At 37.9% G+C, this 72,089-nt stretch overlaps 1 long non-coding RNA gene across 2 annotated transcripts; it reads left to right on the forward strand.

Moving 5' to 3' along the window:
- The first annotated feature begins 31,058 nt into the window (after positions 1 to 31,058).
- Positions 31,059 to 58,671, forward strand: LOC141542549 (uncharacterized). 2 transcript variants are annotated; one of them, XR_012482199.1, is made up of 6 exons: positions 31,059 to 32,273; positions 35,077 to 35,248; positions 42,024 to 42,159; positions 46,265 to 46,477; positions 49,113 to 56,654; positions 56,761 to 58,671. It is a non-coding gene; the product is annotated as an uncharacterized LOC141542549 (long non-coding RNA). The 2 variants fall into 2 exon arrangements; XR_012482198.1 differs by having other exon boundaries at positions 31,079 to 31,942.
- Positions 58,672 to 72,089: the final 13,418 nt, after the last annotated feature.

A 72,089-nucleotide genomic window follows, 5' to 3' on the forward strand; every position in this document is an offset into this window, starting at 1 on the left:
CATGCCTTTGACAAAAAGTACAGCCTGGTGTCTGTCACTGAGACACCAAAAAATATAGGTATGGGTCTAAGTGAAGAGGAGACGATGAAGAAATTGTCCCTGCTGCTCTTGCCTGTGGTTTCTGTGAGGAAAAGTTTTATGGCCACATCAGAAAGTTTTCTCAAAGATTTCTTTCCCTGCCTCTGACAGTGTGGGGGATTGTACAAGGGATGTTCCAGCATTTGGCCAGCTCTTTATTCAAGGGGAGACCTGGCTTGGAGCTCAGTCACGTCAGGAGCAGGAGGTCTGTTCTTCATATAAACAGTCACGGTGAATCTCAATTCTGCTGACATTTGTCAGAGCAGACATTTCATAAAGTCCTGCTGGGAAGGAATGTCAGCCTGGCCAGAACCAGAGCCGCTTCTTCCAACTGGGCAGCCCCTCCGGGCCTCTGGGTATTCACGACCTATGACCCAGTCATTTTCCAGCACTTTGGGCTGAGATATAGCCAGGTGCGATGGAAAGCAGACAAAAAGGAGTCAGTGGGTGGTGACTTGTCCTTGGAGTGAGGATTGGGAGTGTGCTCCATTCTGGGAGAAAGGAATCCTGGGTATGCCCAATTTCATTTGATTCAATTAAATTTAGTAGGAGGAAGCTCCTTTAGCGTGTCTAGCACTGTGCTGGGTGCCATGTCTGGTGCTATACAAAATCTGCCTATGATACAATTAGTAATGAAATTAGTCATTTAAATTAAAATTTTAAAATTAAAGTTCATTTCATAATTAAATCCACAGGTTTTTTTGTTTTGTTTTGTTTTGTTTTGTTTTTTTGCCAAGCCTAAGACTTTGCCAAGTCTTTTATCTTGGACATATGTAATTATTTATATTTTAGTCTACTTACTGAATGGGAAAGGGGAAGCAAAGGACTTGGACCTTTAATTATCTATGTACATAAACCCATTTACAAATACTTATCTTTTGAATAAATGAATTTCAACATGATCTCCTTAACTTATCCATCCTTTACTCCTGGACTCTGTGGGTTTCCTTTGTCTCTAATTCTTTTTCCTTCCTTCATGTTAGCCCTGGGTAAGACTATATAAGTTGCCACCTGATGAAATTTAAAATTTTTATTGATATTGATTTTGTGTGTGTGTGTGTGCTCTGGACCTCCCTCATCACCTCTTGCCATTCTACCCATTTTTAGATTCTCTTTTCCCACAATTCATCCTTCATATCACTCCCAGAATAATCTGCTTAATGTCCAAGTTTGATTCCACTTCTTCTTTAATGTCTTCAGTAACTCCCTGTTGCCTATAGGAAAAGGAAGGGGGAAGAAAGGGAAATAAGCATTTATATTGTGCATACCTACTATGTGCCAGACATTGTGCTTAAATGCTTTCAAAATATTGTCTCATTTGACACACAGCTAATAAGTGTCAGATAGCTCCAGGGCTATATTATCCCCATTTTACAGTTGAGAAAATTGTGGTAAATAAAAGTTAAAAATACAAACTGCTTTCTGTGTGTTTTAAAGCCCTCTAAGAGCTATATCTAACCTACTTAGCCCGTCTTTCTACTCTCCCCTTCTCCCTCTAGAACTCTCAGGCAAAACATTTTGTCTCCTGCTTTTTTCCAAAGGACAGACTTGGTTTGGTTCCTACACTGTGTTCCAGCCAAACTGGACGACACTTGAACTTCATGGGCCTATCTCCCCCCCCTCCATATATTCTCAAGTTCATCCTTGGAAAGGGTGCTTTCCTCATGCAAAGACGCATGCTGGAATAGAATACATCCAGAACATGCTGACTCAAGCAGCCCAAGCTGATTCCTGACTCTTGGGATTATCGTGGTGATCCTGGGAAAACTAATTGAGGTTTCTGTCAAATTTATATAATGATATGTCCCTGCAGATGAAGGGAGGTTATGGGGAGGAAGCTAATGATAATGGCAGACTTTTTTCAATGTATTGAGTTAACTTTCACTGAACTTTTTTTCTCTTTTTAACAAATTTAATGTTGTAAAACAGAAGTATCACATACATGAGCCCACAGGATATGCCCCTCAATACTCCCACAAGTAATATAATTGGGAAATTTTTAACAAAACAAATTAAAACATAATAAAGCATAGATAATGTCACATTTGAAAACTAAATCAATGCACAGCTTGCTGGGATTCTTATGTATTAATTAGTGATTCTTATTTCTAAATGAGTCTGACACCGGTGTTAGTTCTCTGAAACATTGAGAAATGTAGGTCATTTTTTTTAAGTTATTAAAAAAATTTACTTTTAAAAATACAATTACTTCTTCAAAGAATTGTTACCAAAAAGATGATTTGCAAACTTGAATGCTATAAAAAATGTAGCTATTATCATCAGTGCCTTTAAGCATTCTAATTGTCCTTCAAAGCTCAGCTCATTGGCTCTACCTAGCCAAAGACTTTCCCTCTTCTATGCAATGAAAACATCTTGAAGGCAGGAATTATTTTACCTTTGCCTTTGTATTCCCATTGCCAAGCAGAGAACCTGGCATGTAGTTCACAATAAATGCTTGTTGATTCCTTCCCAAATCACATTAATTTGTGCAAAGCAGAATTGAATTAGCTCAGAAGAAACATGAGATGCACAAAGTTAGGGAATCTCCCCAAATGTTTATATGAACTATTTGTGTCCGACCTGTGGCAGAGCATTCCGAGCTTGTATCGGTCTGATCGGCCACAGTCAGACACATTATAGCTCGACTCTGACAATGATATCATTTTGGGCCTCTCCAAGAACAAAGGATAACAACCAAAAAAATAGTTGCTTGCTAAATGTTGAATGAATTGTTATTAATTTAATTCGATTGAATTGGATTAAATGTTGAACTAAAAGTTGAATCTGGTAGAGGAGACAAGACAAATCACTCTTCCAAAAATGAATGATGAAAAGTCGCTGGTTTTCAGCCTTCATTTTCTTAGAAGACCAATGACATCATGTTATAGTTGTTGTTTTAACTGATGCATGACGAATTGAAATGAGGTAGAATTGCACAAAGTCATCAGTCTTATTCTTTCTTTCCAAGTCATTGAAGTCCAGTAACAAGATAAAATTCAAGATGGATGGCAACGGCCTAGGATGCTGTGGATGACCTTGGCATTTTGATGTCTGATCAAGCTCTAAGTGATCCACGGTGCCTGCTTCAGCCACCTTCACAGTGATTGGAATACTCATTTACTCATTTTTCCAGGGAAAGAATTGACATCTTTGGAATAGAATCCTCCTAACTCACTACAGGTTGGAGGACTCTTGGTTAGCTCTAATCTGGCTTGACCTGTCTTGACCTGGATGTGGCTACTGCGCATGCCTTAACTTCCTGGAGCCACAGGTAATCGTGGGTGACAGGTACATGGGCAGCTCTAGAAAGGGCTCAGCAAGTTCTCAGACCAAAGGCACTAGTCCTCCCTGAACACCCTACTCCCAAGGAGCCCCAGTAAGAGACTGAAGGTAGTTTGGGAGAGTTCCAACGGAAGGAAGTAGGTTTTGGACAGGGTTTTGAATGATAGTAAGATGCTGCCTGACATGGAGAACAAAAACAGTGAAATTTGGCATAGTAGAAAAAAGCACAAGGCATGGAAATCTGGGCTTGGACCTTGGCTCTTACACTACTAACTGTATGACTGAACAAGTCACTCTACATCTGAGCCTTGTGTATTTGAAAAATGATAATGATGTATTACCTGACAGAGGCATCACAAAGAAGGAACTAGGTAAAGATTAGGGCTCTATAGTAAACCTTAAAATGCTACATAAATACCTATTTGTATGTCAATATGCTATTATTGTTGTTATTTCAGCACCAAAAAATAGCATAAACAAAAGCATAGTGGAGGAAATCAAGACAGCATGTTTGGAAGCTGGAGCAGATGGTTTGTGTTGGAGAATAATAGCAAATAAGCTTGGATGGGCAGGGTGGGGTGAGACAGTGAAGTCTTAAATACCAGGAGAGAAATTTAGACTTTATACTGTAAGTGATGGGAAATCACTGGAGGTTTTGCATAGAAAAATAATATGATAAAAGTGGTATTTTAGGAAGATAAATCTGTCATCAGGGAGCAGGATGGATGGAAAATGATGCTATAACTCAGGCATGAAGTGATAAGGACTTAAACCAAAGTAAAGGTAGTTATGGTATAAAGGAAAAAAAATAGTCTCAGAAATTTTGAAGGAAGTTCTTAATTGTTCAGAGAACCTGTCTCTCCTAATTTATAATTAAAGTAATTTTCTTCTTTTTTTGTCAGATTATTCCCCTCCTCAAAAAAAAAAAAATCTTACTCCCCAGTGCCTAAATTCATTACCCTTTCACATCCTTCCCAGCACCTGACACCAAGTTTATCATGTAAGTTAGGAGGAGCTTAATAAATATTTGTCAATTGTCTTCATCTGGAGATAAAAGGTAGTGTTTTAGAGGGTTATGTCCCCAAAGTATTTTCTCCTTGAAGTCACTAGGGGGAGTCTCAGAATAAAAAGATCAACACACTTACACTGGTGTAGACTGTAATCCAGCTCTTCCATGTCAACTTGAGTACATACACTCCAGCCAAACCAACTTTTCCCTCTCTTGCAAATGAGCATTTTATCTCAACATCTGGTTGCATGTAGACACGCACAGACAGAACAGAACATCCTCACATAGATCCTGGTGGCCAGATCCTCAAAAACAGACCCAATCAAATACAAGGATAATGTGGGAGGGAGAAAGGAAGAGAATTAACATTTATTAAGCACCTATGATGTTCCAGACATTTTAAGTGCTTTACAGTTATTTCACTTGATCCTCACAACAACCCTGTAAGGTATTCCCAGCCCCAGTTTACAATTAAGGAAAACGAGGCAGACAGAAGTTCACTACTTGCCCAGGATTACAATGCCAATAAATGTCTGAGGCAGGATTTGAATTCAGGTCTTCCTGACCCTAGATCCAGGATGCTATTTTCTCTATCACCAGATGGACCACTGAGCAACTACAAGTCAAGGAAAATTCAAAGAATGTCATCCTCAGAATGATTAATAACGCCTCTTACATATGTTATATACACAGTAGTTGCAAGACTGGTCTCCATAGCACCAGAAAATTTCAAAATATTTGCTAGATCTTTATCATCTATTACTCATTAGCATACCTGGGAGAATTGTTGCCCACGTCATCTAACTAGCAGCCTAACAGCTAAGGAACAGTGGCTCTCACACCTGTGAACCAGTCACTGCTTCTTTGACGTGTTAGTTCCACTGATTGCCTCTTTATGGTGTGACTCATCTGCATTGTCTGCCATGGAAGCAATTCCTTTAACAGAATGGAAGGGATAAATTAGTTTAAGATAACTATCAGGTTTCAAGGCTGGGTAACTGGCTGGTACATTGACAAAGATTAAAAAAAAAAACTTGGAAGGAAAATATACTTTGGAAAAGATGATGAATTAGACTTAAAGCATTAGGAGATTTCAAATAATTGGAGATAATACAAGGGCAAAACTCTAGCAGAGAGTTGAAAACACAAGACTTGATCTCAGGTGAGAAATCATTGTTGAAGATTTGGAAGATATATCAAGAAATCAGAAGGCAGTGAGTATGGACCAGTTTTCCAACGGAGGGTCAAGAATTGAGCCTTATGGAATTCCTACAAGAGATTAGAGACCAGCAGCAGTGTATAGAGGAGGAGGAGGAGAGAAGTGAGAGATGGAGATTAATGTCTCCAAGGAAGGAAATGTCAGATCACTGTCATCCAACAATGTCAGATGCCACAAATGTAGTCATTGATTTTGAGAACTGGAAGGGATCAGAGAGATCAGAAAGTCTAACCCTGTCATTTTACAGATGACTAAACTGAGGCCTAAAGACTTTAAATGATTTGCCTGGAGTCATACATCATGTTGATGGCAAAATGCAAATTAGTTACCTGGTTTTTCTGGCTCCTAGAACAACAGTGCTCTCTCTACTTCATTTCATTGCTTTGTGGGAAGGCCCTTGGATTTCATGAGAAAAAAAGCTGATTGATGACATTTCAGATGGCAGAATGAGTAAAATGATTAAGACAAAAGCTGTACTATATACAGGATGTTGAGAAGAACTGGCCCCCTCATCCCTTTGTTTTGTGATTCAGGGATGGATGGTGGATAAACTGAGGCAGTCAGCAGCAAGAAAAGAAATAAAGGATGGTGATATCTACCTAAGGAACTTATATTGCAAACACCATCATAGTTTCCCTCAAAGTGTTAGAGTAAATATGTGTGATCTGACTATTTAACAAAAAGCTTTCTAAAAGCAGAATGCATTTAAACCCCCATTGAGTGAAAGGGGTTCATCCAAACAAAGTCTGTGAGATTCCAAGTTCATAAAGTTTGTTACTTCTCCAGGATCATGACTCAAGATTGTACTGTAGTTTCCTTTTTTGCCTTTTTAAAAGCTTTTTCTGTTTTTCCATTAAAGAAACTGAAACTCTTAATTTCCTAAATGTGCTTGTCCTCAGGGAAGAATTTGCATTCTTATGAATCCTAATGCTAAGCCAATGAAAGCAGTGGCAAAAAACCATTTTTCATTGTTATCAGTAAAGGAGCAGAAGAAAATGGAAGTCATAAAGGATCTTGGTGTTTTGGAAGAAAAGCAGATATATTTTTTATTTTAGCGTCTTCATCCTCCCTACTTTTTCACTTTGGAAAAACAGATGGCAGGGGGCAACACCTACAAGGCCAAAAGCTGGTTTCCCAATGGACTTAGAAAAAAACTCTGTTAAATTTCACAAATCAAGAAAGTTGGCTTCTTTTCAATTCAATTCAAATATTTTTGGAGCACCTCATTATGTGTAGGAAGCTATGTATGCAAGGGACAGAGATATAAAGATTAAAAAAGAAAAACAGTCCCTGCCCTTAAAAAGTTTACATTGTACTTGAGAATAAAACATGTAAATAGGGAATTCAAGATTTTTAGAGAAGAGGGAAAAAAAAAAACAATCTATGAACAATTAAGGGGATATGGAAAAGCTTTCTGTAGGAAGTCTCAAATAAAACAACCCTTGAAAAAAGATAAAGGTTATAAGAGGCAGAGATGAGTAGGGGATACATTCTAAGTATAGTACACAGAAGCAAGAAATTTAAAGAATTAATGAAAAAACTAATGCTAAAAAAAGACTTGAAGGGTAATCTGAATTCAGATTTTGGAATCTTAATAAGAAAGGCCATATAGTTCAGCCTTCTAATTTCACAATTGAGGGTAAAGGTGCCTTGAAGGAATATATAACTTACATTGGTGATCCAAGTAATAAGCATCAAAAATGCAATTGGAACTTAAATTCTCTCACTCAGCTCTTCCCACTGTACCATGAAACTTTTTAAAATTATAGAATTTAAAATGTCAAATTGAAGACTTTTTGTTTTATCCTAGAGACATCAGAAAGTAACTGATGCTTTTTTTTTTTTCTTTTGGCAAGAATTAGGGCTTACTCAGGGTCATACAGTTAGTAACTGTAACTGAGGTCAAATTTGAATTCAGGTCCTTCTGAGTCCAGGGCTGGTGCTCTATCATTGTGTCACCAAGCTGTCCCATCACTGATATTTCTTGAAGAAGAAAATAACTTAATCAGAGAACGTGTCAATACTATAGAAAATAGATTGAAGGGAAGAAACTAGAATCTTAGACTTTTAGGGAATGAGGTAAAGAAAAAGCCTAAACTATAATGGTGGCCATGTAAATTGGGAGAAGGGGATAGATGAGAAAGTATAGTAGTAAAATGGACAAGATTTGACAATTGATTGTAAAAGAGTTGGGGTGAGAGCAAAGTAATGGATAATTACTCTAAGATGATGGTTATGGCATGAGATATTGAAGAGATGATGATGCCCTTTCTAGAAGTAGTTCTCAAAGTATGGAGACCATCTACATCGCTTTCAAGGTGAGCTATTTTCAAAATAATATTTAAATATATTAATTTCTAATTTGGTAAATATTAATAAATATAGGCACATAAACAAAAGTTCTTTGGGAAACCTTCCGAATAATTTAGCCATTCTGAGGTTGAAATGTTTTTGCATTGCTGCTTTACAGAAAAAAAAATGTTTCAAAAAAGGGTGGATTTGAAAGTGGGAGAAAGGGAGAACATAAGAAGTTTTGTTCTGGACATATTGAACTTTAGAGTATGGACAGAATATGCAGATGGAATGATCTATCAGAAAGGTGGAAATGAGGAACTAGGGCTCTGAAGAGAGATTGATGTAAAACTGTATGGAATAGCTTTAGAGGCATCTGCATAAAACTGATGATTATTGAACCATGGAATAAGTAGATATGAGACCTCAAAGTCTTTTGGAAAACCATTATAATTAAGGATCATGGCTGTTCACCCAGCCAAGGAGACTTAAGTGGAGTAAGCATCCCTCAGGTATAAGGGGAGGTCAGTATTATTACAAGATGCAGAGAAGTCAAAAAAGATGAGGACTGAGAAAAAGCCATTGGATCTCGTGATTAAAACATTGCTGAAAAAGTTTCTTCCCTCCAATCTATCTTCTAAAGTGTTGGCAAAAGTTTCTGATGTGAGTTATTTTCTTCTTCAAGACACATCAGTGATGAGGCACCAAGAGGTGGGCTGGAATATAGATTGCAAGGAATTAAGAAGTGAATGGAAGATGAAGTGAAGCAATGGTGTTTTCCAGGATTTGGATTGATAGAGAAGGATATAGGAGGATAAACTGAGGACGTGGCAGGGCATTGAAAGGTTTTTTTTTTGTTTTGTTTTGTTTTAAGAATGAAGGAGAGTTGACCTTGTTTGATATATAACATGAGTATAGTGGAGAAGGAAAGATGAGAGAGGGGACCAATTTTAGAAAGAGGCAAAGGGGTAGAATTTAAACTGTAATATAACTGTAATATACATTGTTATTTTGAGCTCTACAGAATCTGGGGTCCTTTTAGGCAAATTGGTATAAATTTGTTACTGTTGTTTCTCCTTCATTCTAGGAAAGAACCATGACATCAGAGAGGTGATGCTATGATATGCTAGTGAATTGAATTTAAGGAAGGGTTGTGAAAAGTCATCAGTCCCACTTTCTTCCCCTGGTATAGATTTAGACATGAGTTCTGGGCTAAAATTTCCTAGTGTAAATTCTGGGTGGAAGTAATAAGGCAAAGAGAATGATCTTTTAGGGATAAATTCCTAGATTCTTCTGGTTCTATACAGAACCAAGATTTGGGCACATTGGGTCAAGGATTATATTACAGTTTAAATTTTTCTCTTTATAAAGATTATAAAATATGATTTATATTTAAGGTAGGAAGGAGTCTGAAAAGCAAGTCAATATTAAAGATTTTTGCTTCTTGGGTTTATAATTCATTGGCCTAGTTTTCAGGAATCTAATATCACCTTTCCCACCACAATGAGGCATTATCTGAATGGTACTTACTTGCCATTTTCCCATCTTGAGTCTAAAATTATTCCAGTTCCTTTAAACTTTCATCAAAGGAACTATTTCTCAAGCTTTTAATGATTTCAGCCCCATTTAAGGTTTCCTCCTGTTGCTTCAGCTCCAGGATCCCAAACTAGACTCTGCTCCAATATAAGGCTAAACAATGCTGAGCATAGCATAAAGACTGTGGTTCTCAAACCAAAATGTTCCTTTCTATGAACACATTCCAATTCTAGGTCTAAATTTTATTTTTATTTTTCCTTTTTTGGACACTGGTATTGCACTGTTGACTCATTGTCTCCCATGATCTCTTGTTTTCTGTCTCCCACAACTTTTTAAAGCATTCTTTTCTCTCCTCTAGCCTCCTACAATGCCTCTTTCCCCTCCCTCTTAGCAGAAGAACTGAATGTCTACTTCACTCATAAAATAAGAGCTATCTATTCAGAACTGCTCCATCCTCTCTTTTATGTCCTCAGAATCCTTCCCCACCCTTCTTTGCTACAATCTCTCACGAAGAGGTGACTCTTAGTCAAGGTCTTCTTTGTATGTCCTTGATTCTACCCCTTTGCAGTCAGTGTTTCTTCCAAAGGATTAATTTTTAAAATATATAGGGAAATGAATCAAATTTATAAGATTATGTCATTCTCCAATTGATACATGACCAAAGGATATGAACAATTTTCAGATGAAGAAATTAAAGCCATCTATAATCATATGAAAAAAAAATGCTCTAAATTACTATTGACTAAAGAAATGCAAATTAAAAACAACTGAGAGGTACTACCTCACACATATCAGATTTGGTAGGATTTCAGGAAAAGATAATTATATATGTTGGAGGGGATGTAAGAAAACTGGCACACTAATGTATTGTTGGTGCAGTTGTGCACTGATCCAACTATTCTTCAGAGCAATTTGGAACTCTGCCCAAAAGACTATAAAACTGTATATATCCTTTGATCCAGAAATGCCCCTACTGAGTCTGTATCCCTGAAGATATCATAAAAGAAGGAAAAGAACTCACATGTGCAAAAATGTTTATAGCAGTTTTTTTTTTGTAGTGGCAAGGAATTGGAAATTGAGTAGAAATCCATTAATTGGGGAATGACTCAATAAATTATGGTATATGAATTATTGAAATATTATTGTTCTAAAAGAAATAATGAGCAGTTTGATTTCAGAAGAGCCTGGAAAGACTTATATGAATGGATGCTAAGTGAAGTGAATAGAACCAGAAAAACATTGCACATAGTAACAGCAAGATTATGTGATGATCAACTGTGATAAACTTTGCTCTTCTCAGCAACACAGTAATCCAAGATAATTCTAAGAGATTTGGGATGGAAAATGCTATCCGTAACCAGAGAAAGGACTGTGGGAATTAAATGTAGATTGAATGTCCTATTTTCACCTTTTTGTTTTGTTTTTTCTTTCTAGTGTTTTTTTTCCTTTTGTCCTTATTTTTCTTTCCCAACATGACTAATATAAAAATATGTTAAAAATGAATGTATATAAAACTTATGTCAGATTGCTTGCTATCTTGGGGAGAGAGGAGAGAAGAGAAAAAAAACCTAAAGAAGAAAACGGCAAACCACTTCAGTATCTTTGCCAAGAAAACTGTAAAAGGAACCATGAAGAAACAGATGCAATTGAAATAACAACAAAAGTCCAATCCCATCGTTTGAGAGATGTGGAAACTAAGGTTTAGACAGACTTCACAGAACTAGTTAGTGCAAATAAAATCAGGATGAGTACTTCCTCAAACTGACTGTATAATTTTGGCAAATCTAAGATTTACAAAATACACTTTAAATTTTTTTTATATTTAAAAATAAATTTATTTTTATTGTATGTTTATAATCTATTCTCCCTCAATGAACAAGAATGACAAAAAATAAATAAATAAATCCCCCATCATAAGCATGCATTCTCCAACAAAATAAATACTTACATTGCCCATGTCTCTCTGTATTTTAAGTTCATTTCTTTGAATTCATCTCATTCTCTTAGTAGATTCTTGTTCTGTTTCATTTTTGGCCTTCTGGATTCATAATTTATCATTATACCACCTTTACAGGGCAATACCAGCTAAAATTTCAGGCATCCAAAATACAACTCAATCCTCAGTGGAAAAGCCTCCTTCTAAGACTATGGGCTTTGACCAATCCAGAGGTCATAAAGTGGTGTTTAAAGTCTTGATGATTGAAATCCTTAAAAATCCTTGGACATCTTTTAAAAAGAGCCAATTTTTATATGTGATTTTTAAGAGGGGTGATTTGTGATTGTGCTTTTCTTCTCTTTATCTTGTCCAACTCTCTTTTTCGCTCATTTCATTGATTTTTTTCCTAGTCAGCACATTTCCTCCAAACTTGATAGAATAGTCTCTTATCCAAAAGAAAAACATGTAAGCCAACCAGTCGATTTGGTGATTATGTCTGTCTGTGGATGTGACATTCAGCACCTTCCCAGTGAAGTTTCTTCATCTAACCCCTGGAACCAATATCAATTATTGCCTCTGAGATCTGCTCTTTTAGTATTGTTTTCCTTTTACACCACTAAGGTTGTAAAGATCAAAACTTCTTAAACTGTGGATTATACCTTATATGGGGTCTTAAAACCCAATGTGGGGGTTGTGAAAAATTTGGCAACAGAACCATTATCAGATATTCTGTCAAGATTTAATTCTTTATGTAAAAATAAGCAAGTATATTAGTATCTTGTTAGCATATATATTTGCTTTCATCTTTAATAAATGATAAAGTTATCAATCCCAAATACCATAAATACCAAAGAATTGTTTTAAAATAAATTTCTTTCTGAATTTATATACTTATTTTATATACTTGGGGTTGCATAAAGATTTCTTGGGCAAAAAGGGATCACAAATAGGAAAAGTTTAAGATGCTTTGCTGTAGATTACTCCCCTGGTTCTGTTGTTTGCTATATTCACGCAAGTTTTTCTATTTCTCTGAATTCCTCATTCCTTCATCGTCTTCTCTCACCTGTCCTTTCCTTCTCAAATCTTTTAACCTTCAAGGTTAAACTCTCATTTTGATGAAGTCCGAATCTCTTGCCTTATGTTCAAATTATTTTTCCCTATCTATATGACACTGAGTCAGATAAATATTAACAAAGAAGTTACCTTCATCTGTGAATTTTTTGTTTTTGGTTTTTATATTTGAATGGTATCTTGTTATTATTTTGGATGCAAATTCATCAATGCTTTACCTATACAAACAATACCATCTTATAAAATAATTGCTGTAGGATATAACAATCAATTAATAACCATCTATGTATGGCAGCCCCATCCAGGACCATTCTTCCGAATTCAAATTCCTGATTTTAGATCTCTACTATGTCTTCCTCCTGGGATGCACCTACATGCAACACTTTCACCTAGTTGTGTCATTAAAGAAATCAACCATATGCAATCAATACAGAGCTGAAGTGACCTTCTGTTTTTAAATTTTTCTATTGAAAAAGATTTTTATAAATGTCTTTGTTTTTACATCACTATATTTCTCCTATGTGCTGTTAATTGGCATAGTAGAGTGTTGGGCTTGGAGTGAGGAATATTTTAATTTATATCCTGCTTGTCTGTTGGCTGTGTGATCCTAAACTGATCAATTACCCTCCTTCTACCTCTGTTTCCTTATTTGTAAAACTGGGATAATACTAACACCAAAAGCACAGCATTGTTAGGCAGATCAAATGAAATAAAATATTAAGGTGCTTTTTAAAGTATTATATAAATGCTAGCTATAATTATCTTTTCTTCCTCCCAAGAGCCATCCATTATGAGGGAGAATAATAAAAAGTGAAAGAAGAAAAAGTTGAGCAAAATCAACCTATACATCTAAAAATCTTGATATTACATTTGATGCTCCATCCCCATGAGCCCCCTACTCTGCAAAGGATTGGGGGAAATGTCTTTCTTTATCTCCTTTTTGGGACTAACTTTAATCATAATTTCACAACATTTGGTTTCAATTGCTTCATGAAATACTTGTTTTTGCTGCAGCTGTATTTTAATATTAATCTTAGCTCTATAACACAGTACTTCAACCAAGATAGTAACAAAAGCTATAAACTTTTTAAATATGCAGCTATACCTTGACTTTAAAAATGGGCCTTTGAGGATGTGAGAATAGTATCTGGAGAGGGTATAATGGTTGTTGGGAAGTAGATTAGTAGATCTCACTCTTACTGAGGGAGTTAGTTAGCCCACTGAGAACTTTTTTGAAAAGAGAGTTCTTCAATAACAATTCCCTAATTTGCCTTTTGCCTAAATCCAGGTTTTTATATACCAGGTTTGCCTAAAGGAAGGATCCATTTTACCAGTGTCTTTGCTCAAGATGGAGTCAGACATAACTGAAAAAAAAATGACTCAACAACATTTTAACATACTTCATATATAGACATAATCCTCAAAGGTCCAGAGAAATAAGGTTAGATCAGGCATTGTAGTAGCCCATGCTCTCACTGTAGGGCTGGGGAACTAAAGGAATAGAGATCTTAAAAGATCCAAAAGCCAGTACTACAAGTACTGGTAGTATATAGAACAAAGCCCCCTTGCTCTCCCCACAAATTTCCCCTTTCCAATCTTTTGCAAAATACAAAGATCATTGAATCAATTCAACAGGATCTCAGAGATACCTTGGAAGATGAGTTGACTAAACACTATATAGGTATGAATGTATGTATTGAAAGTGGCATTTGCTGTCTTAGTTCTTTGGCTTAAGTAGCTCAAAGCCATAGAGCTAAAATTGGGACTTCTATCCCAGTGGGTTTTCCCGAGGGAAGAGAATGAATATTTATTAAGAGCCTACTGTGTGGTCTGCATTGTGCCAAATGCTGTATAAAAAATATCTCATTTGATTTTCACAACAACTCTTTGAGATAGCTGCTATTATTATCTCCATTGGGGAAACTGAGTCAGAAAAAGTTAAATGACTTGCCTAAGATCCCACAGGTAGCTGAGATAGGGTTATTTAAATTCATATCTTCCTGATTCCAGGACTCTTTCCACTGAGTCACCCTCTACAACCTACCTACAAACAATGTTCAGAAATGGCATTAAGGGAGTCTTTCTGTTATTGGCAATAGAAAGACCACTGAGTGAGGTCTGTTGGATCAGTCAATCAATAGCCAATAAGCATGTATTAAGTGCTTTCTTTGCGCAAGGCTGGAGATGTAAAGGCAGGCAATAACCCAAGTACTTCCATAACAAAGACTCCTTCCTTGGATTCCATCCAAGGTCAAGTCACCAGATGCTAGATTCTGCTCTAAGTCCTGGGGTGTCCCAAGATCCCTCTGATGCTAACTTCAAAGACCAGATCATAGGTCACGTAGTTCACTGTGTGCTCATAATATCTACCTGTGGTGAAGGGGATGTTGGCCCAGGAGATATTTTTTCGTCCAGATCCTAGGGAAGAAGGGACTTTTCTACAAGAAAAAAAATTAATAAAGGACTTTATCTATCAGCAACTACTGTAGAAATGTAGTTGTTTGTTGCCCTTGTTAGGACTGCCAAGAACCATTAGGAAACTAATTATCATGGTCTGCTGAATTCCATGATGGCCTGGATGGTGACAGCTTTATCTTTCCTTGTGATCGTGATAAAGGTCCTTCTAATACTAATCAGCTACAAAAACACGCAGTGAGAGCAAGTGGGTGAAGGGCAACCAAACACCAAACTGATGATTCTTATGAGAATGAAAGAAAAAGGGGCAGCTAGGTGGGGCAGTGGATAGAGCACCAGCCTTGAATTCAGGAGGACCCGAGTTCAAATCTGGTCTCAGACACTTAACACGTCCTAGCTGTATGACCCTGGGCAAGTCACTTAACCCCAGCCTCAGAAAAAAGGGGAAAAAAAAAAAAGAAAGAGAATGAAAGAAAAAAGTGGCTAAAATTCAGGAACAGGAGCACCCAGCAAACTTGAAGCGATGCTTGCAGGGACATAAGTGAACTGGAGGAATAGCCCCAGCTGGAAATGTCTCTATGCAGGTATTTATATTTGTACGCGTCTCATCCCTATTTTCAAGGCTTCATTAATACCAATCCCTGCCAGGACTCAAGGATCAATGCTCCTTCCCATTTACTCCCCAGCCCTAAAAAAAGAAGAAAAGTTTCCAAAATCCAGCTCTCCTAACGCCAAACTCAAACCAAAATAGTTTATTCCTTCGGAAATTATCTCCCACCCCCCGCCCCCAAATGATATCTTTAGTGTGACTTTCTGTCTCCTCTACCCAAAGGATGACAGGCTAAAAGAGGGAGCAGGAAAGCACTGTTGGGAAAATGTCTCACCCTTTCCAGAGAAAAAACAACAGACACCTCTCCTGACATAAATGGGAGAAGAGGTGGGAGAGGGCTCAGAAGAAGAGGAAAGGCTATTGGCAGAAAAGAGCTCCCAAGTGGGGTTTGTTGAGTTCAGCTGAGACCCCAGATTCATCATAGTACTATGGAGATGTCAATAAGGCTGTTCCAGGACTGAGGGCAAGGCTAAAGTTTGGGAGCCAAATCACACATTGTCATTAAAGGCATGGACTATTGTTCCTCCTTGTGAAGGCTGAATTTAAGTATTTCAACCCCCATCCTCCTCAATACTCACCCTAATTTTCAAATCACTTCCTTTCTTCTTTCCTTCTTCTTTCTTTTCTTTTTTCTTTCTTTTTTAATTTTCTTTCTTTTTTCTTTTTTTCCCCCTTCCATCTTTTTCTTTCTCTTTTTCTTCCTTCCTTCCTTCCTTTTTTTTTTTTATTTCTGTCTTCCTTCCAATAATCAACTCTTATTTTATGTCACCCCAACTAATATAGTGGATAGACTGATGAACTTAAGAGTCAAGAAGATTTGAATGCAAATTCTGATTCAGATCCTTAGTATCCACATGATCCTGAACAAATCACAATCTCTCTCAGTACTGATGTCCTAATTTGTAAAACGAGAATAATAACAAAGCCTATTTCATAGGCATAACATAATAATGCTTTTTTAAAGATTAGGTAACTTACATAAAAGTAGATTCTGTATAATTCCATTTCTCACAACTGCCATATAAATGCATGATATTAGCCTATTTCATAGGGATGTGAATGGTTCTACAGCAATAAAGGGAAAGGGAAAATGGGGTCAATTCTTCAGTTTTATGGATTGCTTTGTTTTCTCTTCAGGAAAAATATTTCCAAGGAGATCATGAAAAACATAATAAGAGAAGGAGAAATACTTTTTCTATAGTGGTGCTACACCATATTTGCTATGTGTTCTGAAATGTCACTTTCTCTCCTTTGACCTTCAGCTTATTAAGTGGCTCTTTTAAACTAAGAAAGCCCAGAAAGTTAAGTGACTTGCTAAAGAGTTGTTGTCAGAGTTCTGATTGAAACTCAATGTCCTTTAAATAATGAAATTATATTATTTTCACTCTACTATATTGCCTGCCTTTCCTTATCTGTCAACTGTGTAAATATGCCTTCTAGCTGTAAAATATTATTCTGTAATTCCATAGAATCATTCCAGAAGTTGAAATTGAAGTGCATTGATCTGGAAAGCTGAAACAATCTTACCTGGGTGTGCTAGTAAATGTTTAACAACCAGCTCTCTGAGGACAAAATATATACATGATACTCTTTCAAGTTTAATTTTCAATATTAACATTTTTATTAGGTAGTGAGTTCTAGGCCTGGAGTAAGGAAGACTCGTCCTTTTGAGTTCAAATTTGGCCTCAGACATTTACTAGTTATGTGACCTTGATAAGTCACTTAATCCTGTTTGCCTCAGTTTTCTCATCTATGAACTGGAGAACGAAATAGCAAATTGTTCAAATATTCTTACCGAGAAATTCTAAATGGGGTCAAAAAGAGTCAGATATGATTGAACAACAATAATTAACATTTTTACCATGACTTTAAGTCTAAATAAACCAAACCCTGTAAAGCAAATCCTGATTTGTAGCAGTTGCTGATTTCTGCTTATACTGAAAAATTCAGAATTCAAGAGAACATTCAGTTTTCTTAACCTGGTTTAACTTGATTCCAGAACAAAAGATCTTTATTTTTTATTTTATTTTATTTTGCTGCTGAATGAGATGCCATGGTTGTTAATGAGAGAGCAGACAATGAATCAGAGCTTTACTTTTGAATTAAGTAGGAAATTAAGTAGGAAAGTGGCCCTACGGACTCAGTTTAAATCTCTATAAAATGGGAACACTAGCACTGTATCACAGCCTACTAACTCCAAGATAAAATTATCTCAGAAAAGTCCTTTGAGATCCTTGGATCCAAACGACTCCTTCTTAGCCAAAAATAGCACAGACCCGAAATGAAAGTGAGAAAGATGTTTCCAGTTACTCCAGAGAACAAGATTACAGTGTCAGCCAGCTACAGTTCATCTCCAAGTTACAAAGAATTAAAGGAAATCTCCTTAAATTTTTCTCTTATTAATTAAAGAAAAACCTTTTTGAGGCTAGCCAGATCTGTCAAATCAGTCTACTAGTCTTAGGTACTTGGCAATGGAATTGTTTTCCAGCTTTGTAATATTAATCTTTTGACCACCAAACCTTCCCTTTAATAAAAATGTGTCATGAGCCTTGATAATATTTAACAGATCCCTAGTGACTCCTTAGATAAGGAAGGATAGGATGATGGAAAACATTATGGTACCGAGCACTGCTTAAAACATTGCACCAAAATATTTCTCTTATCGAGCAAAATAATGGTCTTTCTAGACCTCCCTGGGGTTAGGTTTTAAAGAGTACAGAAACACATTTCTTTCTGCTTTTTTTTTTTTCTTTCTGAATTCCAGAGCATTACTCCCCACCTTCCACCTCCATCTTAAGAGTTGATTGATAAATCTAAAGATTGATAAATCTAGCCATTGCTTGTCTGATCTAAATAATTATAACCGAAGGGGGAGGGGATAGACAGATGATCTATTCAGAACCCTTCTCACTGAAAAATTCTATGTGACAATATCTGTCTATGATTAACACAAAACATGGAGCAGTTGTGTCCTAGAGGTTATGCCAACTTATAAATGAGCTATTCAGAATTTGGCAGGCCCATTTAAGAGGTCAGAAGATAGCATGGTTCCATGACCGAAGAGGTAGACTTGGAAAAGCAACCTATTTCTAGCTTTGCCTTTGAAACAATTTTTTATGCAACCCCGGACAACTCTATTTACCCTTCATAGATGTAATTTTGGGAAAGTGAATAAACTGCAATCTGTCAAAAAAAAAAATTAGGGACTTTCATCAGGTTGAAAGCTCAATATAGGTTGACCAAATACTGTGATAACCAAAAAAAAAAAAAAAAAAAAAAAATCTCATGGGAACTTAGATAATACCAAGAGAAACCCAGTGACCAGGACTAGGGAGGTGAGAATCCTATTTTATATTACATCTGAAGTATGGGAGATGTTCTGGGTGTCATGCTTTAGGAAAGACATTGGCAATTAGGAAAGAGTCCAAAAGGTCTCCAAAAAGGATCTCAAGATCATGCTATACAAGTATTAATAGAAGGGGACAAGCCAGCTATATCCAAACATCTGGGAGGCTTTGATATGGAAAGGGTGGGGAGATACATTGCTTTCTTTAGTCCCAGAGCTTTTTAATTCCTGCTCACCCCACCCACATTTTGATGCTTTAGGGATTTGTAACCACATAACATTACTGGAAGACAACTGGTTTTAAAAAGAAAAAAAAATGGGATTTTATGTCAGGGTTCTTTAAAAGCACTGTGTAATTTCCCCAATATAAATCAGCCTATTGTCTTCTTCTTCCTCAGTTTTGGACTTAGGACATTGTCCATACGAGGCACTTGTGTCAAACTCAGAAACTAAACATAAGGATCTCAATGGGCCTCATATTCCCTAAGAAAATCACTTATCTGCTCTGACATATTTTTATTTATTTTAAGATTTCTCAATTATATTTTAATGGATCAAGCTGTATTCCAGAGTTTGAATATTTGGTACCTCTGATCTAAGTTATCTATCCAAAATACAAGTATCGCTGTTATTGTTGAACATTTTTCAGTCATGTCCAACTCTTCATGATCTCATTTGGGGTTTTCTTAGTAAAAATACTGCAGTGATTGGCCATTTCCTTCTCCAGCTCATTTTACAGATGAGGAACTGAGGCAAATAGGGTAAAGTGATTTGCCCAGGGTCACACAGCTAGGAAGTATCATAGATTACATTTCAACTCAAGTATTCCTGACTCCAAGCCCAGGACTCTCTCTTCTCACTGCACCACCCAGAGCCGCCTTGTGATAAACAGGAATTAGGTAAAATGTGAAAGCAAGGAAGGATTGCGACCTGCAACAATTGATATCAATTAGACCATGGTTCCATTAAACTGATTAAAGCTTGGAACACATTCACTGAAATCAATGTGAAAATCTCCGGGCTAGATTCTGGATTTACAAACCCCTTGGTAATCTAAAAGAGATTGGAATTGGAATCAATTACGCAAGGTGGGCTGCGATAGGGATAAAGATCTCCTTACACACTTCAACAAAGTAATCTGAGGATAGAGAAATCACCTTTAACTGAAGGCTTCCTGGACAAAGGGGAGCCTAAATTGAAGTCACCAATGGAGAATGGGGATGAGGGGATAGTGTCTAGCTTATAGCAGATGAATAATGCTTATTGATTGAGGAGTTAGTAGCTAGTAATCAAGCTAGCTAAAAACAAAACAAAATGAAGGTAAATAGTGGAAAATAAGACAAGAAAGGTTTACTGGAGCCAAATTTCATTCTTTTAATTCTAGCTTAAGAAGATTATATTTGGTCCTATATAGTCTAGTGATTTTCTTTTATTTTTTTAAATTTTTAAAAATGTAACGAATTACATTTTAAATTCCAAACTGCCTTCCTCCTTTCCTTCCCATCCTAAATTTTGAGGTAGCCCCCAAAGTTCACCATTTCATGCACACATATACATACACACATATATTGATGTACACACACACACACACACACACACACACACACACACACACCACAAAAATACTATGTGTACCCTTCTATTTGTCACTTATTTCTCTGGAAGTGGATAGCATCCTTCTTCATAAATCTTTTGTTAATTAATAGTTGTTCTTCAAACTGTTCTGTATATAATGTTCTCTTGGTTCTGCTCTCTTAACTCTTCATTATTTCATGTAAGTCTCCCTGTGTTTTTCTAAAATCACCAACTTATTATTATCTAGAGCACAGTATTCTATCATAATCATATACCACAATTTATTTAGTCATCTCCCAATTGAGAGGCATTCTCTCATTTTCCAATTCTTTGCCACCCAAAGAAAGCTGTTATAAATATTTTAGAGCACATAGGGTCTTTTCCTTTTTCTTTAATCATCTTGGAAAACAGATGTAATAGTACTCTTGCACTAATGGTACAGTTTTGTAACTTTTTGGTCATAATTTCAGATTATTCTCCAAAATGGTTGAATCAGTTAACAATTTCACCAACAGTGTATTAGTGTTCAAAATTTTTCTCTATCCTCTCCAACATCTGTCATTTTCCCCTTCTATCACTTTATGTGATCTGGTATCTCAAAGTTGTTTTAATTTGCATTTATCTAATCAATAATGATTTATAGCATTTATTTCATTTGAATAAATACATATATATAGTTTTGATTTCTTCATTAAAAAATTTTTGTTCATATCCTTTGACCAATTATCAATTGAGAAATGATTTATGCTTATATGAGAAACTATCTATAAAAAAATTCCCCTAATCATCTGCTTTCCTTCTGATCTTATATAGTATTGGTTTTATTTGTATAATTTTTAAAAAATTTAATGTAGTCAAGACTACCCATTTTGTATCTCACAAGTCTCTCTATCTCTAGTTTATTTATAAATTCTTTTCCTTTCCATAATTCTGAGAGGTAATATGTTCCATGTTCTTCTGATTTTCTTATCATATCTCCATTTATATCTAGATCATGTATCTATTTTGACATTATCTTGGCAAATGGTGTTTAAAACAAATGTTTAAAAAATATTGGTCTATACATAATTTCTGCCAGACTGCTTTCTAGCTTTCTTAATAATTTTATTTTTGACAAATAGTGAATTCCCACCTCAAAAGCTAAATCTTTACATTTCTCAAACACAACATTACTATAATGATTTATTATTATGTGTTAAATGTCTATGCTATTCCACTGATCCACTTTTCTACTTTTTAACCAGTACCAGATAGTTTTGATCATTATTGTCTTACAATATAGTTTAAAGATCTGGCATTGCTAAACCTCCTTGACACTTTTTTCATGAATCTCTGATATTCTTGATCTTTTGTTCTTTCAAATGAATTTGCCTCTTTTCTCTAGCTCAGTGAAACATTTTTTGGCAATTTAATTGGAAAAACATTGAATAAGTAGATTAGTTTGGGTAAAATTGTCATTTTTATTATATTATCTCTGCCTACCCATGAACAATTAATATTTCTCCAATTGTTTAAATTTGACTTTATTTATATAAAAATGTTTTATATTTATATTCATATAGTTCCTGGGTTTATCTTGGCAAGTATATTCCCAGATAATTTATGCCATCTATAGTTATTTTAAATAGGCTATATCTTATTGTTGCTTCTTGCAGGTTTTTAAAACTAGTAAAAGCTTTTTATTTTTCAAAATATATGCAAAGATAGTTTTCGGCATTCACCCTTGCAAAACATTGCGTTCCACATTTTTATCCCTCCCTTCCCACCTATCTCTTCCCCTAGACAGCAAGTAATCTAATATAGGTTAAACATGTGCAATTCTTCTAAATATATTTCTACATTTATCATGCTGCGCAAGAACAATCAGATCAAAACAGGAAAAAAAAATGAGAAAGAAAAAAACAAGGAAACAAATAACAACAACAAAGGTGAAAATACTACATTGTGATCCACAGTGCTCTTTCTGGGTGCAGGATAACTCTCTCTATCACAAGTCTATTGGAATTGGCCTTCAAAGAATTAAGTCCATCACAGTTGATCATAGTTTTATTGTTGCTGTGTACCATGTTCTCCTGGTTCTGCTCATTTCACTTAGTATCAGTTCATGTAAGTCTCTCCAAGCTTCTCTAAAATCATCCTTCTGATTGGTTCTTATAGGACAATAATATTCCATAATATTCATATACCATAATTTATTCAGCCATTCCCCAACTGACGAGCATCCACTCATTTTTCAGTTCCTTGCCACTACAAAAAAGGTTGCTACAAACATTTTTGCACATCTGCGTCCTTTTCTCATTTTTATGATCTCTTTGGAATAAAGATCTAGTAGTAACACTGCTGGATCAAAGAGTATAGTTTGATATCCTTTGGGCATAGTTCCTAATTGTTCTCCAGATGGTTGGGTCAGTTTATAACTCCACCAACAATGTCTCAGTGTCCCAGTTTTCCTACATCTCCTCCAACATTTATCATTATATTTTCCTGTCATCTTAGCCAATCTAAGAGGTGTGAAGTGGTACTTCCGAGTTTGTCTTGCAGGGTTTTGTTGGTGACATAAGCAAATATTGATGATTTATGTGGTTTTATGTTTAATCCATTGATTTTCAGAGTTGGAACAGGGAGAAGGGAAGGACAGTAGTATGAGATCAATCATTCAGAAGGAGGAAAGATGCAAGATAATCAACCCACTTTCCTATTGATAGTCAATCCTAGGGTTTACTCCAGCACAAACATAATACATCCTTTACACATTATCATCAATACTTTTCTATTTCAGAGCAGTAATGAACTAAACTAGGTACATCCAGTGAAAGAACTCTGGGAGATGAGTATGAACCACTACATAGAATTCCCAATCCCTCTATTTTTGTCCACCTGAAATTCTGATTTCCTTGTACACTATTTCAAAGCCCGATTCTTTTTGTACAGCAAAATAACTGTTTGGACATGTATACATATATTGTGTTTAACTAATACTTTAACATATTTAACATGTATTGGTCAACGTGCCATCTGGGGGAAGGGATGGGAGGGGAAGGAGGGGAAAAGTTGAAACAAAAGGTTTTGCAATTATCTTTCTTTTTTCTTTTTCTTTTTCTTTTTCTTTTATTAATTTTTATAATTGTAACATTTTTTTACAGTACATAAACATAGGTAATTTTTTTTACAACATTATCCCTTGTACTCCCTTCTGTTCCAAATTTTCCCCTCCTTCCCTCCACCCCCTCCCTTAGATGGCAGGCATTCCCATACATATTAAATATCTTATAGTATATCCTAGGTACAATATATATGTGCAGAACTGAATTTTGTTTTGAAATACTAAAGAAGGGAAAGGGACCTGTATGTGCCAAAATGTTTGTGGCGGCCCTTTTCATAGTGGCTAGAAACTGGAAGATGAATGGATGTCCATCAATTGGAGAATGGTTGGGTAAATTATGGTATATGAAGGTTATGGAATATTATTGTTCTGTAATAAATGACCAGTAAGAGGAATGCAGAGAGGCTTGGAGAGACTTACATCAACTGTTGCTGAGTGAAACGAGCAGAACTAGGAGATCATATACACTTCAATAATAATACTGTATGAGGATGTATTCTGATGGAAGTGGATATCTTCAACACAGAGAAGAGCTAATCCAATTCCAGTTGATCAATGATGGACAGACTCAGCTACACCCAGAAAAGAAACACTGGGAAATGAGTGTAAACTGTGAGCATTTTTGTTTGTTTGTTTGTTTTTGTTTTTCTTCCCAGATTATTTTTACCTTCCGAATACAATTCTTCCTTTGCAACAACAACAAGGTTTTGCAATTATCAATGCTGGAAAATAACCCCTGCATATATCTTGTAAATAAAAAGCTATAATATAAAAAATACTTTCTTTTTCACTTATCTTTCTGGTGGCTTCCAGTGACTGTAAAAACTCCCAACTTCTCCTCTTCACAAGAAACAGGTCCCTTGGGCAGTTATAGCTTAACAAGGACTCTATCACCTATTAGAGGTAAAAGAAAAATTCCCTCACCCAGCCATTATCTACACCCAGCACATAAACATCCTATGCCAGGAAGGGCTCTGTGATCTATAAATGAGCAGCCTATAAATGAGAGCCCTTCACTTTTTTCATTTCTTGGTGAAACAGACTGAGTCCAACAAAATGAGCAGATGTGAAAGGATCGTGATCTGTAGCTCTCATTACTTTTCTTTTCCCTTCAAATCCTTCCTCCTTTCCTATTTCCCAGGAGGACACTCCCATCTATCCACTCATCCAGGTTCTAAACAATAAAATCATCCTCAGCACCTCCCTTACTTATAACACATATTCAATCAGTTTACAAATTTCCACTCATTTCTACATCTACATCCACTTCTCTCATATTTATCTTTTCTCCATTCAGCCAACCACTACCCTCATCATCACCTCTTGGTTGGACTATTTCAATTGTCGTTCTGCCTCAAGATTCTTCCCACTTAACTCTTCACACAGCTGCCAAAGTGATTTTTTTTCCATAAGAGCAGGAACACTGAGCTCAAATAAACAGCCTCAGCCTCACACAAGATTTTAAAAAAATGTGATTTCTCCTAAAGCACAGGTCTGACCATATTATCTTATACTTGATTAACTCCAGTGAATCACTCTTGACTCTAAGACCAAATACTATTTTATATTTATGGTCTGGTGGCAAAGTTTTATGGTCTGGTGGCAAAGTGTATAGAGCACCAGAATATAGACTCAGAAAGACCTGAGTTCAAATTCAGCCCTAGAACCTTACTAGCTGACCCCGGACAAACAGACCAAAATCTGCTTCAGTTTCAAGTATAAAATGGGAGGAATAATACCTATCTTTCAGGAATATTGTCAGAACCAAATGAAATAATATTTATCAAAGCATTTAGCACAGTGCCTAGTACATGGTAGGAGCTACATAAATGGTTATTTCCTTCCCCCTCCCCCAACTGTTCTCTTTTTTAAATGTCTATTTTTGTGTTGACAGTTAAGAGCAACTAGGTGGTACAGGATGATAGAGAAGAGAGAGAGAACTAGACTTAGAGTCAGAAAGAATCATCTCCCTGAGGTTAAATCTGGCCAGACACTTACTGGATGTAAGTAAAACTGGTGTTTATCTTGTAAAATGAGCTGGAGAAAGAAATGGCAAATTATTTCAGTTATCTTTACCAAGAAAACTCCAAATGGGGTCACAAAGACCCAAACATGACTAAACAATATTTTTATGTAAGCCTTATAACATAATATAATATAATAATCATTGGTGCAGGTGTATACAGACACCTGTATACAATTTATAAAAAGATATAGATATAGATTAGATATAGATATAGATATATACATATATATATATATATATCTGGAGCACAGACTCAAAAACTATTTTTTGATAGGAATGTGTGATTGAAAAAGTTTGGAAACCACAGCTACAGATAATGGATAAGTTACTGAACAAGAAACTGGCACTTGTGTGTTAAAAAGATTACTTTGAGCCTAAGACATGGACACTTAATAAATGCTTTGGAATGAATGAATGCTTTATGAAAGATGGATGAGGATATGTCAAAGCTCTTGGAGTCATCTGCATAGAGGTGATTATTGAAACCATAAATGAATGACATTGAGCCATAGAGAGAGGATCAAGGATAGAAAATTGGCAGATACTCACATTTAGAGGATTAGGGAAAGAATATGAAATAGTGAAGAAGACCTAGGAAAAACAGTCAGTGAGGTGGAAAACCAGAAAGAGTAAATTAACTCTTTTAATATATTATTAACAGTATTCTTATTTGTATGATTTAAGGTTTCCAAAGCATTTACTTCCTGTGTGTATTATTATTCCCATGTTACAGATAATGAAACTAAAATTCAAAGTCCATAACTATCAAATGGTAAAGTGAAATTTGAATCCAAGTCTCTCCACCAGCAGCATAAATTCTAGTAACTAGAAGGCAAAGTGTGGATAAGTAGATAAGAATGATGGATGTTGAGTCAGGAAAACCTACATATACATCTCACCTCATCTCACAACTTAACAGTTGTCTGACCTTGGAAAAAAATCATTTAATCTCTCTGAGCTTCAGTTATCTCAACTGTAAAATGGGGGAAATCATGGTACTTGACTCACAGGGCTATGGAAGGACTCAGAGAAGGCAATATGAGTAAAATGCCTTGTAAACCTTAATATGCAAATTTTTATTACATGAGTTCCCCAGAAGGGTATCAAAAACAAGACTTGGTAATGCGTCAGATCTTTTATTTTCCCTGTATAGGGTGTGTATATGTGTGCATTATGAACATGTACAACCATATATGTACATTTGTACACATAAATATCTCTATGTATATAGAAATATAACAATCCGAGTAAATTCCATTATTTTCCAGCACTTACTAGTGAAGTGATGACTTTTACTTGTTAATAACAACATCATTTATATTGTATGCCAGATATTATGCTAAGCATTTTACAAATCTTATCTCATTTGATTCTCACAACAGCTTGGAGGGGAGGAGGTGAAGGATCAGTGATATGATTATCTCTGTTTTACAGTTGAAGAAACTGAGGCAGACAGACATGTGACTTGTCACAGAGCTAGGAAGCATTTGAAGTTAGATTTGACTTCAGGCTCTATCCACAGTGAAACTTAAACATTTTCACATCTGTGAACTTTCTAATTTAGTCCATTCCACCAATGAATATGAGAATTTATATGGCAGTTTTTTTCCCTGAAGCAATTGGGGTTAAGCCCAGGGTCACACAGCCAGGAAGTGTTAAGTGTCTGAGGTCAGATTTGAACTCGGGTCCTCCTGACTTCAGAGTTAGGGCTCTGTCTACTGTGCCCCCTATATGACATTTTTTAAAATGTCAGTTTAAACGGGGATATGACTTAATAACAATTGATATAGTAAATTGGTATGTAAATTTACATATACCTAACCATAGCCTATTTAAAGCTCTTTTCTCTAGTAAATTATTTCTCCCAAGTCTATTCTGACATTAGGCATGATGGTAATCATTTGTAATTATTCAGGGTGATTTATAACCATTAATTAAGATTCCAAAAGAGGCCTAGAAATGATTCTTTTTTATTTAAATAGTATTTTATTTTTTCAAATTACAAGTAAAGATAGTTTTAAACATACATTTTTGTAAGATTTTGAGTTCCAAATTTTTTTCTTCTTCCCTTCCTGACCTCCCTCCTCCCCAAGACAGAAAAATGCTTTTTAACATATTTCCATATTAGTCATACTAGGAAATCAAAATCAAAATAAAGGGGAAAACCCATAAGTATGAAAAAAAAAAAAAAAGGTGAAAGAAGTATGCTTTGATCCACATTCGTCTTCCATAGTTCTCTGACTGGGTGCAAACGGCACTTTCCATCCCAAGTCTAGCAGAACTGTCTTGAACCCTCAGAGAAGAGCCAAGTCCATCACAGATGATCATCACGTAATCTTGTTACTGTGAACAGTGTTGTCCTGGTTCTGCTCACTTCAGCCAGCATCAGTTCATGTAAGTCTTTCCAAACTTTTCTGAAATCAACCTGCTCATCAAGAAATAATCATTCTTAAAACAAGTTTTACAAAAGAGACTTCTTATTCCACCAGTAGGAAATGAGGTACAGCTGCAATCAAGCTCATCCTTATTAAACTATCTGCTCAGCATTAACTACTATAACTTGTGTCCCACAGCCACTTCTGCCTTTCCAATTTCTGTCCCCTTCTCAGTGAGTACAGCTGGCTAAAATGGTGTAGTCTCAGTGACCAAGATTTTCCTTTTAGCAGATGCTCCAAAGAGATCTTCTCTGGAAAGACTTGTTTAAGTGTGTTCTCTGGAGGGTGTGAAGCATCTGATCTAAATCCGACAATGAAAAAGGCCATTTTTGATTTGCAAAATATGTCCTTTTTGGCTCTTGCTCTTCATCCAAGAAGGCTGCCATCTGTTAATGGCATAAACATTTTTGTTTTCATTCCATCAAAAGATTTCTGCAAAGTCAGTCATTGTTATTGTAGGACATAACATGTTATAAATGACTCCAGTGAATAGTTTTCATCAAAGAGAAAGTCACAAAGTACATTTATTATACCAACAGGAGAGTTCTGAAGGCCACACCACTAAAGTTATTAATTAAATGAGCTGAGATGGAATACTGCAAGTGACCCCAGGATTAAGTTCTTATATGGGGTTTCTCTGATGACTAATAGTCAGTACAACTAAGATGGGGGTATTACAACAAAACTCTACTGCTGACAAAAATATTAACCGTAAATGATGACAAGGTTTTCATCTGGGACCAGGAGAACATCTGGAAACTATTAAATCCATTGCATTTTCTCCTTCGAGTCCTGATCGCCAAAGCAAAAACCAACCACCCAGAAACTGTGGCCCTGATGGTAACTCAATATTTATTTTTTGTTAAAAATTATTCAAAGGAATTGACATTATTCCTTTCTTGACAAAGACAGATTCTCTTGGACATTGCTTAGGGAACCCCATTATAAGAGTTGATACTAGTTCCTGGTTCTACAGGTTTTCCTTTTGTGTTGAGGAATCAAAAGCTTTCTAGGTAATCAGTCCATATAGTCTGGGTCAATATTCTCGTGACATCAGGACCAGATGTAAGCTGGTTGTATTATGGCTTAAAGAAACCAGCTGAGCATTAGATAAGTCAACAGAAGTCAGATGTGAGACACAGAGAAGGAGTTATCAAAAAGCTATATTTCCTACTAATCATTCGAAGGTTTGTTGTTAAAGCTGTGATCTGTAACAAGAAGGGCTTAAGTAGAACCCCATTTCACTTCAACTGTTTGTAGGCTCCAAGTAGTACAGATGTATACAATTCATGGGCTCATTAATCCTTCTACATCCCTAGTGTGTTTCTTTTCGATTTAAGGATTTAATCTAGAGAGCAGAACCAAAGTTTTGAAGCTTTTAATCCTTGCAGCTTTATAATTGGCACAGTATCACAACTCCCCACTCCTGTTCCCTACCTCTCTATCTGTAGTGAATCCCCTGGCAGAGAGGTTTGTTGTTTATTAAAGGAAGAATACAATTTCACTGGGACACATGAGAAGTCATCCATCTTTACTGGTATATCATAGAGTCTTGGAGTTGGAAGAGTAGAAGTCAGCTATTCCAATCCTTCTGAAATCATGAATTTCACTGAAAACATTTCATTACTTCAAGTGAGGAACAAAAGAACAATAAACCACAAGATGCAAAGAAACTTAAAGAAAATCAATTTTTTTAAAATTTTAATTAAAAGGATAAAATTTAATAAACAGTCACTAAATATCTAGTGAGATAAAGCTTATGCCAGAAATTAGGGCTGCAAAGACAAAGCTAAAATGATCTCTGTTCTCAAATGCTTATATTCTCCTATGGGTGTGCATATAAAGTAAACAAACAGCAATTTCTCCAATTTCAAAAGGCAAGGACTAACCACTGACAGTATAAAAGGCTTCACCTGTGCTAAGCTTTAAAGAAAAGTTAGGGATTCTAAGAAGCAAAGATGAGGAGAAAGACCATTCTGGACATGGGAAACACTATGGAAATAGGAAACAAAATGTCATATACAAGAGGCCAAAAGTAGGCCAGTTTTGCAGAAATATAGATTACATGAGGAAAGCAAAATTAAATATGCCTGGAAATAGGTTGGAGTCAGTTTATAAAGGACTATAAATATCAGACAGAGGAGTTTTCTTATATTTTGTTCTAGAGGTAATAGAGAGTTAGCTACTCATACTTCTTGAATGTAAAATTATATATTATATTATATTATATATATAAATATATATAAAATATGGAATATTAATTTGGAAAGTAGAACAAGAATAAAGGCCAGGACTCATCCAAGCTCTCTCCCACACCCCTCCAAATTCCTTTAATAATGAGTAAACAAATTTTAGAGTCAGAACATATACACACAAAAAATAAAATGGAATAATTTTCTTTTTTCTTTTTTGATGAGGCAATTGGGGTAAGTGACTTGCCCAAGGTCACCCATCTAGGAAGTATTAAATGTCTGAGGTCAGATTTGAATTCAGGGCTGGTGCTCAGAATGGAATAATTTTCTAGCCAAAGACAACTTAGAAGATTAATGGGAAAGGTGTGTTGTACCAGAAAAGTCCTGGTGCGGGCTGCTCTGCCCTAGCCGTGGCTTAGAACCAGGACTGGGCTTTGGGGCATCTGAATCAACGGCAACAATGGCATTTTCCAGACCTCTCAGCTCAGAGACAACTTGGAAGGATGAGAGAATCTTGGAAATCCACTGGCAATGGTACTGTGGAGGCAGCTTTGGAAGGTCTCAGCCCATTGATGATAACTATCAAACAACTGGTCAAAGGAGGTCTCTTTACTAGCCCTGAGGAAGAACTTTGTTGCTTTAGCACATTAGAACTCAAAACCTTGGTGCAGCAGAGACTCTCCTTACAATTCCAGGGCAGAAAAGAGTGCTTGTGGTCAAATTCCTAGAAGCATCTCTGAAAACAGTTGCACAAAACTTCTGAAGCTTGGGGGACAGTGCATCCTCCACCCTGGAAACAGTGGCCTACTTTAACAAACAGTTAAAAGCCATGTAATAGGCTGGGGAAATGAGCAAACAAAGAAAAATTATTCTGACCTAAAAAGTTTCTATGGTGACAAGAAAGTTCAAAACACATAAAGTCAAAGCTCCTACATCCAAAGCCTCCAAAAAAAAATAAGAATTCATCACAGGCCATGGAAGAGCTCAAAAGGGATTTTGAAAATGAAGTGAGAGAAGTAGAGGGGAATGGGAAAAGAAATGAAAGTTATGCAAAAGGAAATACAAAAAGTTAATGAAGAGAAGAATATTTGTTTAAAAAAGTGGCCAAATGGGAAAAGAAGTACAAAAGCTCACTGAGAAAAATAATTCCTAGAAATTATAATGGAGCAAATGGAAGCTAATGATTTGGTGAGAAGTCAAGAAGCAATCAAAACCAAAAGAATGAAAAAATAGAAAATAATGTGAAATATCTCACTGGGAAAAAAAAAACTGACCTGGAAAATAGACCCAGAAGAGATCATTTAGAAATGATTATTCTACATGAAAGCCATGATCAAAAAAAAAAAGAGCCTAGAGATCATCTTTCAAGAAATTATCAAACTGTCCTGAGTATAGGCCAGAGGATAAAACAGAAATTGAAAGAATCCACCAATCACCTCATAAAAGAAATCACAAGAGGAAAATTCCCAGGAATATTATAACCAAAATCTGGAATTCCCAGGTCAAGGAGAAGATATTGCAAGATATCACAAGCATCCAGAAGGAAACAAAGTATAATGGAGCCACAATCAGTATTAAAAACAAGATTTGCAGCTTCTACATCAAAGAATTAGAATGCTTGGACTAAGACATTCCAGAGAACAATGAGCTAGTATTAGAACCAAGAAACACCTCCCCAGCAAAATTTAAGTACACTCCTCAGATTAAAAAATGGATAATCAATGAAATAGAGGACTTTCAAGCAGTTGTGATGAAAAGACCAGAGCTGAATAGAAAATTTGATTTTCAAATACAGGGCTCAGGAAGAGCATAAGAAGGTAAACTAGAAAAATAGGATTTGTGATTAGAAGATATAGTGAATTTTTGTACTCCTACTACCTGTGTGACATGGGGCAAGTTAGAAGCATGGCACAGTGGGAAAAATGGTGGACCTGATTTCAAATTTTGTCTCTACTAAAGTTACCTGTATGATCTTAGACAATTCATTATCTCTCTGAAGCTAATCCTTTCATTTGTAAAAATGAAAGCATTGAACTAGACAGCCACTGGCATCCCTGACTCTACATAAATGATCCTAAGTCATTTATAATTTCTAAACTTCATTTAACCCAAATGGAAAATGGGGGTAATAATACCCATATCTCACAGGTTAGTAGAAAAAAAATCTTGCTAATTGTAATATGCTATTGAAACTTGAGTTATTGTTAGTCAATTTATTTTCTTCTTATAAACTTTTTGAGGGCAGTATTTTGTCTTCATATTCCTATTATGGGGAGCAGAGTGGATAGAATGCCAGGCCTAAGTTCAAGGGAAGGCTCATCTTCCTGAGTTTAAGTTTGGTCTTATACAATTATTGACTATGATCCAGGGTAAGTCATCTCACCCTATTTGCTTCAGTTTCCTCATCTGTAAAATGAATTGGAAAAGGGACTAAAAAATTACTTTAGTATCTTTGCCAAGAAAAAACCTCCATTGAGGTCACAAAGAATAGAACATTCTGAAAATGTTCTGCAAAATGATTCGACAGCAACAACAAAATGATCAGAATGAAACTAACTTTGCTTCCAGCTCGACATCCTGTGTTCTAAGATTCCTTCCAGATCTAATATTTGGTAACCCCATGATCCTACAGCTAATTCTGAGTCATATTTCAAACTATTATATTATTAGGATCATGGGAAACCAATATCATTCAATATCCAGGGATTTTCTTTATTTTGAGAATCACAATTTTTAAAGAAGTCATTTTCAAGTGAATTAAGTCCTTTAATGTTCTTTAAATCAGTTTTAAGGACAAACTCTCAATGACTAGTGGGTTGACTTGACATCATTCTTCCAAACAATAGCTCTCCCTAAAAAAGCATAATTCACCATGTTGTTATCACTATATTCCTACCAGGAGATGGCTAATGATAACAGACAAATTCATATCTGACATTTACACAGCATTAAGCATGTCATCTCATTTGAAGAACCCAGTGAAAGAGGTAGTGTATAGTTATTATTATGCTCAATTTACAGATAAGAAACCTGAGACTTGTTGGAAAGGCCTGTTCAAAATCACAGAACTAAAATGCACTTTCATTATAGAAATGTACTATAATTTCTACATTATTGTACATTAATAGAGAATATTACATTCTATATTTATAATATGGAATTATTATTAATAAATATAATGAAATATAAATATAAATGAAATATAAAATATAATGAAAGTACATTTGAACTCAGTCTTCTAAATTCCCAATACAGCATGCAGTCCATTGTACCTCCTCTCTCAGAAGCCAATAGTTTCTTTTTGCTTGTTTAGTGGCAGGTAAATAAGATACACTTTTAATTATTTTTCATAATAGTAATAAGTTTAGATGATTCATTAACATGATGATGAAACCCGCCCTAGTAAAAACAGCTTGTATTTAGGACAACATGGTTAGGGAAAAGTTTGTGATGGTGGGGAATTTGGGGAAGATCTAGGGTAAAATCTTGGGCTCTGATCAATCTTATTGCCTAAGAACAGAATATCTCTTAAACATTATCGTGCAAGAGAATTGATTATATAACAAGCAATAGTTCATGTAATAAATAGTTCTTTCTTCTTCATAATCAATATTACAGAAACCCAGAATTATATGGGATCTCCACACTTGAGTAGGAATCTCCTCTATACTCTTTTCAACCAAAAATCTCCTGTTCTCTGCTTCACAGTCATCAGTGTCCATAAGCCAGCTACATCCAGAAGTCTACTAGTTTACTTAGGTCAAGGTTGGATTGTTAGAAAGCTATTCCTTATGTCAAGCCAGAATCGGCTTCTTTTTAGCCTCTGCTCATCACTGCTAACTCTACTTTCTGGGGCCAAGAAAAACACATACAATTCTTCCACACGATGACTCTTCAGATACTCGAAGATGTCTCTCCTATCTGCATTCCCCACATTTTTTCTTCCCCAAGCTAAACATATCTAGTTTCTTTTTCCAGTTCTGATAGGACAAGATTCCTAGTTCCACTCCTCATTTTGGCCACAAAGTTCTTCCTTTAAAAAACGTACTGAATGCGATTGTCCAGATGTTGTCTGAAAAGGGCAAAGAACAGCAGGACTAACTCATCTCTGGTTCTGGATACTCAACTTCTATTGCCACAACCCCAAATCAATCTAGTTTCTTTGCTACCACATCACATTGCTGTGTCATACAATAAACTAAATGTCCCAGATTTTATTCACATGAATGAATAAATGAATGAGCATTAAACTCTGTGGGTGCAAAAACAAAATTAAAGCAACCCTTGTCTTCAAAGAGACAATATGTAGAGGAGAGAGGTTTTCAAGGAGGGGTTTTGTTTTGGCTACTGAATGGAACTAGATTGACATATGCTGTAACAGAGCAATGAGAGAATTGATTTAATTGTGGTTCCAGAAAGTAAAAGAGGACAAACAGGGTTGAACTTCTCCTGTTGACTGGGGAGAAGATGACTATGGAGTAAAGACTAGTTCTATCTTCCCCCATCTTATACATATGAAGCTAATTTGATTTTTTAAAAAATGAGTACAAAACTTTCCATTCATCCCCATTAAAAGCTATCTTGTAGATTCAACCCAACATTATAGTCTGCCTTTTTTTCTTCTAATATTGTTATCCAATATGTCATCCACAAATTTTAGAAACATACCATCTATAGTTTTATCCAAGAAACTGATAGAAAGGTTGACTAGAGCCAAGAACATTCCACCAGACACCTCTTTTCAAAGTGACCTCAATTCATCAGTTAATATGTCTCACCAACCTGTATTATTATCCAGCCCATATATTTCCATCCTGTCCACAAGATTATAGTAAGAAATGTTGTCAAATTTATTCCTGAAATCAAGGTATTTTCTGCCAATGGCTTTTCATCCACTTTGTCAACCTATGCAGACAGAAATAAAGTTATTGATTATATTGTGTTATTGCAGCAGCTGAGGAATGACTGGAGCTCAAGACAGGGTAAGCAGAGATTGAACCGCTACTGCTGCTACGGTGTCCAGCTGGGCCCACTTCAGGAGGATATCTTGGTGGATATTAAATTTGCTTTCAACTCTTAATTGCTTCTAGGAAATTGGCTGTCAACAGGAACAGGATCAGATGGTAAGTCTCAAAAAAAGGATAGTTCTATTCTCTGATATTCTTCACTTTTGCCTTCTCAGTGGGCTGATTGATGGGATGTAATGCAGGGAGTGCAAACTCAATGATTCATGTGTCCCTCATGCTTGATAACATCTTAGAGTAAGGAATCAACTTACCATGAGGGCAATTCTGAAGTGCTAAGGCAATTCGGGTACAGTAACCAGTTTATATACCTGATATGTGATTATCTGAGACACCAGTCACTTATCTTAGAGGTATGTTGGAGACCTTCAGATGTAACAACCTGTCTAGATAAATCCCTGAATATGTTCTAGGTCTCTATACAATTAATTGTTCATAAACCCAACCTTTTAGTAATGCCTTTGAGACTTTTATAAGGAATTTAAAGTGCAAGTATCTACCGTCTCCTTTTTTGAAAAAACACATCAGTTACCTGCTTTCTGTCTTGGGGCACCTCTCTTCAAAATCTTTCAGAGACCATCAACAATGACTCAAGGATTTTATCTGCAAGTTCTTTCATTACTCAGAAATGCAATTTTCTGGGGATCTGCTGACTGGATTAGGTTGATGACAGTCACAGCCTGTCTTGCCACATCTTCTTTTATTGAGGTACAAGTAAATTCAGTGCTAGATGATGCAGAACTTAGCAAATGAAATGGAAAATCAAGATTCTTGAGACAAATTTCCAAATGATTTGGTACACTGGCAAGCCACTATCTTATCAAATGTCAGGTGCTGCAATCTCTCCTCATCTTATTTTAATACGGTCCTCTTTTAAATTTGCATGGGCTAACCATTCTCCTCCTTAATGTCTTGTCTTATGCACTTTAAGCAGCTGTTGTACATCTGTAAAACAACACATACAGTTTGAACTACATGGCCTGCCTCTTTGTGATAGATGAAGCAGCCTTGAGAAAAGAGTTTTGCTCAGCCCTCTGAACTCCCCTGGAACAGGAGGGGCAATGGATTTACACTGTGTTATTGTCACTGGTCCAACATCTCTCTTTTCTTTTTTTGTGGCAGATCTAGGCTGAAGATCAGGTTGCTTTCATTGTATTCCCTTGTGTAGAGGGGGAAATACTGGACTTATGAGAAGGATTCAAATAAGAAAATAAATATTTGGGAATACATTTTTTCTTAAAATGCCATTGTGATATAGAGCAGCACACTTTGCTCTGACATTAGTAATTATTTCATTGGAACTTGAAACACTATCTGTTCAATCTCATTGACCAGCTCTTACTGAAGGATTGTGCTTCCTTCTCACTTTCTCTGTTTACAGTGTTCTAGTTCTTAAAGGAACAGTTTGTCTTAATATACTGCAGTTTTCTTTTCCCTTTGAGAATAGTCTTTCTGTATGTTTTTCTCCTAGAATACCAAAAACTTTCTCTCTTCCTTTATGAGGACTGTTCAGTTGATGCTATGCCAAAATCTTTCTGAATCCCCCAAAGCTATATGTCATTAGAACTACTGGCTCTGGTCAATGGGGATCCAGATAATCTAAAAGCCAGTTCAAGAATGTCTTAACCATCCATGGAAGAGTCTGGACATTTGCTCCAACAAATGCTGGATCCATTTGCAGCTATAAACAACTGAGCTCAAGAATACATAGCACCATTTCAAAATTGCATTTGAAATTCCTAAGAGATTTGAATAATCTCTCCTGCTATGAGCTCAAGCTCCTACTGAATATATTCCCCTCATTGTTAGATGCCAGTAACTAGAGCTATCATTTATTTTTTAGAAAGGGATATTTTAATTCAAAGATATAGCAATAAAGAAGATACATCTTGGGGGTACACTCTTCCCCCCTCAAACCTTAGGCTCTGGAGAGAGTAGTAAGCTCATTCTTTGTTCAGTCCCTATTTGTTCTCCCAATTTTGTGTCCAAATTTGGCATCAATGTAGGATGAGTCCTTTTCTCCACGACTTCTGGGCTGAATCCCAAAGGTCACTCCTTGTTTATCATGGGATCAGTGCTTGGCTGGTGGCTTACTATGGCATGAAGGAAGTCTACTGAATTCGTATCTTCCTGAATTCAAATCTGGCTCTGTCTTCTAATCTAAATCTAATTTCACAAAGTCATTATTTCTAATTCTTCCACCTAAAACAAAAGAACACCTAGGCTGGCAAAGACCCAAGGCCTGTACTTCCAGACTTCATGTCAACTTCAATGAGAATTAAGTCTTAGGGTCTCTCCTCTTTCAACATTGTCTCTCACCAGACAACTGTCAACAAGAGAGTCAAGATTAATCAAGAATGAGGAGCAGGAGAAAATGTCCAAGATTGGAATTAGTAGTAGTGTTTTTTTAGAGTACCCCAACTTCTTGCCACCTAGCCAATAAAAAGCCTTCCAGATTCTGTCATAGGCCTTTCTATTATATATTACCACAACTCTCCCAATAGCAGGGTTCCTAGACTTTTCCATGTGTTGAAAAATATCAAGAGTTATGATGAACAAACTCCTGTCATATGTATAAGCTAGTGTTAGACATTTGAAGAGATTTCTGATAAAGACTAGTTAATCTTAACTTCCAGGGACTTGTTAAAACAGACTTTGTTACTAATGAGTTTGAGATACTGGATGATCAAGATATGATGAAGGGGAAATCATCCCTCGGGAAAGAGCTCAAGTCGACTCCTAGTTCAATGATTTTATGAAAATAGCTTCTATCAAAACTGTATTTAAAGAAGTGAAAATCATTCATTGGTTCATTCTTTCAAAAAAAAAAGAGCTGTGTACAGAATAGAAGGAAAGACTACATAATTGGAGAAGGGCAAGAAAAGAAGTCTTTTGCATTATTCTTATGGACAAAATGGAGACATAGAAGCTAGATAATCATTCATTTAGGTGGATTCAGAACTAGGTACATTTGCCAAACCCAAGAAGAATCATCAATGGCTCCACTTTGAAGTAAGTTTTCAGGGAAGAAATTCAGGGCTCTGTACCTGGACCTGTCCATTTGCAATTTGTATAATGACTTAAATGAAATTTTAAAAGCATACTTATCAAAGTTAAAGATGATCCAAAATTAGGAGGAAATGCTAATCTATTGAATGACAAAATCAGGATCCAAAATGATTTTGACAGCCTAGAACAAAAGACTTAATTTTTCTAAGAAAAAATTTAATAGGGATAAGTCTTAACCTTAGGTTGAAAAAAAATCATCTTTAAAAATACAAGTTGAGGAAGTCATAGCCAAGAATAGTTCCTATATAAAAATCTGGGAGTTATAATGAACTGCAAACTTAATATGGTAAATTTGTGCAACGTGGTTTCCTAAAAAAAATATTTAGAACTATCCTCAGTTCTGTTAAGAGAAGCATTGTGTGCAAAACAAAGTAACAGTATCACTGTGTTCTGTCCTAAACAGAACACATCAAAATTACTGGGTTCATTTTTGAGCACCATATTTTTGAGCTCATGTGAAAGAGAATAGTGAAAGATCTTTGGTTATGCATGAAAGGATGGGTTGAATAAAATGGAAATATTTAGCTTGGAGACAAGAAGATTCAGAGCATCATTCCAGTCTTCATGACTCCAAATGATCTTCATGTTTTAATCTATTATGCTGTGTCCTACAGGATGGAGGAACTTGCCAAGAAATAGGCTAAAATCAAGTTTCCTCATCCATAGATGAAGATAACTAGATTACAATTATTTCTAAGGTGGCTTCCAGCAGTAAAATCCTATGAATGAATCATTTTGTCTCCCTGGGGAATTATTAATGTAAAAATTAAATATATCTCAAATCAGGGGTCTCATGTGAAATCTTAAAAGATTCTATTTGTTTTCTGACACCACTGGATTATCCAAGGGTGACTTTGTTTATTCCATGCATTATCAGGGCCCTTTAATTACCCATTTTCCTGTTTGTGGCAGCCCTTTTTGTAACCGAGTGGTTGCCCATCAGTTGGAAAATGGCTGAATAAATTATGGTATATGAAGGTTATGGAGTATTATTGTTCTATAAGAAATGATCAGGAGGATGATTTTAGAAAGGCCTGGAGAGACTTACATGAACTGATGTTAAGTGAGCAGAACTAGGAAAGAAATTGTCACAGCAACAAAATTAAAGGATGATCGATTCTGATAGACATGGCTCTTCCCAACAATGGGATGATCCAGGCCAGTTCCAGTGATCTTGTGATAGAGAATTATCTATACCCAGAGAGGGGATTGTGGGAACTGAGTATGGATCACAACATAGCATATCTCACTCTTTTTTTTTTTGTTTGCTTCATTTTGTTTTCTTTCTCATTTTTTCTTTTTGATCTGATTTTTCTTTTGCAACAAAATAATTGTATAAATATGTATATATACACATATATTGGATTTAACATATATTTTAACATTTTAACATATATTGGATTATCTGCCATCTAGGGGAAAGAGGGATGGGGGGGGGAAAGAGGGGAACATTCAGAACGCAAGGTTTTACAAGGGTCAGTATTGAAAAATTATCGATGCGTATGTTTTAAAAATAAAAAGTTTTAATAAAAAATTTTAATTAAAAGATTTTTTAAATTACCCATTTTCCTTGCCTTGGCCTTTACTTTTTCCCTAACCACTATACCTAAGGACAAGCAAAATGAGAAAAAAAAAACTACAAAGCAATCTGAGTGCTTGTCAGCAACATTTAAAACAGGATTGGGGAACCCTTTTTCCTGCCAAAGGCCATTTGGATACTTATATTTCAAAGGCCATACAAAATTATCAACTTAAAAATTATCCTATACTCACCTTTAATGTGATGGCTGGAACCACAGTTGCCCTGGCAGGGTCATACTAAATGATATCTAGAACTTTATACAGCCTGGTCCAGACGTTCCTCACTGATTTAGAAGAACCAGAGAACCTTTTTGTCACTTAACTGGACTGATCACATTCCTACTGTGATTTCTTATATTTTAAAATAGAAATTAAGCTAGTTTTCTGGTTTGACCACTATTGGAAATACATTCTATCTCTCTGAATCTCTCAGCTTCCTTATATATAAAATAAACAAGTTAGACATTGACTCATAGAATGGTAGGATGAGGTCCCAGCCCTCAAAGAACTCATACTTTATTTAACAATATAATAATTACAAATATGAGACAGGACAAATGTCCAATGAACGGGGCAAAAAGTAAATCCCACAGGTCCTGTATAACTTATGGAAAACTCCCTGCATGCAGCTAAACCACATCTTATGTCAGCCTTACTGTTGCCATCATCTATACGAAAGGCACTCCAACAAACTGGACAGTCAATTCTCCGAATGGGCTCTCTGGAGATATGGAGTCATAAAGTTGGAAGGAACTACCAGACCCTTTCTACCAGAATTCTATTGTTTTTGGCTGCAGGCCCTCACAGTTTTTCCAGAGCAAAGGACAGGTACAACATGATCTCTGAAAAAGACTGTGTGGCTTCAGAAGAAAAAAAAAAAAAAAAAGAACTAAAGTAAGCTTCTAAGCATATGAAGAAATAATATTTTCTTGGTTTATGAGGGGAATCATACGACCAATTTTAGATCATTCTATAGCGTCAACATTTCTATCTCTAATTTATTGTTTCCCAAAATACTGAAATATCAATGGTCAATAAATAATATGAAATTGTTCTTGAGTAAATATTAGGCAAGATGCCCCCCCCCCTCCTGTAAGGGCCCTTTAAATGGGCTGCACCACAGCGCATCATTGGGGCCCGGAAGTAATTTCTGTGGATATTAGGACTGCCTTGTAGGTGGAATCCTGGCCATATTGAGATAGCCTCATAATGGGTGACTCTCGCTGATTGGCTGTGTGTGTGACCTCACAGGCCCTATGTAAGCCCACTGTAGGCAGCAATCGCTCTCTTTAACCTGGCGCTCTTCACCCTAGCTCCCCAGCCTGGGTGGCCAAGCCGAGATGGGTAGCCAAAAGAGGTAAGGATTTTGGTAGTGAACACATGGGTCTTCTGACCAGGTGTTCACTCGGGAACCAACAAGTCAGGGCATCAGTCAGGGCATTATGTGAGTAGGTATAATAAAGGCTTTTAAGATTACACGTGGCTGTTCTTGAACGCGCTACCGGTTATTAAACTATAGATTCAAGAGATTGTGGCCAGAGACCTTTGAAGGCCTCAGAGGAGGCGATCCGGGTAGAGTTCACACTGCAGAGGACAGTGGTCAAAGGTACTCTGTTGGGCCTAGGACAGACTAGTAATTGTAACTGCCAGGAGGGCACGTTACACCCTCCAAACTTAATAAATGATTCTGAATATGTGGGACAAGGGAAGGCTCATTGAAGACTTGTGCTCATATTCAAGGAACTTAGAAAAACAGATTTTCTCACTACCTGCAATCATGGCCCAATCAGGGCCCTAAGGATGAGAGATGCTTGCAGGGAAGCTTCAAGTTTAGGAAGGTACAAAGGTCGCAGATAGCTAAGAGTACTGGCTTTGAAGTCAGGAGCTTGTTTTTCCTTAGGCAAGTCAAGAGTAAATGGAAGGGCAGCTAGGGGGTGCAATGGATAGAGCACCAGCTCTGGAATCGGGAGGACCTGAGTTCAAATGTGACCTAAGACACTTAACACTTCCTGGCTGTGTGACCCTGAGCAAGTCACTTAACCCCAATTGTCTCAGCAAAATAAATAAATGGCAAATGTTTCTGCGTAGGCCAGAAACCCTGAGGATCTAACATCCCTTCTTCGTGTTCCCCCACCCCCATTGCTATCTTTAAAAAAAAAAAATGTTTTTGACTAGATAAAAGAAGCTATTCTCTGCCTCCTTTCCTACCTTGCCTTAATTACAGAATGGATGTTGCCGTACTCAGACTGAGATGGGATAAAGACCTCAGGGACAGTCTCCCACTGCAATCAGGGCCATATTTGGCCATTTTGATTGATCTCTGGCCACTGGACCCAGATGGCTCTGGAGGAGAAAGTAAGGTAGGTGACTTTCCTCTCACTCAAATCCCAGGATAAGGGCAGCACTTCCCCCATAAGGCGGTGAGGATCCACTGAGCTCACCCATGCTTTACAAACCTTAAAAAGTGCTTTATAAATTCTAGTTATCATCATCTTATTCCACGATATTAGCACTGGTTTCATGCTGTCCTAAACTGGAGAGCCACCTCCCCTCTAGCAGGAAATAACTCCCACCGTCCTCAGCATGGGAAAGTCTGTTCCATAGTACACCTGAGCTTGGGACGGCTGGCCTTGGAGCCGGGGGCCTGGGCCGGCTCCCATACTCAGTAAATAGTTTAACCAGGACAGGCCCCTTCCCTTGTCCACCAGATGATGATGTTGACTAGTCTCTGTGGTCCTCTTGAAAGGCTGGGCCCTGACTCTGTCCTGTCACAGCCAGAAGGAGCTCCCGAGAACATTGCTTTCATAGACACACAAAGAGAGGTCGATACCTCTTTATTTATTTACTTTTTTTAATAGTCATTAAAAGCCTGGCTGATAAACTGCCATGACAGCCCCGGGAGGCTGCCAATTAGCTAAGCAGAGATGCACCGAGCCGTCCCCACTGACCTATGGCAGCCCCAAAGACCCGGATAATTCTGACTGCAAGAACTATCCTGGGCCTGGCTCCAGAGGAGGCTGAATTCTCACATGGTTTTTACATATTGCATATTAATTGCTGCTGCTTTGCAAACATATCAGTTACCTCCAGTGGTTCTCTTCTGGAGAAATATTTTTACTGCAAAGAATAACAACATGATGTCAGATGAGAGCTAGCTCCTAGAATCACATTCCCTTCTGCTGTAGAAGGAAGCCTCTGCACCAAGATCTAGGCAGGTTTAGTAGAGATGAAAACTAATTAAAAGACCATACTATTGTTCGTTCTCTCTGTCTCTGTCTCTTTCTCTCTGTCTGTCTGTCTCTCTCCCTCTCCCTCCCCCCTTTTCTCCTCTCCCCCTTCTCTTTATTCTCTCTCCTAGCTCTCCTTTTTCTCCCTCCTTTTTTCTTTCTTCACATTCTTCCTCCCTCTCCTTCTCTTTCTGTCTTCTAGCTTTTATCTAACTTTCCTTTTTCTCTCTCTCCCTCTCCCTTCTTTTCCCTCTCTCTCCCTCTCCCCTCTTTCTTTCCCCTTCTCCACCTCTTTATTTTCTCTTCTAGCTCTCCTTTATTTCTCCCTCATTTTTCTTTCTTCTTTACATTCTTCCTCTATCTCCTTCTCTCTCTCTCCCCTTCCTCTCTCTTTTTCTTCTCTTCTATCTTTTGTCTTTTTTTCCTTTTTCTCTCTCTCTCCCTCTTTCTTCTCTTTACCTCTCCCTCCCTTTCTCCTCCTCCTTTTCCCTCTCTTTTTCCTTCTCCCTCCCTCTCCTTCCATCATTCTCTACTTTTCTCTCTTTCCCTTTTTCCTTCTCCCTCTCTTTCTTTTTACCTCTCTCTCCTTCTCCTTCTCTCCCTCCCTCCCTTTCCTTCTCCCTCCCCCCTCTCCCTCTCTTTTCTTTCTTCCTCTTTCCCTCTCTTTCTTTCTCTCCCCTTTCTCTCCTTTTCTTCTCTTTTCTAGTTCTTCTCTCTCTTTCTTCTCCCGCTACTTTGTCATCTCCCTATTCTTGGGTCAATCCTGGCCAGAGGGATCTTCCTCTCTTCTATTTCTTTCTCTTATTTCTCTTCTATTTCTTTTTTCCTCTCTTTCCCTCACCTTCTTCCTTTTTTCTCTTTCTCTCTCTATCTCTCATCTTCACTCTTTCTCTTTTACTGTCTTATTACCTATCTCTCTCTCTCTCTCTCTCTCTCTCTCTCTCTCTCTCTCTCTCTCTCTCTCTCTCTCTCTCTCTCTCTTTCTGTCTTTATTTTTCTCTGTGTCTTTATCTCTGTTCCTTTCTCTCTCTGGAAGAGACCAAGATGAAAAGGGAAAAAAAAAAAAGAAAAAGAAAACAGATTATCCACAAGGGGGGAAGAAGGGGGAGATAGATCAATAGAAGCCAAGACACCATGAGGGTGTCCAACAGCTAAATAAATGGGAAACTGGATCTTCCATCCCTGTGTCAGAGAGGCCAAGTCCTACACCAGCTGTAAAGGAAACAGGGAATTTACATTATCTGGGATGTCAGTAAGACCTTAATGGCCACATTTCCTGTCTGGTTCTCCCTGAAGATCAGCAAACTCTTCAGCAAGCCTGATTTTCTAGGACTTTTATTTTTGTTTACTTTCCCAATTGGCTGCCGAGGTCCTAGAAAGGAAACCCTATCCCACAGAGGAGGGAAAGGGAAATAAATGGGGAGGGAGTGACCCAGAAAAAGTGAGTGGGGGAGGAGATCAGAAGGGAGAAGGATACAGATAAGGACCAGCATCACTCTGGGACACTTGAGATAGGGTACTTCCAATTCAGGCAACATCAAAAAAAGCCTTTTGGCAGGCCATGTCCCACCCTTACAGATGAGCAAGCACTTGGGCTTCATCTGTGTCCATGGTTCCACTGCGTCCATTCCCATTTCATGTCAGGACACTTTGCTTCTTATATTGATGTGATTTTTGGAATTACAAAGAGGATCTGGCTGCCCTTTCCTTTTGTCTGCAGGTAATATGATTAATGTCCAGAATCCTCCTGGATAGAGATTAAGGGATGTAGGACCTGTGGCCTCTGGCCCAAGTTGGCACCTGTCCAGCAGCAACTCTTTCTCCTCCCTCTTGTTGGATTCTTCTCTTTGGGGTTCAGAGGGCAAGGGAGTCACCAAACCTCAATTCCTAGGAGGGAAATCCAGGGGCGGAGTATGTCTCAGGATCAATTTGAATTAGAGGGGCAATGTGGTACTATGCAAAGAATACTAAAAGTAAAATTTGGGTTCAAATCCCACTTCATACTGCTGGTGTGGCCTTGGGCAATCATTTACTTTCTCTGTGTCTGCTTCCTCAGATGAAAACAAAATGGGTATGCTCAATGACCTCTGTTCCTATGATCTCATAATTCTGACTCAGGATGAATTAGATAAGGTGCCATCCCGGGCAAAACCAATGACCTTGTGTAGTGTTTGTTTTCTTTTTCCCAAATGGGAGTAGAGGGATACCAGGAAAGGTCCCTTCTCCCTAAAATATCTCCCTAACCAGTTCTTTGATGCTTGAAAATCCCTCAACAGGGAATGAAGTTTTTATCCCACAATTAGAAATATGATTTAAAACACAATGGAAGAAGTATCTTGAACTCTTCAAAGTTCTCCTTCCATCCCTCCTCATTCTGTGGGGAAATTTAGTCCTCAAAAGCTTGCCAGTAGAGGGGTCAAGTTCAGGGGATTCTAATGAACTCAAATATAGACCAAATGCTGGACTGTGTATCTTGTCAGCCAAGGACCAGTCCCCCAAGAGGTTTTGGCTTCTAATCCTTTATCTCCCACATCCCTCCCCACTTATAAATAGTTCTGTTTTCAGTTTGATCACTTCCAGAAAGAGAAAGACAAAGAGGGACAGAGACAAATGGATTGTGTATCTGTCATCCAAAGACCAACCCCTGGAGGTCTTGATTTCTAGTGCTATATTTGCTGTACTCTTGTCAGAAGTTCTATTTTTATCCTGGTCACTCCCAGAGACAGATAAACAGATAGATGAATTGTGTATCTGTTATGCATGAACTAGACCAGCTAGGTTCAGAAGATCAGTCTTATGACCATGGATTTGGAACTAAAAGGAACTTTAGAGGTTATTTAGTCTGAAAACCTCATTTTACAGATGAGGAAAATTAAGGAATCCCAGGGAAATGAAGTCATCTGTCTTGAGTCACATAACTGGTTAGTGACTGGGAGATTTGGAGGAGCTCAGTGGCAAGATTGCTCAGACCACTGGTCTTACTTTCAACCCAGTCCTTTCAGACATCATTCAGGGAAACAAGTGCCAATCATCCCCACCAGCTGCCCATCACAAAGGCAAACAAGTCAGCCTAGTGGTCTAGCAGAAGCAACCAGACACCCCAAAAGAGAGATAGTAGGGAGAATGTGCCAGGCAAATCAAACCATCACCAACAACTTGATCACCATCTCCTCTCAGACCCCACACCTGAACCCAAGAGCACCAAATATAATGACAATGTTTCCAACTTTATCCTCAGCTGTCATCTTGAAAAAGACCCGAGGACTATGGAGATGCAACCTGCAACCATAGCCACAGCATCTGGAAACCTAGGAAAGAAAATTCTGGTCCCCAAAGTCTTTGGCCCTGTAAAAGGATTCAACATCAGATTTCCAATTATTTTTGATGAAAAAGATGAGCTGAACAGAAAATTGGATCTTCAAGTGGCAAGGCTCAAGAAAAGCATAAAAAGGTAAAAAGAGAAGGGAAAAAAAGGTTCAACATCAAAAACTGATAATACAGAGAAGTGTTACCATCCACTTTGCCAATGTAAACATGGATCATGGAACCTTCCCATATAACTTGCAGCTGAAACTTTCCTTCTGTAATTGCTCTCCCTCATTAGAATATAAGTTCCTTGAGAGCTGAAACAGTCTTACCTTTCTCGTTGTATTAACCTATTGGTATTCCCAGAATTTATGAAGTGTATTACCTATAGGAAACATTTAATTTTTTTTCATTCATAAAGCCTGAGATGCTTCCGGTTTTTCAGTCATGTACTCTTATGACCCCATTTGGGGTTTTCTATGAAAGACACTGGAGAGGTCTGACTTTTCTTTAGTTCATTTTATAGATGAGGAAACTGACATTTCCTCAAATGGGATAAAGTGATTTGCTCAGGATCACACAGTTAGTGTCTGTCTGAAGTCAGATTTGAACTCAGGAAAATGACTTTCTGATCCCAGCTCTGGTACTCTATCCCCTATAGCACCACCTAGTTGCCCATTGAGTTACTGCCGGATTGTTATAATCAAGGTTGGTAGAAGTAATAACTAACCCAATGAAAATCCTGCAGTTCATTTTAAATGAAAGAAATCAGTGACACATTCTAATTTTTTTTCTACAGCAGACTTTTTGGTTAAATAATTTAAGTTCCTGAAGGGTCAGAGAGAGGAGAATAGGAAAATGGCCTATAAAAATGGGGAAAGAAAATTTGAAAAAAAAACTTTTAAAATTGTGGAAAAGAATCAGATAACCATGCAACCAAGCTCATACTTGTTGACCTTTCCACCTGGCAGGGTCCTTAAAGATCATCCAGTCAACCCTCTCTTTTTACTGAACTGAAAATTGAAGTGTGTTTCTCAGGTCACATAGCCCATTAGCTACAGAGTCAGGATTCCAAATCAGTCTTCAGTCTTCCAAGCCAGAGGCTTTAGCACTCTAGAGCACTACAATGGTAACATGAGACTATCTCTTTCTTCCTTCTGAGCCCGAAATGGTCAACCCTGCCTCTTTTTTTGTAAGGATTTTATATTCTAACGTTCATAGCAATGTGCACTATAATTACATTCCTACTCAATTTTTATTTGCCTGATTTTAGCACATGATAACTCCCTGTTTATTAGCCAAGGACACTGTAATATACTACTGCTGAGATTAAAAATTTCCTGGTAAATCCTAAGACTTCTCTAGAGGTAGCTTGATCTTGTACAGCTAAGGCCCATCCCTTTAAGATGTTAAAGGATCTGCCAGTTTGACAGCCATGGATTAGGCACAGTGGAATAAACATGCCTAGAAAGATTACACGCCAGTGGTTAGCTTTAACTTAGAGGTAATACGAAGAATGAATCAACAGTGCATTATAAAAAAGTGAATTTTTTTTAAAAAGGCTTTAAAATGTGCTAGAAATGTACTTGCAGCAAAGCTGTAACTGATCACAAATTCTGGCCCACAAGACCAATATTCAGTTTTTTGATAAAAAACCTAATATAACTGAAAGTTTTTGATAAGACTGTTCTACTGAGTAGAAACATCCCAAGAGCATGTGCAGGGAAGATAAGTGTGTATGTGGCCAGCAAAGGTGTTACAATGAGTGCGGAAACTCAGGAAGATAACTGATAGATGGCATTTTCATATGCATGTAGTAGAGACCCTCACTGCTGAGAGGTAGGGAAAGCAGGCATTATTTCTTCTAGAAAAACTGAGGCATGGAAAAGTTAACTCAGATTATTAGTAGGTCTCCTGATTCCCCATTCCATTTTCTTTCAATTAGATGACTGTTGGTGATCATACATGGTTCATAGCACTATGTCACAGTCAAGTATGTCCAGCTGAGGCTGATCAGACCAATATGAGCTCAGGTCTCTCCACAGGCCAAAAACAAATAGTTCTTATGAACATTTGTGGGGGGGGTTGCTTCTCTCATTTTGTGCATCTCACATTTCTTCTGAGCTAATTCAACTCAGCTGTGCTCATAGAGCACAGTGCCTTCTCTGATTGAGGGAATGTCATGCTGGGTGGGCTTTGCCAGTGTCTCCCATGTCATAAATCAAATCTAAATTTATTATTTACTTTTTCTTTTTGCAGAGGCAATTAAATGACTTTCCCAGGGTCACACAGCTAGGAAATATAAAGTGTCTCAGGCCAGACTTGAACTCAGGTCTTCCTGACTTCAGGACTGGTGCTCTATGCACTGTGCCACCTAGCTGCCTCCAAATCTAAAATTCTTGAGAGACCTTAACTGTGTCCTTGTATCACTTTTTTCTGACATCTGCGTGAGTTTTCCATAAAATAATTATTTTAACAAGAGTATGTCTGGCATTCGAACGAGGTAGCCAGCCCAATGATGTGTTGTGCTCTCTATAGTAGAGTTTGAATGCTTGACAGGTTAGTTGGAGAAAGGACCTCTGTGTCTGGAACTTTATCCTGCCAGGTGATCCTCAGAATCATCCTAAGACAATTCAAATAGAAGCGATTCAGTTTCCTGGCATGGTGCTGATAGACTTTCCAGGTTCATAGGTATACAACAATGAGGTCAGTACAATAGCTCTGCAGACTTTCAGTTCGGTGATCAGTGTATACCTCTCCTCTCCCACATTTTCCCTCAGAGCCTCCCAAACACCGAGCTAGCTCTGGCAAAGTGTGTGTGGCAACGATGTGGACATCGCTGGAAAAGTATACTGTCAAGGTAGGTGAACTTATCCACAACATTCAGAATTTCATCATTTGCTGTAACTGATGGTTCCATATTTGGATGGCATGGTGCTGCCTGATGGAGAAGCTATGTTTTCTTGGTGTTCACTGGTAGGCCAAAATTAGCCCAAGCAGCAGAGAAATGATTCATAATTTGTTGCACTTCGGCTTCAGAGGCTGCATTTGAGTGCACAGTCACTTGCAAACAAAAAATCATGCTCCAATGCTCCCTCCACTTTAGTTTTGGCTTTTGTAGCCTTTTCAAAGTGAAGAATTTGCCATCAGTAGGGTAGCTAATTTTGATGCCATGTTTGTTCTCAGAAACCAGGACTAGACCTTGGGGTCTCTGAATCAGTAGCAACTCTGGTGGTTTTCAGAGCTCAGCTCAAAGACACCAAAGATCATGTGGAAGATTGGTAGGAAAAGTTTGTTTTAATAAGGTGAAAACCAAAAGAATGAAAAATTGGAAAACAATATGAAATAACTCAATGGAAAAACAACTGACATGGAAAATTGAGCCAAGACAGATCTTTTAAAATCTACTTGAAAGCCATGATAAAAAAAAAAGTCTAAATAACATCTTTCAAGAAATTATCAAGGAAAACTGTCCTGATATTCTAAATCCAGAAAGTGAAATAGAAATTGAAAGAATCCACCTGAAAGAGATCCCAAAATGAAAATTCCCAGGAATCAAATTCTGAACTCCCAAGACAGAGAAAAAATATTGGAAGCATCCAGAAAGAAACAATTCAAATATAATGGAGCCACAGTCAATCTAAAACAAGATTTAGCAACATCTACATTAAAGAACCTGAGGGCTTGGAGTATGATATTCCAGAGACTTGGAATATGATATTCCAGAGAGCAATGGAGCCAGATTTACAACCAAGAATCATCTACCCTGACAACTGTTTGCTTTTTGACTGCTGCTGCTGCCTGCTGCTGTTTTTGACTACTGCTACTGAGACTGCTAACTACTGTTGCCTGCTAGAGTACTGCTTCCATTGACCAGTGCTGACTGCTAACTTGTGTTGTTTTTTAGTTGTTGGGTTTTTTTTTGTTTTTTGTATTTTGTTTTTGCTTTTCTTTGCTGTTTTTGACTGTTGCTCACTACTTGTGACTATTACTGCTGACTGCTGCACTACTGTTCACTGCTACTGCTAACTATTTTCAACTGGTGCTGGTGACTTGTGACTGCTACTGCTGCTGATTATTTTTGACTACTATTCATTGCTTCTGGTGATACTATTCTCTTCTGCTGGTGACTGCTTTGGACTGTTGCTCACTGCTTTGATGGCCACTGCTGACTCCTGCTATTGCTGACTGCCTTTGACTACTAATGATTGCTACTGCTGACTGCTGCTGACTGCTGTTGTGCTGACTGCTGCTGACTGCTGTTGTGCTGACTGCTTTTGATTTCTACTGATATCTTTTGATTGCTGCTGACTCTTTTAACTGCTACTGTTGACTGCTTTTGGCTACTGCTAGTGACTCCTGTTGTTAATTACTACTGCTGACTGCTTATGACTGTTACTGCTAACTGCTGCTGCTAAGTACTACTTGTTGACCACTGCTGACTGCTGTTGACTGTTTTTTGTTTAACTGCTGGATTGCTGCAGCTGACTACTATAGCTGCTTTCTGCTAACTGCTGCTACTGACTGCTGCTGACTACTTTTGATTACTGCTGCCAACTGTTGCCTGCTACTGCTGCTGACTGCTGCTGCTGAATATTATAGCTGCTGACTGCTGACTGCTGCTGCTGACTACTATAGCTGCTTTCTGCTAACTGTTGCTACTGACTGCTGCTGACTACTTTGATTACTGCTGCTAACTGTTGCCTGCTACTGCTGCTAACTGTTGCCTGCTGCTGCTGCTGACTGCAGCAGCTGAATATTATAGCTGCTGACTGCTGACTGCTGCTGCTGCTGACTACTGCTGCTGCTGAATATTATAGCTGCTGACTGCTGACTGTTGCTGCTGACTACTATAGCTGCTTTCTGCTAACTATTGCTACTGACTGCTGCTTACTACTTTTGATTACTGCTGCCAACTGTTGCCTGCTACTGCTGCTGACTGCTGCTGCTGACTACTATAGCTGCTTTCTGCTAACTGCTGCTACTGACTGCTGCTGACTACTTTTGATTACTGCTGCTAACTGTTGCCTGCTACTGTTGGTAACTGTTGCCTTCTACTGCTGCTGACTGCAGCAGCTGAATATTATAGCTGCTGACTGCTGCTGCTGACTACTATAGCTGCTTTCTGCTAACTGTTGCTACTGACTGCTGCTGACTACTTTTGATTACTGCTGCCAACTGTTGCCTGCTACTGCTGCTGACTGCAGCAGCTGAATATTATAGCTGCTGACTGCTGCTGCTGACTACTATAGCTGCTTTCTGCTAACTGCTGCTACTGACTGCTGCTGACTACTTTTGATTACTGCTTCCAATTGTTGCCTGCTACTGCTGCTGACTGCAGCAGCTGAATATTATAGCTGCTGACTGCTGCTGCTGACTGCTGCTGCTGACTACAATAGCTGCTTTCTGCTAACTGTTGCTACTGACTGCTGCTGACTACTTTTGATTACTGCTGCCAACTGTTGCCTGCTACTGCTGCTGACTGCAGCAGCTGAATATTATGGCTGCTGACTGCTGCTGCTGACTACTATAGCTGCTTTCTGCTAACTGTTGCTACTGACTGCTGCTGACTACTTTGATTACTACTGCCAACTGTTGCCTGCTACTGCTGCTAACTGTTGCCTGCTATTGCTGCTGACTGCAGCAGCTGAATATTATAGCTGCTGACTGCTGCTGCTGACTGCTGCTGCTGACTACAATAGCTGCTTTCTGCTAACTGTTGCTACTGACTGCTGCTGACTACTTTTGATTACTGCTGCCAACTGTTGCCTGCTACTGCTGCTGACTGCAGCAGCTGAATATTATGGCTGCTGACTGCTGCTGCTGACTACTATAGCTGCTTTCTGCTAACTGTTGCTACTGACTGCTGCTGACTACTTTGATTACTGCTGCCAACTGTTGCCTGCTACTGCTGCTAACTGTTGCCTGCTATTGCTGCTGACTGCAGCAGCTGAATATTATAGCTGCTGACTGCCGCTGCTGACTATAATAGCTGCTTTCTGCTAACTGTTGCTACTGACTGCTGCTGACTACTTTTGATTACTGCTGCCAACTTTTGCCTGCTACTGCTGCTGACTGCAGCAGCTGAATATTATAGCTTCTGACTGCTGACTGCTGCTGCTGACTACTATAGCTGCTTTCTGCTAATTGCTGCCTGCTACTGCTGCTGCTGACTACTATAGCTGCTTTCTGCTAACTGTTGCCTGCTACTGCTGCTGACTGCAGCAGCTGAATATTATAGCTGCTGACTGCTGCTGCTGACTACTATAGCTGCTTTCTGCTAACTGCTGCTACTGACTGCTGCTGACTACTTTTGATTACTGCTTCCAATTGTTGCCTGCTACTGCTGCTGACTGAAGCAGCTGAATATTATAGCTGCTGATTGCTGCTGCTGACTACTAATTGCTGTTTGCTATTTGCTGCTGACTACTAACTGCTGTTTGTTGCTGCTGACTACCCACTGCTGCAGCTGACTACTATAGCTGTTTTTTGCTTACTGCTGCTGCTAACTGCTTCTGACTGCTGCTGCTAACTACTACTGCTGATTGTTATTCACTGATTTTGACTGTTGCTGACTGCTACAGATGACTACTGTAGCTTCTGGTTGTTGTTGTCTGCTACTGCTGCTGACTACTGCTGCTGAGTATTGTTTGTTGACCACTGCTAACTGCTGCTGACTGCTGCTGCTGCTAACTGCTGCTACTGACTGATGCTGACTACTTTTGATTACTGCTGCCAACTGTTCTAGCAACAATCAGAACAAAATAACAACAATCAGAAGCTACAGTAGTCATCTGTAGCAGTCAGCAACAGTCCAAATCAGTGAGTAACAATCAGCAGTAGTAGGCAGCAGCAGCAAGCAACAGTTGGCAGCAGTAATCAAAAGTAGTCAGCAGCAGTCAGTAGCAGCAGTTAGCAGAAAGCAGCTATAGTAGTCAGCAGCAGTCAGCAGCAGCAGTCAGCAGTAGCAGTCAGCAGCAGTAGTCAGCAGCAGTAGATAACTATTGCAGACTACTATTGCTGAGTACTCCTTACTGCTACCATTGACTTCTGATGACTGCACTGACTTCTGCTGCTGAATACAGTTTGTTGATTGCTGCTGACTGTTACTGCTGACTGCTGACTGCTGCTGCTAACTTCTCACTGCTGCTGATTACTACTGTTGATTGTTACTCACTGATTTGGACTATTGCTGACTGCTACTACTGCTGACTGCTGCTACTGACTGCTGCAGCTGACTACTATAGCTGCTTTCTGCTAACTGCTGCTACTGACTGCTGCTGACTACTTTTGATTACTGCTGCCAACTGTTCTAGCAACAGTCAGAACAAAAGAACAACAATCAGAAGCTACAGTAGTCATCTATAGCAGTCAGCACCAGTCCAAATCAGTGAGTAACAATCAACAGTAGTAGTCAGCAGCAGTGAGAAGTCAGCAGCATCAGTCAGCATTCAGCATCATCAGTCACCAGCAGTCAGTAGCAATCTGCAACAGTCCAAATCAGTGAGTAACAATCAGCAGTAGTAGTCAGCAGCAGCAGCAGTCAAAAGCAGTTAGCTGCAGCAGTCAGCAGAAAACAGCTATAGTAGTCAGCTGCAGCAGTGGGTAGTCAGCAGCAGCAGTCAGCAAAGTCAGCAGCATCAGTCACCAGCAGTCAATAGCAATCAGCAGCAATCAGCAACAGTCCAAATCAGTGAGTAACAATCAGCAGTAGTAATCAGCAATAGCAGTCAAAAACAGCAGCAGCTGTCAGCAGAAAGCAGCTATAGTAGTCAGCTGCAGCAGTGGGTAGTCAGCAGCAGCAAACAGCAGTTAGTAGTCAGCAGTAGCAGTCAGCAGTCAGCAGCTATAAAATTCAGCTGCTGCAGTCAGCAGCAGTAGCAGGCAACAGTTGGCAGCAGTAATCAAAAGTAGTCAGCAGCAGTCAGTAGCAGCAGTTAGCAGAAAGCAGCTATAGTAGTCAGCTGCAGCAGTCAGCAGCAACAGTCAGCAGCAGTAGATAACTGCTGCAGACTACTATTGCTGAGTACTCCTTACTGCTACTATTGACTTCTGGTTACTGCAACAGACTTCTGCTGCTGAATACTGCTTGTTGATTGCTTCTGACTGCTGCTACTGATTGCTGGTGACTGCTGTTGCTGACTGCTGACTGCTGACTGCTGTTGCTGACTGCTGACTGCTGACTGCTGCTGCTGACTTCTCACTGCTGCTGACTACTACTGCTGATTGTTACTCACTGATTTGGACTGTTATTGTCTGCTACTGTTGCTGACTACTGCTGCTAAGTATTGCTTGTTGACCACTGCTAACTCCTGCAGACTATTGCTGAGTACTCCTTACTGGCTACCATTGACTTCTGGTGACTGCAACCGACTTCTGCTGAATACTGCTTGATTGCTGCTGACTGCTACTGCTGAGTTACTACTTGTTGACCACTGATGACTACTACTGAATGAGTGTTTTTTTTTAATTATCTTTGACTACTGTTACTGCAACTGCTGACTGCTGTTGACTAACTGTTCACAGCTGTTGCTCACTGCTTTGGACTGTTGCTCACTGCTTTGGACTACTGATATTGCTGATAGCTGCTTTCGACTACTACTATGGAAGGTTTTTGACAACTGACTTCTGTTGATTGCTGAATGCTGAATGCTGCAGCTAACTACTGCAAATGCTGCCTGCTGCTGACTGCTATTGCTTCTAACTGCTATTGCTTTTTAACTGCTGCTAACTACTGCTGCTGACTAATTTGAATTGTTTCTGCTTTTGACTACTGCTGCTAACTGCTGCTAGTGTTGATTATTGCTACTGCTGACTTCTGACTGCTGTTGACTGCTGCTACTGAATACTGCTTCTTGACTATTGCTGACTACTATTTTTTTTCCTGTTTTTTGACTACTTTTGCTATTGCTGCTGACTGCTGCAGCTGAGTACTATTTGTTGACCGATGGTGACTGCTGGTTTTTTGTTTTGTTTTTTTGCTAACTGCTTTTGACTGCTGCTCACTATTTTTTTGACTATTGCTACTGCAACTATTGTTGTCTGTTGCTGCTAAATACTGCTGCTTTGACCATTGCTGACTACTAACTAATTTTTTTTTTTTAATTTTGTTATTCACTGTTTGGGACTGTTCCTCATTTCTGACTACTGCTGATTTCTGACTGGTGCTGACTGCTAACTACTGACCATTGACTGCAGACTTCTGACTGCTACTACTGACTATTGTTTACTGCTACTAGTGAATACTTTGGATTGTTGCTCACTTCTTTGGACTGTTGTTCCCTGCTTTTGATTGTTACTTCTGACTCCTAGTTCTGACTGCTTTTGACTACTGCTAACTGCTATGAACTGCTGTTGCTGACTGCTTTTGATTGTTACTCACCTCTTTTGACTAGAGCTGTTGATTGTTTTTGACTGCTGCTGCTCTCTGCTTATGACTATTGATGCTGACTGCTGACTGCTTCTGCTGCTGGCTACTGTTGACTAACTGCTCACTGATGCTGTTGTCTGCTTTGGATTGTTGCTCACTGCTTTTGACAGCTATTGCTGACTTCTGCTACTGCTGCTTTTGACTACTGCTACTGCTGACTCCTTTTGATTGCTTCTGATGAATACTGCTTGTTGATCACTACTGACTGCTGCTGACTCCTACTGCTGACTTTTGCTGACTGCTACCCATTACTGTTGCTGAATACAGCTTGTTGCTCACTACTGACTTCTGTTGACTGGGTTTTTTGGCCTACTGCTTTTTTGACTGCTGCTCGCTGTTTCTGCTATTGCAACTGCTGACTGCTGTTGCCTGCTATTCCTGTTGTTATTTGCTGCTGCTGAATATTGCTTTTTGACCACTGCTGGCTACTGGTTTCTTTCTTCTTTTTCTTTCTTACTTTTTTTTTGTTTTTGGCTGCTGCTGACTGCTTTTGACTGTTGCTGCTAATGCTGACTCCTATTGACTCCTATTGCTGACTGATGATGGCTGTTGCTGCTGACTACTGTTAACTAACTGTTCACTGCTGCTGCTGACTGCTACTGCTTGTTGACCACTGCTAACTGGTGTTTTGACTCCTATTGACAACTATTGCTGACTGATGACGGCTGCTGACTACTGTTATCTAATTGTTCACTGCTGCTGCTACTGCTACTGCTTGTTGACCACTGCTAACTGGTGTTTTTTTTTTTCCCCCATCACTGCTTTTGACTGCTGCTGCTGGCTTCTGTTGACTGCTGCTGAGTGCTGCTGCTGAGTACTGCTTGTTGACCACTGCTGACTGCTGCTGATGATTACTGTTCACTGCTAGTGCTGACTACTGTTCACTGCTGAGGTACACTTAAAAATATTATTCAGAGAAGGAACCATAGATTTTACCAGACTATCAAAGGGATTGATGAACCAGAAATAGCTGTGATCCCATGTGTTCCCTATTTCAGATTTCAAGAAATTCAGCTGAGCCACTATGAATTGCATCAAAAGTTTGGGAGTAAGGCATCCAAGGCCCACAGGGTGGTTGTGGATGGTAGGGATTGTGTTCTAGAAGCAGAAGCAAAAAAGAAACAAAATACAAAAATGAAACCTTCAGAGAAATTAGAAACCACTTTGGTGAAGCAAACACAGCACAGTAACCAAAGGAGATCATGGAAAAAGAGATTAGACTACCAAAAATCTTCCTCAGAGATAGAGAACTGAAAGCTATCACCATATTCCTCTCCAAGGAGAGAAAACTGCTTCAGGAAGGTAAGGGTGGCCTTGGAAGGCAGCCTATCAGAAGTTATGTTCATATGTACACAAAGTACAGTGTCCAACCAAGTTTGTTATGGGGCATCAGTCAAAAGACGAACCAACCACATCAGAAAACAGACCTATCTTCTTCAGGAGCTGAACAAGCAGACCTGCAGGGGAGAAGGACTCCTCCTTGGAATGTCAAAGTTTCCAGAGCTGGGAGCAGAGCTGTAACCAGGGAATCAGGACTTTGTTCCAGTGCAGCCAAATTTACACAACATTCAAAATCCTTTGGCCAACTGATATTGACCCCTAGTTTTCCAGAATATTTAGATATAGCTAGATGATAGACAGATTCATAAACAGAAGATACATACATATTGGGAGATCGAGTTTTCCATTTTTCTGTACTCTTCATTTCAAAGTTTACTCTCTCTCAAAGAACTCTCCTCAATCTTGCTCAGACTCCCCCCATCCAACCTTACAAGATATTTAATCCATTGTGCTTCCAAACCTCACTCAGATTTGTATGGGGGCAAATTCTTTGGTTAGATTTCCCTAGACTAGGGATGGGGAAAGGTAATTTAGAAATAAATGACATAATCAAGGTCCATTAGAATAGGTTTCTGGTAATATTCATTCTCTCATCAATTGTTAACCAATTCAAATTGATTGCCATTATCTATAGAATACTCCCCTTTCCAAGGCCATATAAGTCTTTAGTCTAGTTGCCATGAAGGCCTGTGACATTCAAGAGTGCCACTAAGCTCCTTTATTAAAATGCATAACAATAATATTAATATTGTGTCTAATTACACAAAAATTCTCACTCAGTGCAGTGCTATACATTATATTTCTCAAAGCTGCCAGCTCTTTTTCTGTACTGATGTTGTCACCCACATGTTGGCTCAACTTACCCTCCAAGTTAGGAACAAACTTCCCTCTGGGAGAAGTGTTCTAATCTGTTCACATTAATTCTCCTGGTCTTTTTGCCTTGAGGCCTGCTGCTCATTGAATGTGAATATTCAGATTGGAGAGGATAAGTCTGTGATCAGTACAGCACTCTGCATCCTGCCTGTCTCTGTACAATCACATAGTCTATTAAATACCAATGTTTGCTTCGATGATGTATCCATGAAGTTTTATTGCGCTTAGATAAATGAAATACAGTGTTGATGAGAAAGTCATAAGATGTAAGCGACCATTACTGTTAACAGTTTCCAACTAGTATATATAAATATATACATATATAAAAGACAAACAGACAGATGGAGGAGGGGAGAGGAGAGAGAGTAGATAGAGGAAGGGAGCATTTATTAAGCATCACTCTGTGCCAGGCACTCTGCTGGGCTATAAATATAAATAAGCAATACAAACTCAGAATACAGATTATATTCTAAAGGGAAGCTAAAAATGAGGGAGGAGAGAAGGTTTGAAGCAAAATAAGTTAAAGTTTAAAGATGATTACAGACCTACTCCCCCCCTTTCTACCCCCAAGTATCTCGCCAAAGTGATCCCTTCCTGCCCTTTCCCCTAGCTTCTCTCCAACTATTTAAAAACATAGTTCTGAAAAAGAGATCCATCCTAGGTTTTACCAAACCTTCAGTGGGGTCTATGACACTTTAAAAGGTTGAGAACTGTTCTAAGAAAATTGTTTTTAAGACTCAAATAAACTTCTTAAAGCAATATATAAAATAGTTTCTTTTTCAACTTAGTCAAATACTAACTTTTGTATTTCTGTTGCACCAGCAGTAAGTGCCTTCCACAAAATTCCATTATTTACCATATGTAATAATTATGTTTGATTATATGTACATATATATACATACATGTATGTATATATATCACCCTATTTCTGACAGAAGAGATGATTTCATTTTTATCTTTGTATCTCCAGGACTAGTGACACATCGGCAGATTTATATGCTTGTTGACTGATTGGTTACTAGCTAGAGAAATCCCATAGCCTCCCAGCTTCCTTATCTATAAATTGTTCTCAATGATCTCTTAAGGTTGAAAATAGCTCTGATTCTCTAATCCTACAATTAACAACACTGTGAATAGACATCACTCCTCCCATTTATTTTCCAAGTGAGGAAACAAACACAGAGGTAAATGACTGGAGGAAGGCCATATGGGTTTTCAGAACTAGAAATCCAGTCCTCCTGAATATCCCCATCTTTATCCCTAAAGATGGAGTAGAGGCACTTGGCCCAAAGCAATGAGGGGCAATCTTAACTGATTTTGGTTTGCACAAAATACACTAATGCCAGCAAAGAGATCCAGGGCATGGTCCTAGTGGCTCACCCACAGAAAGATGGCCTGTACATATAAAGCATGAAAGCCTGGAGCCCTCCTACTAGAGTGCACAGTCTTTTTCACCTCCTGGAGACACTAGCACCTGTTCTCCACATCGGGAGGCTGAAAGAAAATGATTGTCTGCCTGAGACAAATATACTCAGAGCTCTAGTCCAAACACAGCTTTCCATGGAAACCAAACAAGGCAGGGGAGAAGGCAAATGCTGACTAGATCAAATGTTTTCTCAAAGGTCTGTGGCCTTGCTTTGTTAGGACTGCAGGTCCATAAGCCACATTTTAAATATATGTGTGCTGATAGACAGGCTGATGGGATGAGATGCACTCAAATGATCAGTCTAGCAATGGCCAGATGTCCTATTACTTTTGGATTGTCACTAGCACCAAGAATTATGTCAAGTTAGTTTGCTTAACCTTCCAGATAAAATGCCAAGAGAGATGTTGATTTAAGGCCATGAATTCCTTGCTTTTTTTTTGGGGGGGGGGGGAGAGGGTGCAGCAGCTTGAGACTTATGAATAATGACAAAAGTCAAAGCTTGGAATTATGCCCCAAAGGCTATAAAATCATTCATACCCTTCAATCCAGCAATATTATTATTAGGTCTGTAACTCAAAGGTTTTTTTTTTTAAAGGGGCAAAGGACAAATTTGTACAAAAATATATCAACTTTCTTTGTAGTGACTAAGAACTGGAATTTGAGGGGATGCTCATCAATTGAGGAATGACTGAACAGTTGTGGTATATGGATGTAATGGTGATGTGACTGGTGTAGACTTCAAATGATGAGATTGAGGAAAGCAATTAGCATCAAATGTTGGGGTTCGGTTATGTGATGAATTCACAATGGTCTTTCTTTCTGGCAAAAGGTTAGATTTATTTATGAGAACTGGTTATAGACAAAATGAAGAGGCAAAATAGGAACCAGGAATGGTAAATACCAAGTAGAGTTGGGAGAGCATATAGTTAGCAAGTAAAGGAGTTTTAACAATTAATAATAAAAATTTATTAGTTCCCCAGTGGAACTCACAATTAACCAAGAGAAAGGGGAATACCCCATGAGATGGAAATACACCATTGACTAGCAGGCTAAATCCTAAAAAAGGATTTAGCACCCCAAGAGTGAGTTAGTCATAACAAGGAAAAAGGCACCATGAGGCAATGAGGATAGGTGAGGAGAAAGTCACCATGAGGCAGAATACCATGGTGGGCTAACTCAAAAGGGATTCATCAAAGATGATATGGACCATAGGTAGATTTATATGGGAAATTTAACCCAAAAGTGCCCTAACTTGCTTCCCTCAGTGCTTCAGGCTTTCTCTACCAAACCAACTTAATGACTTAGAATCTCATCAATGGAATATTTTGTACCATAAGAAATGAACAAGATATTTCAGAAAAAAAAACATGGATTCATAAGAATTAATACATAGTGTAGTGAGCAGAACCAGGAATATGTTGTATGTAGTAACAATATTGTACAATGAACAATTGTGAATAACTTATCTTAACAATACAATGATTCAAGGCAATCCCAAAGGATTCATGATAAAAAAATGCTAATTCTTCTAAAGAAGTTATCTAAATCTAAATATGGAACAAAACATCAGGAAAAATTGAATAAGCCTCACACAGCTATACAATGCTGGACAAATCATTAAACTCTGTCTTCCTATCTATAAAATGGGAATAATTATGGTGTTTGCTCCTCAGATTGTTGTGAGGATCAATGAGATAATGTTTGTTTTTTTTCTTTATTTTTTTTTCAAATAAATTCATGAAAAGGTTAGATTTTGTCAGAAGTTCTCAACCTTTTTTGTCTCAGGAACTCCTTTTGGCAGTCTGGTGAAGCCTAGGGACCTTCCTTAGAGTTATATTTTTAAATGCATTAAACAAAATATGTAGGTATACAAGGTATACAAAGGTATACAAAGAATAATGATTTTTAAAAATTTAATACTTATAAAAATAATGCTTTAAGGTTTAAGTGATTTCCATTAACAAATGAGATATTTGTAAAGGGGCTTAACTTCTAAGGCCTACAGCAGGTGCTTAATAAATGCCATTTCCCCACACTTGTATTGTTTTTTTCCTCCCAAAGTGGTCATCCAGTGTGTGTGTGTGTGTGTGTGTGTGTGTCTGTCTGTCTGTCTGTCTCTCTCTCTCTCTCTCTTTCTCTCTCTCTGCATATACACACACACACATATATACATATATATATACATATACATATACATATACATATACATATACATATACATATACATAATACATATACATACATGATATTCACAGATTTTTCTGAAATGATCCTGTTCATTATTTCTTATAGCACTATGGTGTTACATCATCCTTTAATTTCATCTTTTTAAGATGTCATTCCATCATATCTATGCCTTCTATCTATGTATACACCTTCTAACTGCCCTAATAATCAGAAAGTTCTTAGGAGATACAAGTATCATCTTCTCAAACATGAAGGTAACCTGTTCAAGATTTTTCTTTCCTAGAATTTGTGACCAAAGAAGAACTAGAGATCATTATTGATCACAAAATAGAAAAAAAAGCTTTTGTACAAACAAAACTAATGCAAACAAGATTAGAAGGGAAGCAATAAAATGGGAAAACATTTTTACAGTTAAAGGTTCTGATAAAGGCCTCATTTCCAAAATATATAGAATTGACTCTAATTTATAAGAAATCAAGCCATTCTCCAATTGATAAATGGTCAAAAGATATGAACAGACAATTTTCAGATGATGAAATTGACACTATTTGAACTATTTCTACTCATATGAAAGGATATTCCAAATCACTATTGATCAGAAAAATGCAAATTAAGACAACTCTAACACACCTGTCAGATTGGCTAAGATGACAGGAAAAGATAATGACAAATGTTGGAGGGGATGTGGAAGAACTGGGACACTGATGCATTGTTGGTGGAGTTGTGAACAGATCCAACTATTCTGGAGAACAATTTGGAACTATGCTCAAAAATTTATCAAACTGTGCATACCCTTTGATCCAGCAGTGTTACTACTGGGTTTATATCCCAAAAAGATAATTAAAGAATGGAAACAGACCCACATGTGCCAAAATATTTGTGGTAACCCTTTTTGTAGTGGCTAGAAACTGGAAAATGAATGGATGCCCATCAGTTGGAGAATGGTTGGTAAATTGTGGTATATGAATATTATGGAATATTATTATTCTGTAAGAAATGACCAGCAGGATGAATACAGAGAGGTCTGGAGAGACATGAACTGATGCTAAGTGAAATGAGCAGAACCAAGAGATCATTGTATATTTCAACAAGAATGAGGATAAATTCTGATAGAAGTGGATATCTTCAACTTTGAGAAGATCCAATTCAGTTCCAATTGATCAATGATGGACAGAATCAGCTACATCCAGAGAAAAAACACTGGGAAATGAATGTGGACTACTTGCATTTTTTTCTTCCCAGGTTATTTTTACCTTCTAAATCTGATTTTTCTTGTGCAACAAAAGAACTGTATGGACAATACATATTTGGTATTTAAGATAATACTTTAACATACATTAACATGTTTAACATGTATGAGACTGCCTACCATCTGAGGGAGAGGGTGGAGGGAAGGAAAGGAAAAGTTGGAACAGAAGTGATTGCAAGGGACAATGTTGAAAAATTACCCATTATTACCCATGCATATGTTCTGTCAATAAAAAGCTATTATAATAATTTTTTTAAAAAGATTTCTCTTTTCTGTTTACCCTTTTAATGCTTCTCTTGAGGTTTGTATTTAAAAGTCAATTTTTGTATTTAGCTCTGGTCTTTTTATTAAGAATTCTTAAAAGTCCTCTTTTACTGAATGTGCATTTTTAAGGATTATACTCAGGTTTGTTGGGTAGAAGACTCTTGGTTGTAATCCTTACTATTTTGCCTTCTGGAATATCCTACTCTAAGCCCCTAATCTTTTCATTTAAAAGCTGCTAAATCTTGTGCTACCCTGACTGTGGTTCCACAATATTTGAATAGCTTTTTTCTGGCTTCTTATAGTATTTTCTCTTTGACTTGGAAGCTCTGAAATTTTGTTACAATATTCCTAGAACTTTTCATTTTGGTATCTCTTTCAGGAGACAATTGGTGGATTTCTTCCCTTTCTAATTTACCTTCTGATTTTAGAATATCAGGACATTTTACCTTGATAATTTCTTGAAAAATTATATCTCTAATCTTTAAAAAAAATTCATTCTTGGATTATTTCTCCTGGATCTATTTTCCTGAGCATTTGTTTTTTCCAATGAAATGTTTTACATTTTCTTCTATTTGTTCTTTTTTTAATTTTGACCTATTGCTTTTTGATGTCTTATGTAGTCATTAGCTTCCATTTGCCCAATTCTAATTTTTAAAGAATTATATTTCCCAACTAATATGGCAGAAACTAGGCATTGACCCACACTTAACACCATATACCAAGATAAGGTCAAAATTAGTTCATTATCTAGGCATAAATAATGAAATTACAAATAAATTAGAAAAACATAAGTTTACCTCTCAGACCTGTGGAGGAGGAAGGAATTTGTGACCAAAGAAGAACTAGAGATTTAATCACAAAATAGAAAATTTTGATTATATTAAGTTAAAAAGTTTTTGTACAAACAAAACTAATGCAGATAAGATTAGAAGGGAAGAAATAAACTGGGAAAGCATTTTTTACATTCAAAGGTTCTGATAAAGGTCTCATTTCCAAAAAATATAGAATTGACTCATAAGAAATCAAGCCATTCTCCAATTGATAAATGGTCAAAGGATATGAACAGATAATTTTCAGATGATGAAATTGAAACTATTTCTACTCATATGAAAGTGTTCCAAATCACTATTGATCAGAGAAATGCAAATTAAGACAACTCTGAGATACCACATCCACCTGTCAGATTGGCTAAGATGACAGGAAAAGACAATGATGAATGTTGGAGGGGATGCAGGAAAACTAGGACAGAAATACATTGTTGGTGGAATTGTGAATGAATTCAACCATTCTGGAGAGCAATCTGGAATGCCCAAAAAGTTATCAATCTGTGCATATCCTTAGATCTAGCAGTGTTACTACTGGGCTTACATCCAAAGAGATCTTAAAAGAGGGAAAGGGATCCACATGTGCAAAAATGTTTATGGCAGTCCTTTTTGTAGTGGCTAAAAACTGGAAATTGAATGGATGCCCATCAATTAGAGAATGGCTGAATAAATTGTGGTATATGAATGTTATGGAATATGGAAATGACCAACAGGATGATTTCAGAAAGGCCTGGAGAGACTTACATGAACTGATGCTAAATGAAGTGAGCAGGACCAGGAGATCATTATGCATGGCAACAAGATTATACAATGATCAGTTCTAAAAGACCTGGCTCTCTTCAACAGTGACATGATTCAAACCAATTCCAATTGTTCAGTAAAGAAGAGAATCAGCTACACCCAGACAGAGAATTATAGGGAATGAGTATGGTCCACAATATAGCATTTCTACTCTTTCTGTTACTGTTTGCTTTTTTAGTTTTTTTTTCTTTCTCTTTAGATCCAAATTTCCTTATGCAGCAAGATGACTGTATAAGCATACATATATTAGATTTAACATATAAACATATTTAACATGTATTGGACTACCTGCCATCTAGGGGAAGGGGGTGGGGGGAAGGAGGGGAAAAGTTGGAACAGAAGGTTTTGCAAGAGTCAGTGTTGAAAAATTATCATACATATGTTTTGTAAATAAAAAGCTATAATTTTTTAAAAAAAGAATTATATTCCTCATTGAATTTTTGTACTTCCTCTTACATAGGCCTATTCTGCTTTTTAAGGCATTCTTTTCATTGGATTTTTGTTTCTTTTTTACATTTTGGCCTTTTTTTTAAGTGTTATTTTCTTCAGCATTTTTTATACTTGCTTTACCAAGCTGTTGACTCATTTTGTAATTTTCTTATATCACTTAATTTCTTTTCCCAATTATTTTCTACCTTTCTTATTTGATTTTTAAAATTCTTTTTGAGCTCTTTTAGGAATTCTTTTTGGGCCCAAGACCAATTCACAATTTTCTTGGAGGCTTTGGACATAATCGTTTTGAACTTTGTTGTCTTCTGAGTTTGTGTTTTGCTCTTCTCTGTAACCATAGTAATGTTCTATCGTCAGGATTTTTTTTTGCTTGCTCATTTTTCTGGCCTCTTTCTTGACTTTTAACTTTGAATTAAAGTTGGTTCTTCTCTTACAATAGAAGGGGTACTTTCCCAAGTTTGAGTTTTTGTGATGCTGTTTTCAGAGCTAATTCTGGAAGTCTTTATCTCTTCAGTTCTTTCAAGGTAGAAGGACCCAAGAAGATGTGTATTTTTTACTCTCCTGGCCTGTGATGTGGTCTGTGAGTGACCATAAGCACTCTTTTCAGCCCTAGAACTGGCACTGTGCCGGTGATTCCCTTTGCCCTGAGACTGTAATCTGTATCTGACAATGAATAATGTGACAGAGCTCTGAAAGTGCAAAAGAAGACCTCTGTAATTCCTTTCTGACCAGTTGTCTGACTGCCTTGCCATCTGTGAACTGAGAGTTCCAAAAGCAGCCACAGTAGCCACTGATTCAGTTGCCTCCAAGATCTGCTTCTGGCCTCCAATAGTGCAACTTATACTGACACATACCTAGCTAGACCGCGCTCCACTCTCACTCTGGCGCAACAATCTTCCTGCCAATCTTCTAGGTTGTCTTGGGCTGGAAAACTGTTCACCTCCTCCTTTTGTGGGTTCTGTCACTCCAGAATTTATAAGGTGTTACTTAAAATTGTTTGGAGGGGAACTTGGAAGAGTCCAAGTGAGTCTTTGCCTTTTCTCCAACATCCTAGTTCCTCCCCCCACCATGCGTTTCTCATTTGATTCTCACAACTCTGGGAGGTAGGTTCTATTATTATTCCTGTCTTGCTCATACGGAAATTGAGGCTGAAGAGGTTTAAATGACTTGCCACCCAGCCTCCCACAGCTTGTGTCTGAAGTCAGATTCAGGTCTGCTTGACAAGCTCAGCATATTGTCCAGTGCACCACCAACCTGTCTCCAATTATATTGAAAGGAAACCAGTTATGTTGAAATTCAGTTATCAAAATATTAAAGACAAATTCACAGACCTCAGGTGGTAACTAATCCCTGTTCTAAGTGTTTTGTGATTCCCACAAAGAATTCTGGCAATGGGCAGATGCCTGGTGTGGCTGGGAAAGCAATGGAAGTCATTACTCATTGGCTGCTTCTTTCTATTGTCCTATTCATAGAGACAGAGTTTGAATTGTTCAGCATGGCTTTGGGGTTGTTGATTTTTCTTAAAGTAGTCAGTCATTCTTGTTCTATTCAGTTCTTTGAGTAAAGCTGCCAGACAAAGGCTCCACCTCCCTCCTAAAAGACACCTATTGTCTCGGGACACCACTGCCCTTCTTTCTACTGCCTGTCTGGCTGATGAGTCAAGAGGCACCATGCATGCAATTTCACAGCATCATAAACCTAATAACATCATTTTAAGACCTATTAAATAAGATATTTATAAAGCACTTAGCACAATGTCTGACATATACATAGGAGGTACTATAGAAATACTTTTTTTCCCTTTTCTTCTCCATTATTAGAATTAGAATATATGTATATATTAGATTACTTTAGATTAATTAATTAGAATTAGAATAATATGTATAAAGTCCTTGTCCTCAGAGTGCTTATGATCTTGTTGGAGAGCTCATAACAAACATAAAAAGAAATATAACATGAGAAATTAAATAGCAACATAACAGTCAAAGACAAGAACAGGATGGCAAGGGGGCACAGTGGACAAAGTGCTGAGCCTGAGTTCAAGTTTAGCATATGACACTTCCTAGCAGTCACTTAATCCTGTTTACCTCAATTTTCTCCTTTGTAAAGTGATCTGGAAAGGGGCGAATCACTCCAGTAACTTTTGCCAAGAACAACACCCCCTAAATGAATCATGAAAAGTTGGAACACAACTGAAAACAAACTGAACAGCCTAGCTTACATGAACTTGAAAGATGACCTAAGGCAGAGTATGATTAAGGGACAAAATGAGACGTTGTCCTGATCAAAGAGTTCAGAGAAGAAAAGAAAATTAAGGTCCAGAAAGATGAAAAAAGGTTGTCTAATTTTTAGATAATATTTCAGGCAATTCTTTTTGTCCTGCTCCTTCCTATTCCCTGTCCCACCCACTCCAATACATATATATATATAGATAGATAGATAGATAGATATAGATATAGATATAGATATATATAGATATATATAGATATAGATATAATCCTTAAGCACCAGGATTTTTTTTAATATTATAAGAAAAAGGCAGTGTGGCTTTTTTATTATTTAAGAAAACATTATTTAAAAGCAGTCATTGAAAGGGTTCACAACTTCCTAGATTTGGATCTGAGGAAGCAATACCAAAGCCCCAGGAAGTCCTGGGTATTTCTAGGAATAGAGGAAATAGGTGTATATATAGCACCTACTATGTGCCAAGCATTGATTCTCACAACAAACTCAGTGCTATTATAATCCCCATTTTACAGTTGAGGAAACAAGGGAAATGACTCATGCAGGCTCACACAGCTATTGAGTGTCTAAGGAGGATGGATTTGAACAGATCCCTCTGACTCCAGTCCCAGCACACTCTACCCATCAGGTCATTTGGAGCAGAGAAGGACACTAAAAACGAACTTGGCTGAGGATGGATGAAGTCGACATCCAGCTGGATGTCGACTTCATTCATCAGACTGAGAGAGGAGGATTTAAGACAGCTATCAGAACAACACTATGTTCGGTATTAAAAGTCTGCTCCTAAGGCTGTAAAAATAGGTCCAGACTTATCAGAGGTCCGACTCTTCCTTAGAGTGAGGTCTTAGGACACTCCATTCAGGATCCACAAGGATCAGGACAAGGGGAACATTTGGCCAGGAGTTCTGTTAATAAGCAAGCCCCAAAAGGAGCACGGATGGATAATGGAAGGGGCAGGAATGTTTCCTTCTCTTACTTCCCACACCCACCCACACCCCAAGTCTCCTGACTGGATATCTCAAATTGTCATCAAAAGACCATTTCCAAAGCTCATCTCAGTCCCAAATTTTCCTACCCACTCCACTCTATCTCCCTCCAGAGCTCAAAGTGCCCCCAACCCCAAAATCTATCTTTATTATTCTGAGTAACTGACCCAGCTACAACAGGCAGCTTGTGGAAAGATCCATGGATTGGGGTGGGGAGGGAAGAAGGGAAGGGGGAGAATTCAGACCCGAGTCATTAATATTAATTTTGAATGTTTATGTGGGCAGTAGATAGGGCTTAGATTAAGAAGACTCATCTTCCCGAGTTCAAATGCAGCCACAGATACTATTTGTATGATTCCAGGCAAGTCACTTACCTGTCTGCCTGTTTCTTCATCTGAAAAACGAGCAAGAGAAAGATGGCAAGCCACTCTGCCAAGAAAATCCCCAGTATCATGACAAAGAGCAGGGCACAACTAGTACGTTAAAATAGCATCAATGTTTATATAATATTTTAAGGTTTCAAAACACTTTATGATCTCATTTGATCCTCACAAAAAATGAGCACATGTAATAGGTCCTGTTATTAACCCCCCCTTTTTAAATGAAGAAACTGAGGCAGATAGTATAAATGCCTTCCCCAGGATCATACAGCTGAGAAATGTCTCCTATAGGATTTGAATTCAGGTCTTTATGCCTCTAAATCCAGTATTTTCTCTACTGTGTAACCCAATTCCTTGAATTTGTAAGCCTCAGTTTCCTTCCCTGTATAATAATGCATGCTCATTGTGAAGGAAATCTTTTATAACATTGGACAACTCCATAGAAGTCTAAGTTAATATCTTGCTTTTGGGCTGTACCCCTGAATGAATTTAGAGAAATCATTTAACATGATCAGTCCCCATTAGGACTCAATTTCCTTATCTGTAAAGTGGGGGGGAATGTCTTCTGATATCCCTTCCTGTTGTGAACCAATGATCTAAAGATTCTGTATCTGGGATATAAAGGGAGAATAACATCTGTCCCACCCATACCACAAGATTGTTCTAAGAATCAAACAGGGTGCTGTATGTGACAACCTTTGAAAATATTAAGACTATAAAAAGGATCATAGATAAGTATTGGAAGGTCCCACCCTTCCAAGTCCCTCATGCCCTCCCCTTTCTGGTTGCATCATTCTTGGATCTGACCCCCCCTAAGGCAGGGGAGACAAACCCTGCTCCCAGCCCTCTCCCGGGGCCTCTGGCCAGGACTCCGAGTAGTACTCAGCAAACCTAAACACTGCAGACTTCTTGGGACTGCCAGGAAGAACAGAGTCCTATCTCTGCCTTAAGCACTCCTAAGGGGACAAAGGGGAGGAAGCCTTATTCGGTCATCCTTGGGGAGCGTAGCACCTTTACTCCAGATCTGGAAATCTTCGAGCACAATCCTGCCCCCCACCCAGCCCCCCCTCCCATTCCCCGCCCCCCTACACACTTGTCTGAGGAATTCACACCCTTTCTAAGGCTGTCCAGTTGGGCATTCGCTGGCTCCCCTTCCCCCACCAAGCAAAGAGATCATGAGGAGGGAGGAGGGAAGGAGAGAGGGAAGGAGGCTCCTTAATCCCCAAGGTTAAACAACAGTGGCTGTAACTTTGTTTTAGCAACTCGGAAGTAATTCTCAAATAAAGAACCTGCCTCAAATTCAGAGGCTCATATCCAGCTGAAGTCTATGAACTTAAAAACAAAAAACAAAAAACTGATAATTGTATTTTAATATTACTTCAAAAAATTGATAAGAAGTCTATGAACTTTAAAAATTGATAGTTGTATTTTAATAGAATTGGTTTTCTTTGTAACCCTGTGTTTTATTTGCTGCTTTGAAACGTTATTCAAAATTGATGTCTATGAACTTGAAAAAAATAATTGTTTTAATATAACTTTTAAAATTAATAAGAAGTCTATAAACTTTTAAAAATTTGATAATCATTTTTAATATAATTGGTTTTCTTTGTAATCTTGTTTTTTATTTGCTGCTTTGAAAAAAGATTATTCTTTTCTGAAAAGGGGTCCCTAGACTGTTATAGGGGTCCATGAGCCAGAAAGGGTTAAGAATCCCCAACTCAAGTGAATAATGGTTAAGAATCCCCGACTCAAGTGAATAATCCTTAGCGTTTTGGGTCAAAATCCACTCTTTATTTTATAAATTCTTTCACAAGTGACAGCCCTTAGTTGGTATCACTGGAGCTCCCTCCCCTACTTCCCCCTTCCCATACTTAACACTCACATTCACACTCTCCAGAAGATGCACAAAAGATCATCCCCAGTGCTTGCTCAGCCTGGGAAACATGATGATTTTTCTCCTCTATCCCTTTCTTCCCCTCCATCATTTTGCTTCTAAGCCCCCCGAGCTGCACACACACTTGACCCTGATTTAAACCCATTGGAAGGAGTGTCCTTCTTCCTAATGTCCCAATCCCCCCCACACACCCACTTTCCTCCTTTCTCCACTTTCATCACTGCCTTTATTTCCAATGCCTTTTCCTCAAAGTGTGCAGGACATGGGAAAGAAGTAAATACTAAAATCATAGTAACTGACATTTATATAGAATTCTGAGGTTTGCTGAGGACTTTCCATATTTCTCACTTTTGATCTTCACTAATACACTGGAAAATGAGCTCTATAGGAGCCATTGTGCTAAGTGTCTTACCCAGATTCAGAGTATCTAAAATAGGATTTGAATCCAAGTTGTCAAAAATCCTTTGTCCAAAATCTATGCTTTGTCCCCCACCCATGCTATGCCCACCAGCTCAAACTTCTCTTTTCTTCTTTTCACAGCAGAATAGCATTCCCCACTTCTCTCCAAGTTCTAATATTCTGTTGTTCTTCAGTCGTTCCTGGCTCTTCATGACTCCACTGGCCAAAGAATGCCATTATTGATTATGGGATTTTCTTGGCAAAGATACTGGAGTAGTTTGACATTTCCCTCTCCAGATCATTCTAAAAAAATGAAAAAAATTGAGGTAAACAAGATTAGGTAGTAACTAGCCCAGGGTCACATAGACAGGAAATGTGTGAGGATGGATTTGAACTTAGGCTTCCTGACCAGATCAAGCACTCTATCCACTACACACACATAGCAGTCCCTAGAGAGAGAATCTATGGAAGTTAATCTCTAAGGGGACAGTATTAACATCAGTTAAGGGACATGAAGGGACTAAGAAAACTTCCTGAAACCACTCTGGAATAATTAGTTTTTAAAACTCTAATAACATATAAATGATTTTCTAATTGGGGAATTTCAGGAAATCAGCAGATTGTGGGAGAGGTTTATAGGGGCCAGGGAGGGAAATAGAACAAAGGGACCTTCCTAGATCCCTTTTCCTAGGCCCAACACTGTACAGAAGGGTGGTGGATGAGTTTCTTTCCCAACTGAACAATAGAATTCCATCCAGGAATTTCGTGGCATTTTCTCAGAGTAATTAAATTTCATTTTCAGTGAAAAATGTTCTTGCATTTCCATTCATTTTTCATGTCCAATTTTATGACAGCTGAATTCTAGAATTTCACTAGGCAATTTATAGTAAAAAAAAAAATTTAAATTAAAAACTGCTGATGAACTTGTATTGGAATATGGAAACTATATATACATTACATTGTGTATCTATTACATGCATGAATCTATACATGTGTATATGCATACAAA

This window comes from Sminthopsis crassicaudata, chromosome 5, assembly GCF_048593235.1.
Source record: "Sminthopsis crassicaudata isolate SCR6 chromosome 5, ASM4859323v1, whole genome shotgun sequence".
Lineage (NCBI taxonomy): Eukaryota > Metazoa > Chordata > Mammalia > Dasyuromorphia > Dasyuridae > Sminthopsis > Sminthopsis crassicaudata.